Source organism: Rhinichthys klamathensis, unplaced genomic scaffold, assembly GCF_029890125.1.
Source record: "Rhinichthys klamathensis goyatoka isolate OS25496 unplaced genomic scaffold, OSU_Roscu_1.1 h1tg000027l_1, whole genome shotgun sequence".
NCBI lineage: Eukaryota > Metazoa > Chordata > Actinopteri > Cypriniformes > Leuciscidae > Rhinichthys > Rhinichthys klamathensis.
Window position 1 is genome coordinate 1,214,786 of NW_026606577.1, and position 72,089 is coordinate 1,286,874.

Here is a 72,089-nt window from a genome sequence, read left to right on the forward strand (position 1 = left end):
ATTTAAACAGTTAGGAACAATCGCTGGCCTCATCATAAGGATACTGTAGTCTGCATATTGGGTCCGTGGTCACTGATGCACCTACAGTACAGCAGTCATGACTTCACATGAATATACTGTATGTCAGTGACTGTTGCGCAATCTTAGCACAAACAATTCACAAAGACTGCAGCAATCTGTAATACAGAAACGTAATATTATAGAATAACATTTGATAGGTGCACCAAGTAAATTTATTTTTTATGTTTTTGCTGGCTGATAAGCCAATATTCTTATACTTTGCATCGACACCTATTGGTGTGGATATTGCATCATGGTTTTATCTCTCATTTTGTCTTTAATGCTCAGCAATTTCACTGCCAGGGTTGGAACAATTGAAAGAAAATAATTGTCACAAGCCACCATGCAGCATCAGAGCAGGCGGTAGATGGATTGGTCAGTCTGATCCAGACACTGTATAAATGAAAGGACAGTAAGGAGAGCAGAACAAACTCCTAACAGGAGGAGACTCACTCATGGCCTATGAGACAGAGGATCATGAGACTCAATACTGCTTTCCTGCAATCAACTCATCATGTATCAAGGGGAAACGCTCCAGACATGAATACAATATCATGTATGTGTTTTTTTCATTGCTTTCAGCATGGACTGTGTTTCTGAACCTGCTGGTGATCATCTCCATCTCGCACTTCAAGAAGCTTCACACTCCGACCAACCTGATCATTCTCTCTCTGGCTGTGGCCGACCTGCTTATGGGACTTATTGTCATGCCAATAGAGGCTACTAGGCTGATTGAGACGTGTTGGTACTTTGGAGACACTTTCTGTGGACTTTTTATGATAATCCTTGGGGTGCTAGGATCATCATCTCTCAGTAATTTAGTTTTAGTTGCTGTTGATCGTTATGTGGCTGTGTGTCACCCTTTACAGTACCCACAGAAAATAACCACAACTAAAACGTTATTGAGCATCTGTCTCTCCTGGTTTTGTTCTTTAGCTTATAATATCAGCATTGTAATTAACAGCAGCTATTTAGACATTTCAGACAGAGTAGGGTGTTTTGGAGAGTGCTTCTTTATAATTAATTTTACTTGGAGAATCACTGATATGATATATTCCTTCCTGTTGCCTTGTATTGTGATGATCACTGCATATTTGAGGATATTTTATGTTGTACATCAGCAAGTGAAAGTTATAAACTCTCTGATGAAGGGTGGTAAATGTGTAATGGAAGGTTCAGTGAGGAGGAAATCTGAGAGTAAAGCTGCTCTGACATTAGGAATCATTGTGACAGTTTATCTGCTGTGCTATATTCTATACTATATACTTTCTTTAACTGGGACTACAGTAATCTCTTCCACTACAATGACGTTTATAACATGGACTTTGTATGTTAACTCAGGACTGAATCCTCTTTTATATGCTTTATTTTACAGCTGGTTTAAAATATCAATTAAACACATCCTTACTCTTAAAATATTTGAGCCAGCATCCTCTCACTTGGACATTTTTAAAAATTATTCATGATTTTTACCAATTATTCATGAGAACAGGAACTGTTTATTGATTTATTTCATCTCAGTTTGTAAACTGAATGTGAACACACCAGATACAAGATGTCTTTGTTTATTAGCCATAAGCTCATTATTAAAAAATAAAAAATGTACGGGAGGTATTTTAATGTTGTTTTAAATTTAATTGAATTTACTTGACTTAGTTCTTGTCATGGCCTTATTTTTTATTTGGCTGAGATGATTTTTTCATCTTTTTAAATTTTGAGCAGACAAAGATCAGCCTATACTCAGCTGTTTAAAGATACCTTTAGTTCATCAATTTTTTATTCCATTAAGTTTATGACATTCAGTTTTGTTGAAGTATTGACACTGTATTACCTGGCATCTTTTGGAGGGCAGGTGCTCAAGTGAGAAAACAAATTACTTTCATACTTATTTCTTTATTTCTTTAAATATATACAACCTTTGTTGGCATTATGCTTGAATTGGTAAATGAGCAAAATCAGTGTTGTGCATTACAGAAAAAAAAATACTATTTATGATCACTATTATTATTTAGATGCATTTACAGATGCAATTATGTTGCAGGAATAATGTTGTGAAATTAGTGCTTTAAATGTAAAATTTTGAATAAAAAAAAAAAATAAAAAAAAAAATGAAATGATACTTTTCTGAATATGATACTTTCATATGAAACTGAAACCCTCAGTAGGTGGCGGCAAGTCTATCCATTCACTGATACAATCAAACCGGATGATTCATTCATGAATGAAACTCCACTCTGTGTTGCAGGGAGACGCAACTCTTTTGTTTTGTTTAGAACTATTTTCGTTCATGAAATAGAGCAAAAACAGTAAAAATTGAGATTACTGTTGTCACTGCTTCACCAGATTTACAGACTCCGCCCACTCGTTCACTCTCCCCTGATTACTGATTCACCACACCTGTACCTCGTCACCTGTTCACTATATAACATTCACTTGCACCTCACATCCTTGTCTGATCTTGTCTTTCCATGGACACACAGACTGTACTTCAATCCTTACCTGTTCCACTTACCCGCTATCCTCGTCACCCGCTCCTATTCCACAGACCTTCGACCATCTGTTGTATTAAAATGTAAATATTAAAATTATTGCCTGGATTTCCCTACTTTATTGAACCGACATGGACTATAGGTACACAGTCACATTATATACTGCAGTGCAGTAACGCAAATAAGCACTATATAAATCAACTGAAAGACTTAAACTACTAAGCAGAAAGAATAGCTAATTTCTTCATTGAATAGCTAATTTCTTCATACAATTGGATGCTTATTTATTTTCGATAAATAGAACGGCATTATTTATGTTTTGAAACCTAAAATGAAGTAATATGTAAACATCAGCAGAATTGAGAAGACAGACAGCTGAGGTACTTTAAAAAATAAAACATTAAAAAATGCTCTAGTGTGTTTTCTCTGACTTTGAATACAAACTAACTTTAATTTTAGTTTTTTCCTAGTCAGCTCCTGACACAATGTCATTGTACGCGCAAATTCAAAGGCTGCGTCTGAAAGCTTAGGCAGCTGACATGTTTCCTTGCTGTCTTATCAGGCAATGACTTTGCAGGCTGCGTTTGCACATGAAAGTACCTCACGAGTTTTTGGTGAAGATTTAATGACTTCAATAGTAATTTCTTGCTAAAAAGGACAACAAAAGTGGAAAATGTTGGTCAAATACATACATTTAGATTCAAACGACCACCAACCGATCTTTATCTTTTAGCTCAACTGCACGGAATAGAATGCACTTGTGGGATGTAGTCAGCGAATGACACATCTATGCTGCCTTCCAAACTCAGATGAAGGTAACTCAGGAGACAGGAAGTCAAGCTAACTATTGGATTTGGATGGGCTTTAATACTTTCCTACTTTGGAATACATCGTCTGAAGGCAGCATTTTAAAAGTCTAAAAGTCTAGGTGCATCACGCTCTTTTAAACTCAAAATAAACTAGCAAACGATCTATTCTGAAATGAGGCTGATCAATAGAAAAAAGGCCCAGTTTATTTTTTAGAATGTATTACAATCCCTCTAAAATAAGATGACAATTCACACACCTACATCACAGCCTGCACTTTCTTTGTGTGCCTGTTAAGCCTTTCGCTTAGCAGCCCCATAAGGATGTATTAGTTTCGCACCGTCATAAATCACTGATGTCATTCAGCTGCAGAAAGTTGCAATTTGTTCATCGTACCCTCTCTTAAATTCAGAAGGTTGGACCCACTTTGAAACGGTGACATAATTGGTTTAATTAAAGGTGAGTGACAATTCATCTATATCCAAAGAGCCTAGTATTTTGCTACCCTTCTTGATTAGTGAGCTAGCATTACGGTTAAGGGGGCCCGCCTCAAAGCTTGAGGCTCTAGGCATTTGTCTGTAGTGCCGCCCCTGTGTGTGGAGCTGTAGAGTGTTTCAAATCAATCATTTATGAGATTCCAAGTGAAGATCTTAAACTATGACAAAGACTATAGATGTAGAAAGACAGTTCACTACTATTACTTGTGAATGGGAGAAACTGTAATGTGCAATACGGCGGAATACATCCCGCCTTCTAAGTAAAAGAGCCAATCGTTGATTGGTAAAGAAGTAATTGCGTCACTGCAGCTGCCGTTAGAAGCTCCGTTTCCCATAGAAACCTGAGACTCGCACTTCAGACTGTACATGCGCATTGGCTGGTCTAGCCTAAAAAAATACGTTTTTGTAATGCTATTTGAGCATAAGAAACAACATTTATGGGACAGTTCATGTTTTTGTTGCTGAATTTAAATATGTTATTTAATTGTGAGTTCGGCAAGCCGTTTTTGAGATCCCATTAAAATAGATAGGACTTTGTCTTGGATGCTCAGAGGCGTTGCAAATATGGCTGCCGAGTGAACAGACTTTCCTTGAAAGGGACTTTAGTTATGATTACTACAATACATCTTTTTGCATGGGGATAATTATTTAGAAATCATTTATTGAGCCAATATATAAATGTCAATTTTTTTTTTTTTTTTTTTACAGTGTATGAAATTACAAGGGGCTAAGCAATAGAAAGTCAATGTGAGACTAATTTCAAATAATAGTAAAATTAACCAATCATATTGTTCCTCTAAATGTGTGGGGTTTGTTATTCCTAATTTTATAAGTTACTCCTGTTGTGGGGAACTGGATAGAAAAAAAACAACGCTGATAAAATAGCTGGCGCTGTTCACTATAGAAAAGCAAGTAATATATGTGAGAGATATTAACAAATATATTTTTATGTCACAAACACAACTCTGCCTGGCATTTTTTTGTGTATCACTTCCTGTACATTTTGGAACGCTTCTTGATCATTTGTGGACCGCTGCACGCATTTGTGTATTTTGAATCATTAGCGCCAAGACGTGCAGACCAATCCACAAATAGGAGGACTCCATCCTGCTCGTCAATCAGATAACAGCCACATTGCGCTGACCAATCATAGCATGTTCTTGCTACAATGAAACAAGTTTTGCTTTACACTCTGGACGGGAACAGATTCAATTTGCACCCCTGAAAGGTACTGCATTCTATGGTACCAAATTGAGCTACAAATTGAGATTTTTTTTTCTTTAATAAAGGGAGTGTTAACGTGTAGACGTGGCAGTAAATCCCGGGACGTCTATACTGTAGCTTGGCTATGAGGATGAGTGTCTCTCAGCAATGATGTCCGTGACAGCTAGGACTTGAAAGCCTTGGTAATCTGAAACAAATGAAGACGACAGGCAGAAGGTGTTCAGTAATATGCTTGATACTTATAGTGCTGAAGGCGGGAGGGTTGCAAGCAGTTTGAGCATGCTTACCGAGCAGTAATGACATGTGTATATATATATCCTCCTGGTCTAATAGGAGAATGGTAGTGGTTGGAGCGATTTGACAGCTGACCGCATCAGCTGATAGCAGCCTATGCCTACGTGGCCTTCCTGAACTAACGCTGTGCTCGATTTCAGACAGGACCAATTTGGCAAGTTACTTGAGTTTATTAAACACAATTTATCTTTGGCTGTATGGTTCCTTATCGGGGTTCCCTTTCAGTCGTTCACGTTTGATGTAGGCGACCTCGACTGAATGGGATCACGCTTAGGGAGCCTGTCATCTTCGAGTACTGTTAAAACGAGCCAATGCACATTGGCGTGCGAGATTTGCATCTCACTCTCCACCCCGCGGTGGAGTGATGCACGCACCAGTTGTCTTTCGCTTCAGAGCCGATCGGTGTCGATGTCTCTGAAGAGTGTTGAATTTTTCAATGAGCGAGTGTGTCGGTGTTCTTCTGGAAGACTCTCCCAGTGCTGGTGGTTCTACAGCACGAGTGCAGCGGTGATTGCGAGCTTCTGAGCTCTCAACTGCTGTTTTAACAGCATCATTTCTCTGTGTTTGTTGATGGTTAGAGGGCAAAGAAGTGAGTGCTTCACAGTTTCAGTTCACTGTTCAGTGTTGCCGTGGCCATTCCCCCGTGTGCTCCGGCACTGTTGATGGGTCCCATTTCCTGAAAGAGCAAAAAAAAAAAAAAAAAAAAAAAAAAAAAATATATATATATATATATATATATATATATATATATATATATATACACACACACACATATATATATATATATATATATATATATATATATATATATACAGTGGGGAGAACGGAGAACAAGTATTTGATACACTGCTGATTTTGCAGGTTCCCTTTCGAGGGAACTCTACACTGCGTCGAGAATCGACACTTTGGGGACGCTCCCTAAGCGTGCGCCTCTGAATGAAACTAATCCAATCCTGATTGGTGTTGCGTCGTGACGTAACATGTGACGGCATACCCGGAAGTATAAAAGTGACACTGTCACAACACACACTAGCTTTCGCTCTTCAGCAAGCGCTCTGTGTTGAAACTGTTTGTGCAGACTGTGAAGCACTTCCTATTAGAGTGCTGCGCTCCCGGCTGGCGTGCTTTGATGAGCACGGTCAGGCTCGCGTTCCCCACGGTTCTGGTCCCGCGTCCGTTGAGGCGGCGCGACGATTGAGATCGCGGGGTTCGCAGCGGGATCTTACAGATGAGAATGAGACTGCTGCGGCACTTTCTCATTCTTCGTCTGAGGATCCCGTAGCCCCTGAGAATGGTACAGGAGCCTGCATCGCGGCTTCTCCTGCCCACGATCAGGTCCCAATGCTTGAGCTCTCTGGTTCCGAGGAAGTGGATGTGCTCAGTATTGATGCGGATGACCGTGATTTGGGCGCGCCAGTTCACGGCCAAAGCTATGAGGAGCTGGTAGAGGTTGTGACTCGTGCTGTGGCCAGACTTAACATTAGCTGGCCACATGATGAGCAAGGAACGCAAGTGAAAGCAAGCTTGATGAGCGTTTCCTGCAGCACAGGTCACAACCTCAGCGCCGGGCTAACTGTTTTTCCCCAATCTTACAAATAAAGAGATGAGAACTCTCCTGAAAAAAAAAAACACACTCTTTTTCACCTGTACTCTAAGACGATTTTACAGGCGTATAATGGCACTAAACGTACCATAGCTTATTGTAGCAGTTATGATGGTTGAGAGACATCAGTGGCTTAATTTGTCTGGTATAAAAAAGGGAAGACAAATATTTTCTGCTGAACGCTCCGCTATCACCTTCTGGCCTGTTCTCCGACGCTGTAACTTCTATCGTCGACAGGTTTATGAATAAATAAATAAAATAAATATATATATATATATTTATATAAAACTATATATGTTGTCCCGCCGTTTTTGAACGTTTCGGGCTACATCGATTTCCAGCGAACGCACACCTCGGGCCGTTCACCCCAAGAGCTTGCAACCGGGCACCGACTATGATCAAAAAAAATGTCTAGACTTTTTCCTGCCGGTCATCTGCTTCAGGAAGTCGAGAATAGTGCTCGAGAAACACCCGAGGCTGGTCCCAAGGGGCTGGTTCCCTTAGTAGATTTTGTAGAATGGCAACGCCTTCCAATTATCTCTATGGGTCCTGAATATTTTTAAATATGGGTACGGACTGCAGTTCGGTTACCGACCTCCCAGCTTTGTTGGGGTCGTACCGACAGCAGGGGTTCCAGAACAGGCTCGGGTTATGGAACAAGAGGTACAGACTCTACTGGAGTTAAGGGGCCATAGAGAGTGTTCCCCTACCAGATAGAAAGTCCAGGTGTTACAGCCGGTACTTTTTAGTTCCAAAGGAGGATGTTGGACTGAGGCCAATTTTAGATCTAAGGCTATTGACTTGTTCTTTGAGGAGATCCAGGTTCAAAAGGCTTACAATTTCCATTATCGGAAACCAAATCAGATCCGAGGACTGGTTTGGCATGGTAGATCTAAATGTTGGGGCTGTCCACTCAGTTGCAGGGCAACCGATGTTTTTCTTGCAGCGGGGCCCGGAAACAATGTGTATTGCCCGCCGTCTATGACGCTTTGGGCCGCATCATTTTCCAGGGAACGCACTCTGCGTCGTCTGTCCTCGAAAAATTAAAGACGAGCATCAGTTATGGTCACGAAAACCGTATCGACTACAGCCTGCCGGTCTTCCGCTTCAGGCAGTCGAGAAGGGTGCTCGGAAACCACCAGAGACCAGTCTCGAGAGGCTGGATCGGATGTGGTTCTTGCAGCGGGGCCCGGAAACGATGTGTATTGCCCGCCGTCTATGACGCTTCGGGCCGCATCATTTTCCAGCGAACGCACTATGCGTCGTTTTTCCTCAAAAAAAAAAAAAAAAAACGAGCATCGGTTATGGTTACGAAAACCTTATCGACTACAGCCTGCCGGTCTTCCGCTTCAGGCAGTCGAGAAGGGTGCTCGGAAACCACCAGAGACCAGTCTCGAGAGGCTGGATCGGATGTGGTTCTTGCAGCGGGGCCCGGAAACGATGTGTATTGCCCACCGTCTATGACGCTTCGGGCCGCATCATTTTCCAGCGAACGCACTATGCGTCGTTTTTCCTCGAAAAATAAAAAAAACGAGCATCGGTTATGGTTACGAAAACCGTATCGACTACAGCCTGCCGGTCTTCCGCTTCAGGCAGTCGAGAAGGGTGCTCGGAAACCACCAGAGGCCAGTCTCGAGAGGCTGGTTCTCTTAGATCGGGTTCTTCCGTTCGGCCTAGCACTCTCTCCCCGCATGTTCATGTGTAGGTTTATGGATGCGACTCTGGCTCCACTGAGGCTTCAGGGCATCCGTACACTGAATTACTTCGACGACTGGCTCTTATTGGCCCAGTCTCGAGGAATGGCAGTTCGGCATTGAGATGTCGTCCTTGGTCAAGATTAGAATCGGGGGTTGAGACTCAACACTATGTGTTGGAACCAGCTCAGAAGACTGCTCTTCTGGGCATGAAATGGAATTCGGTTACAATGCAGGCACGTATGTCTCCCGCTCGTATCGAATCCATCCTGGCCATGGTGTCCGGGATAAAGCTAGGCCAGGCCATCACTGTAAAACAGTTTCAAAACTGCTGGGCCTCATGATAGCGGCATCCAACATTATACATTTGGGCCTTCTACACATGATGCCCCCTTCAGTGGTGGCTGAGAGCCAAGGGTTTTTTCCCTCAAGGGGAATCTGTTCCGTATAGTCAGAGTTACGCGCAGATGCCTTCGTTCTCTGGTAATTTGGAAGAAACCTTGGTTCCTATCCCACAGGCCAGTGCTGGGAGCGTCATGTCATCGGAAAACCGTTTCGACAGTCGCCTCCCTCACTGGTTGGGGCGCGGTCATGGACGGCCGCTTTGCCAGGGGTCTGTGGCAGGACCATCATCATTCTTGGCACATAAACTGTCTAGAGATGATGGCTGTGTTCAGGGCTTTGAGGAGCTTCCTCCCAGACATTAATGGTTACCATGTCTTAGTACGATCAGACAATACGTCTGTGGTAGCTTATCTGAACCAACAAGGGGGACTCAGATTGCGCCCTCTGTGCAGACTGGCACATCAGATCATTCTTTGGTCCCAGGGGAAAATACTCTCTATCAGAGCAATGTATATTCCGGGGGTTCAGAATCAGGGAGCAGACATCCTGTCGAGGCAGGGGATGAGGCCCGGGGAATTTAGACTTCATCCAGATGTGGTGAAGTCAGTATGGGAGAGGTTTGGACCATTGGAAGTGGATCTGTTTGCGTCTCGAGAGACGTCCCACTGTCCACTTTGGTTCTCCCTCTCACATCCAGCCCCACTGGGGTTGGATGCCATAGTACAGGCCTGGCCGAGGCTTCGCCTGTACGCATTTCCCCCGATCGCTCTGCTTCCGGGAGTCCTGGAGAGGGTCCGTCAAGAGGGCATCAGTCTACTTCTGGTTGCCCCAATGTGGCCGACCCGAGTATGGTTTTCAGACATAATATCACTCCTGATAGCTCCGCCATGGCAGATTCCTCTGAGGAGGGGTCTGTTGTCTCAGGCGGAGGGCACAGTCTTCCACCCTCACCCAGAGCTGTGGAATCTGTGGGTCTGGCCTCTGAGGGGGTTCAGTACCTAGATGCTGGTCTATCAGCTGGAGTGGTTGAAACCATACTTAGCTCTAGGGCTCCGTCTACTAGGAGATGATATGGCCTCAAGTGGAATGTCTTTTCCACTTGGTGTAGAGAACAGGAGTTAGATCCAGTTAACCCTCTGGGGTCCAAGGTGTTTTTTGGGTCCTTGAGATGTTTTGACATACTCTGACATTTGTGCTTTTTTCAGTTGCTTATAAACATATTACTGGCAAAGGTGTAATTACACTCTATTTAGCACACACAGGGCTACCATAATGTGTTATCAACATGTATGTACATTTTTGTATTTTTGAGAGAATATTGTTTATGCGTGGTTATTGAAAAAACTAAAACTTAAAGTTTCTGAAATAAGGCCACAAAACACATACTAAATATCTGTCCACAAGACTTTTGACTAATGGATGTTGTCGCCTAGAGTATTTTCTTCAAAATGATCTGAAAATCATCCTGCCTTATCATTCCGTAAAACAATAGATTGGTTTAAATTTAAAAATGACACTTTTTGTTTGGAAAGGCAATATGCGCAGGGGTGTGACCTGCTGTGATTCACACCTGAGAAGACAATGGCCCGCATAATGAGCGCATAATGGGGCTGCATACTAATGAGCCTTTCATTCAGGTGTGTCACTGAGCCACAAGAATGCAAATTGTGCTTTCAAATTGTATAATATCAAATGTAAAAATTTCTAGTAATTGTGCAGTTAATTATCATACTGTTTTTACAGAAAGTTTGGGAATATATCCCAAATGTGTCACTAATAAAACACAATACAAATAATTTAAAGAGGAGGCTTATATTGAGCTTTTAAGATTTACCTAAGATTTATTTATATGTAGCCTACATATATTTTTGCTATTTTAATAAAAAGGTTACAATTACAACAACAATTAAAATTTTAACTATATTTCAAATGTAATCTTTCTTTGTATTATATACTAAAGTATACATTTTATCATACATATTTCACAGTTGTGGATTAATTAGTTTGAATATAGCTTACAATCGAACAAACACTATAATAACATCTTAGCAAACAAGCTTATTTGATGTGGCAGTATTTTACAGTAAAAACGACATCTTGTCTTTCATATGTAACACATCGTTTTTATGATTAGGACATATAAATGTTAATTTGCAGTTTAATACGTTGCTTATACAAAAATATTTTATTTCAACATATTTCAGTCGATTTTTACTCATCTCAGTATTGGAATATAGTTAGGTAAAAGCTGTTCATTCATTCACACACAAAAACGCGATTCAAACAGTCTTTTTGTTTACAGACACTATTCCATATCGCGATTAGCACAAAGCACTTGAAAATAAAGAATGTACCTATTTCCTCGGCTGGATCCGTTGCTCCTCCAAATGAAACTACCTGTAGCCTACTTCTGAGGTAATTTTTTCCAGGATTATTATTAAGATAGAACTATTATTCCTCACAGCGTCGTAAATCTGAGTCTCTTTCGGTGGTTATCCAGCTGATGTGGGCGTGGATCGCCTCAGAGCATTTGTGTTTGAATAGAGCGCGCGCTCCGTGGGCGTGGTCAAATTAACTTTAATGAGCTGAGACGAGAACGACTATCATCTCTCTCTTTTCGCACAGATTACATAAAGTGAGAAAAAAATTTTTTTCTATAAATTACTTCATTTAAAAGAAGATAATTCAGGCTTCATGCCTGTGTGCCTGTATACCTGTTTGACTGAGTATTTGCAGAGTTACAGATGATTTTTCGGACGCGTTTCAGAATGGACTTCACTGACAGAGAGAACGCAGAACGCGCATCATGTTTATTTTTCTTTATTAGGCGAAAAGCACAACACTTTGTTTTTATTATGAGGTTCCACAAAAAAAATACAAACTTAACAGGATCGAATGATGTACAACACTTATATGTAAGATCAAAATTAACAGAGTAATTTGAGTCTCTTTTGCACTGATAAGGAAAAAAGTGAGCTGGTATCGCCGGCGAGACCGCCGACCCCAGAGAGTTAACTGCCCAGTGGCTTCAGTTCTGGAGTTTCTTCAAAATCATTTTTCTGCGGGTCTCTCCCCTTCCACACTTAAGGTGTACGTGGCTGCCATTGCGGCTTTCCATGCGCCTTTGAGTGATGGGCCTCTGGGGAGGCACCAGTTGGTCATTCGTTTTCTCCGTGGTACTCGGAGGATGAGACCGGCAACCAGGTCCAGGGTTCCTGCCTGGGACCTGGCAATAGTTCTTGAAGGGTTATCCCTGGCCCCCTTCGAACCTTTGCAGTCGGCTTCGCCTAAGGACTTAACGCTAAAAGTGGTATTTCTCTTGGCTATTACCTCACTTAAGAGGGTGGGAGATCTCCAAGCCCTGGTACACCAGCTTGCTTGGAGTTTGCCCCTGGCAGAGTAAAGCTTTTTTGCACCCGAGTCCGGGCTACGTGCCTAAAGTATCGAATACGGCTCGGTCTACAGTTCTTCAGGCATTCCATCCTCCACCTCATGTGTCGGCAGAAGAAGAGAAGCTTAATTTGCTCTGCCCCGTCAGAGCTTTGAGCGTGTACCTTGAGAGGTCCTCTTCTTGGAGAAGGTCGGACCAATTATTAGTATGTTTTGGGTCACCTAAGAAGGGGCTCCCGGCATCCAAGCAAACTATTAGTTTTTGGATTGTTCAGGCTATTACTGAGGCTTACAAGGTGCGCGATTTGCCTTCACCTTTAGCCGTGAGGGCTCACTCAACTAGAAGCATGGCTTCTTCTAGGGCCCTTCTTTCGGGAGTTCCTCTACAGGAGATCTGTGAGGCAGCCGGTTGGGCTACTCCACATGCTTTTATTAGGTTCCACAGTCTCCACCTTCCTAGTACGCCTGGCACACGCGTGCTTAGTCCTTGCTGAGTGCCTAAACAGTTTCACTCCGGGACAGGCCTATTCGGTGCGTGGCCTAGTGGGCACTCGTTCCCCAAAGTGTCGATTCTCGACGCAGTGTAGAGTTCCCTCGAAAGGGAACGTCTCGGGTTATGACTATAACCCTTGTTCCCTGAGAAGGGAACGAGACACTGCGTCGTTCTGCCACGCCCCTTGAGGCCTTGGAGCGTCTTGCTTCATCGCGAGGCTAGTGTGTGTTGTGACAGTGTCACTTTTATACTTCCGGGTATGCCGTCACATGTTACGTCACGACGCAACAGCAATCAGGATTGGATTAGTTTCATTCATACTTCAGAGGCGCACGCTTAGGGAGCGTCCCCAAAGTGTCGATTCTCGACGCAGTGTCTCGTTCCCTTCTCAGGGAACAAGGGTTATAGTCATAACCCGAGACGTTTTCCAACTTACAAAGCATGTAGAAGTCTGTAATTTGTATCATAGGTACTCTTCAACTGTGAGTGACGGAATCTAAAACAAAAATCCAGTAAATCACATTGTATGATTTTAAAGTAATTCATTTGTATTTTATTCCATGACATAAGTATTTGATGACCTACCAACCAGTAAGAATTCTGGCTCTCACAGACCTGTTAGTTTCTCTTTAAGAAGCCCTCCTGTTCTCCACTCATTACCTGTATTAAATGTATTACCTGTATAAAAGACTCCTGTCCACACACAATCAAACAGACTCCAACCTCTCCACAATGGCCAAGACCAGAGAGCTGTGTTAGGACAATCATTGAAAAATTAGATGTGGACACATTCATTAACAGAAGAAATAAAGAATTTATTTCAGTACTATGTATAGATATGTGTACATAAAATGTATAATTGGAACTGTTAAAAGAAAACACAACTACAAATAATAAGACATACTTACAAGTTGTGATCTATAAACAACAGATTGTCCGGACAAATTGGGAATGGCTGTCTTTCAGGAGAAGCTTTTGTGCATAGCCTGCATTCTGTCTGCTGTTCTCCGTAAAATGTGCAGTGCACCGACAAACATTGAGGTTATAATGTTCAGAAACAATGTTTAAAATAAATTTTAAGCACTCTAAATTCGTCAGCCTTTTTCCAGCCGGGTGGAAAAAACAGCGACAACACTCTTAATCTTCTCTAGCGCAGCTCAACCAGGCCTCGCCAACTTTTTTGCGTATTCTGTGGGCGGGGATTATTTAAACGAGGAACATTATGACTTCATAAGATCCGGAAAAAACGCATTGTAGTCCAATCGAATGGGATTGGCTGAGAGGCTTTTCCAACCGTGCAATGTAACAGCACTCTAACAGTTTTACCATTTGTATCACTCCGCTTGCGGCGTCTGTCATGGCAGTCAAATCCACCATAATTAAAAAAAATACTACTGTTGTTGTGTCACGAAATGTAGTTTTAAGAGTTTTTTTAGGCAAGAATGTAGTTATTTAGACCTCAAATATGTGACTAATACATAATCATGATTCATAGGGCCTATTTTACAATCTGCTTAGACGCTTTCGCAGATGCGAGCTCCAGTTTCAGTTTCAGCGGCCGTTCAGCGCTCATGTACCCGCAGAGAACAAGGTCATCACAGCCAATTCTTTTGGAAATTTGCCACTGGCTCTTATATAGATAGTGGTTATGAGATATAATTAATTTGGGGTATATCAAATGGTCTTTACGAGTATGTCAGAACAAGGAAGTTGTTTTAGTGCTGTCATGCTGTCACGCTTTCCTCAGCAGACATTCAAACTGATTTTTTGGATATAATATTATGGACATCGACCTAAAGAATGAATGCTATAACAGATGCAGGTAATACACTCGTTTAGTCGACCTCTCTCTCATAATACCATAATACTCTACTCTACATAATACAATAAGCTTCAATGAAGCGACTCAATGTTCCTTCATTACTAGTTCTAAAGTGATGTTTCAGAATTAGTAAATGAGGCTTGGGCTCAACTGTCAAACTGTCAATTTGAGATTTAAATCCATGGCGGAAGGAAGTAGTTCTGCACAAGAGTTGTTTTAAAGACACTGTTGTTGTTGTTTCTTTTTTATTTATTTTCTTGTGCCATCGTACTGTTGTATAAACGCAATATCAAACGAGTATCTGTGCGATATGGCTGTATATCAGCACGCTGTGATTACCTACGACCGAATCACAACCGTGCTGATATACAGCTATCGCACTGCTACTCGTGTGATATTGCTCATATATATATATATATATATACACACACACACACACACACACACACACATTATATATATATATATATGTATATATAGTCGGGGAGACCGGGTACAATTGTAACACGGGGCTAGTTGTAACACTACCAATTCCACCAATCAGGGATAAGATAGGAGTCATGTGACAGTTTCAGTTTCCTCAGGCTTCCTTTACGATCGCACATGGAGTTTTTCAAGTCTGTGTTGCAATCTCTCCTGAAGCTACAACAGAAAATCTAATTCTGAGGTAAGAAAGTATAAAAACACTAGATAATATTTCGTTTAGGGTAACACTTTATTTTAAGGTGCTTGTAATAAGCAGTAATTAACAGTTAATAAGACACTTATAAGACCTTATAAGATGCATATAAGACGCATATAAGCATTAACTAATTATAATAAATAAATTAAATTAAATAATACATTTCTCAAGTATCAATACATTGCACTTTTAGAACAGCCGAACAAACATAAATGGTAACACAAACTCCCAGTCACTTAAAAATGGACCTTCCCAAGAGGGAATAGTTTCCCTGATCTCTTCAGGGCCTGGACCTTTAATTAACCCTTATATGCATCTTATAAGGTCTTATAAGTGTCTTATTAACTGTTAATTACTGCTTATTACAAGCACCTTAAAATAAAGTGTTACCGAATGGTGTATCAACCTCCTGCTAATTTCAAAGCACCATGCTAATACAGCTAGTTAAACAATGGTGACAGTGGCGGCTGGGTAGGTTGTAACACGTGTTTTGAAAGTCCCCCCTATATCAGTCTGGCGAGTAAACGGAAAAAAAAAAATAGTAGCCAATGGCGATTCTATTGACAAGCATCACAAGTCCCCACTGCAGTATGTGTATTCTGTTTGTGACTGCTGATTCACTTACAGAACGTGTGACAAAGTCAGTATTATTTTATTTTATACTGACACCTATTGGTATGGATATAGCATTGTGTAAAAAAAATAAAAAAAATAATTATGTCATTACGCAGCATCAGAGTGGGCGGTAGAGGGTTAGTCGGTCTAATCCAGACACTGTAGGCTATAAAGGAAAGGGCAGTAGGGAGAGCTGCAGGCAGAGTCTCACTCATGGCCTATGAGACAGAGGATCATGAGACTCAATACTGCTTTCCTGCCATCAACTCATCGTGTATCAAGGGAAAACGCTCCAATCATGAATACAATATCATGTATGTGTTTTTTTCATTGCTGTCAGCATGGACTGTGTTTCTGAACCTGCTGGTGATCATCTCCATCTCGCACTTCAAGAAGCTTCACACTCCAACCAACCTGATCATTCTCTCTCTGGCTGTGGCCGACCTGCTTGTCGGATTTATTGTTATGCCTGTGGATGCCATCAAGCTGATTGAGACGTGTTGGTACTTTGGAGACACTTTGTGTGGACTGTTCACTATAACCCTCGGTCTAATTATCTCAGTATCTCTCAGTAATTTAGTTTTAATTGCTGTTGATCGTTATGTGGCTGTGTGTCACCCTTTACAGTACCCACAGAAAATAACCACAACTACAACGTTATTGAGCATCTGTCTGAGCTGGGTTTTCGCCTTGAGTATCAATATGGCCTTTGTAATTAGTAGCAGATATTTTGACACTTCACAAAGAGCAAACTTGTGCTATGGAGAATGCTTTTTTATAATTAATTTGTCGTGGAGGGTCACTGATCTGTTCATTTCTTTCATTTTTCCTTGCACCATGATCATAACTTTATATTTGAGGATTTTTTATGTAGTACATCAGCAAGTGAAAGTTATAAACTCTCTGATGAAGGGTGGTAAATGTGTAAAGGAAGGTTCAGTGAGGAGGAAATCTGAGAGTAAAGCTGCTCTGACATTAGGAATCATTGTGACAGTTTATCTTATTTGTTGGATTCCATACTATGTCTTGTCTTTAACAAAGACTACAATAATCTCTTCTGCCACAATGACATTTCTATTATGGACTTTGTATGCTAACTCAGGACTGAATCCTCTTATCTATGCTTTATTTTACAGCTGGTTTAAAATATCAGTTAAACACATCTTAACTTTTAGAATATTTCAGCCAGCATCCTCTCTTGTAGACATTTTTACAAATAATTCATAATTGTTGCTAGGGTTTCTATTTTTTTTTTTTTTTTTTTTTTATCTTTACTGATAATGCACAATCTGTTTAATCTGTTATAGCATAAACCAAACCATGACTAGTCCTGTGTTTGTTTCTTGTCGAGGCTTTATTGTTTAAACATTACCAAATAACTAACACTTTATTTCAATAATTTGTTTGAAAATGGGACCAAATCCACCTTTGATCAAGGTGTTCCCTCTTAGGTGACTCTTATAGAACTCTCACCCTCATGTCACTCCATATATGACTTTCTTCTAAGGAACACTATCAGGGTATGGTTTGTTTGCATACTGTTTATTTCAAAATAAACATTTAACACAAAGCCTTGAAAAAAGTGAAATGTGCATTTCTCTGTATGAAAATCAATAGGACATTTAAAAAACCCATAGCTAAAATAAAAAACAAACAAACATAAACGGCTCATCATTTTAAAAGAAACAAGCAAACAACAAATGATCAACTTAAAACACAAACACTATTGACTTTTGAGCCCATTGTATCATGGCATTTCTGCAGAAAGACCTCAGCCATCCCTGAAAACAAAGAATAGGCTACAATAAGTTCATCGCAAAGCCATTTTACAACACCCAATCCGAAAAGTAATCAAGCTGACCACAGGGGGAAAAACAATATATAAAACAAAGTATGACAACAAATTCAATCTTCAATGATAAAATGAGATTCAATATTTTAAGCAGATATAAATTAGTTAACCACATCATGACAGAAATATTATAGACCAGACAACACACTGTATTCTCTGCCATGCTTGTTCTATTGGTAAATGTCTTACTGGCTTAAATGCACGTTTCACTCAAGGCGTCGCATTGATTAAATACAGTATTTGACAATAATTGCCCCTATTCTGTGTCCTTTAATAACCATATAATCACACAAGCAGTCAAATGGGAAACATTTTACAATATGGTTACACATATGTTTTCCAAATTAAAACTTTAAAGCTGCTTTGTTTGGGTTAAAAATTATCCAAAATAAATTTGAGAAAATACATAACCAGCCAGTGTTGAAAACTATCTGCTTGCCTCAGCTCGATTCAAAACGGTGCGCTTGTAATAATGTTTTTAATTCCAGTGGTTGACTGGTGGATTTCCGCGGGAAATTCGAGCATGTCTTTGCGTCATTAAGTCACATCTGTACACATAAAGGAGGAGTCTCGGCTAGTAAGCTATATTGCGAGTGAGGATACTGGAGGTGGAGATTTATAGCCTTTTCTCACAGCACTTGATATAATTAAACTTATTATTTTGATGGCAGATCCAGAAAGGTTCAAACGACAATCACCAGTGACAACTGGAGACTCACCCGTTGTAAAATGACGGAAGAATCACTGCAGCATTTATGACATTTCTGGATTTCTGGAAGTGAATTCCCCCCTTGAAATGTTATATCCATCTTTAAAAAAAAGAGAGATTCAAACTCAAATTCAAATTTTAAGACCACCCCACAGATACAGTCAAATTTCAGTCAATACAAATTAAAACAAGAAACCCAAACAAAAGGCCAAATGACATATTCTAGCTCACATGTTAATTAATACCATAGACTGGTTAATACATAGTGAAGGCATAGTACATTTGATTATTAGGTAATTGTATGAGTTGTAAATTGCTGGCAACAACTTCATATCACAGTTAAATTAATATTGATTCGTTTTAATACTTACGTTTTATAAGAACTAATTTAAGTAGTCTACATAAATTATATAAAGTAAAATAATTACTCCGGCATTAATTAAAGGGACACTCCACCCATTTGCATTAAGCTTTCCATTGTTAGAAACCCAGTCAAACTATTGAATGGTCGTGCAACAATCTCTCATTTTCCCCTGAGACGAGAGGAATCCGCTATTTACTAGGGCAAGCCAGACCTACATCCAGATGTTAGGTCTGGGAACTCACAATTGGCATACCTCAATCCGAGGGGCGGGATAAACGGTTGTCTTTCAATATCCCTCGTCACGCAATAGGACAGCACTACAACCAACCAGAGCAACGAACGGCTGTGGCTGTGTGTGAGTCCCATGCGTTTTTCCACCAGCGGAGCTAGTTGATATATTAAACTTTTGCCGTATCCGATCCTCAAAACTCCGAACACATCTTCCTTTTTTAAGAATGACTTAAGTTACGTTCTCTTAACTCCAAGTCCTCCAGAGTCGCGGCCAAATCCGATTCGAAAGACCGCTGTTCGCCAGCAGCATCTTCTTTGTTTTCAAGTTAGCAGGGAAATCACCTATGGAAATCACGCGGAACCGTCACATCTCTGCCGTCATTGTTAAGCCCGCCCACGAACTCAATACACGATGTGATTGGCCTGACCAGAGTTTGGTATTTCCAGCTCGAAAAGCCAACGGAGAGTTGCTAGACCACACTTTGCTGCAAAACAATTTTTGCTGCCGCTAGGGTGCGTCTAGATTTCTAGGCTACTAGGGCTGGGTATTGACACAAATTTCACAATTCGATTCGATTTCGATTCACTAGCTTGCAATTCAATTCGATTCCGATTCGATTCGATTCAATATTGATTATTTTGGATATCAGGTACAATACAAGGCAAATTTTCTCAAGGAAAACAAATCTCTTAACTAATGCTGTAAACTATGGGAGTCAGTTGTAGCCTACTAGGCTTCATTAGCCTACTATAATATTGAAGGTAAAAATTAACTGATTTGTAGCAATACAAACACTTAAATTACACTTTTATTTATTTTTATAATAAGAAAGTTATATTGAAATATAAACATTTAAATGGTGGCTGTCATAAAAAACAGATTTATTCAAACATGCATTAAATATTGAAGAACATTAAAAAATTATAATGAATATGTAATATGGTGCATATTTAGCAAAATGCTCCTCTTTAGAGTACATTTTTCTAGCTGACTAACGAGTTTATGGTCACATATGGTTTTTCTGAGGTAAATGTGATGTTACATGACATTGTTTACGAGCTGTTTTACCAACGTCTGAAACATTGATTGAGCATGTGACATGATACGGATTTCGATAAGTTGCACTATATTTTTTAGCACACTTTCAGACGTTCATTCATGTTTATTTCGCGCTGTAACTGGTATTATTAAGGCAGAAGAGGAGATCATGTGCGCTCCGCGCTGCTGCTTCTCTTGAGCTGAGCTGAGCCAGAGCGATCTCACGCCACAGCGCGAATTTCCTTGAATTTCGTAAGAAAATGGATGTAATTTGAAATTTGAGACTTTATTTAGTTTCAACAAAGCACAAAGATTATTGCGATTTATTGAATGGGATGGGCGCTACAATGTTCCATTCATTCATCAAATGAAAACAGGATGACTAATCGATTCTTGAGATTTAAGAATCGATATCGGTTCATAAAAAGGAGAATCGTTTAATATCGAGAAATCGATATTTTTTACCCAGCCTTACTATTTACCTTTTTCACTTCCTCCTACAATGACGCAAAAATCGTCATTTTACGTCATTGTAGGAGGAAGTGTAAGGGGGGGGGGGGGGGGGGATTTCTGTAAAGACTACAAGCACTAGTTCCCACCCTTTCAAACCCGCCCATAGGGGGTTGGACCTAATGCGCTAACAGAGCAATCACATATCAGTGGGTGGGACTTCACTTGCAGATACTGAAATCAATATCAGCCATCTTGTTTATAAGCTAAGCTAACAAGCGCTGTGGAGATAGGAAGTTACGACAATGACGGAAGAAACTAAACATGATATGGAAGAAGAGGATTTTGATATTCTGCTGCTCGAATCCGCTGTTCGAGGCTATCTTTACGAGCCGCAATATAGTGAAGAGCAGCTGAGGCTGATGGAGGAACAGGAGGCGGCTGCCTGTCACGGACGAGGAGCCCGGACTGGCATCTGCTGGTGCCTGTGCTCTCGCTGTGCGCTACGGACACAGATAGAGTCCGTCTGCTGCGGAGAATTTCAACGATGGCAATTTCTCCTGGACGAAATCTCTGAATCAGACGAGCACACGGACGTTTGTGTTGTGATGTGAACCATCCTATTTTCGCACCGCATATGTTCTGACTGAACATCCAGGTATCATGCAATAATTCACCATATAGAAAGAAATACAAACGAGGAGTAATTCGCTAATGAGTTTGCCAATGTAACGAACATTTAAACATTTTAATAGTAAAATAAACAAATACAAAACAAAAGTAAAAGCCAGCTGGCCACACACAACAGAAACAACATAAAATCAGGCCTGTTCCTTTTGTGCTTCCGCTCCTCCGTGAGAGATTTGAGACCGCTGCGTCTCACAGGTGCAGGGCCGCATTAAGAGCTCACTGGGCCCCGGGGCTATGAGCTCTGCAGGGCCCCCCACCACCACTTTAGGTCACCAACTACATGAGCTAAATGTTCTATCATTATACGAGTCATTTCATACTTCACAGTTAAGTTATATTACTTTTAATACGATTTTTTATCATATCAAAATTTTATGCCACTCAAATTTCATAATTCTTGTGACCAATTTCAATATCACAAAAAATAATAGTAGCTTAAGAAAAGAATCTCAAGCTTACTGATGACAAGAGTCACAAATAACAATAGAACAAAGGCACATAAGAAATCGACCTACTTGAAAAACTTAAAGCACTGAATAATATTATATTGTATAAAGTAATCAAATAAATAATACATAGTTTTCACTATAAATTCAACATTCATTCTTATTAATTTTACAAAAGTGATTCAGTCAAGGGCAGTAAATAACTTTATTTCTGATGTTTGATTAACATTATTGCACAAATGGCGACAGCAGCTTTATTAGCAGCTACTGTCACTTTAAGACCTCAGGGTCGAAACTCAAGTGCGCTGTGCAAAACCGTCTCAAGTTCACCATGGTCTCATACCAAAATGAATTCTCTCCCGCTGCTTACTGTGCCTGAGCAGTTTAAAATAATTTGTATCCAAACCACAATGTTTAAAAACGCGTTTAAATTATAAACTTGTATCATGATGGCGCAGGAAAATGTACATATTTCTACCGGATATATTATCGCCAGCCCTTTAGGCGAAAATAGAGTTTGATCAAACACAAAAAGCATCATACATCCATTAAGTTAATAATCAAACTTACCGAAAATTTGTGGGGTCGATGATGACGCATGTGTTTTAAGAATAGAATGAAGTGAAGAGTGGATGCGATTGATTGGTTGATGCGTATATTCTAATAAGGCGCAGGCAGCCATCTATAGGCCTACGTGCAGCAGCAGGTAGATCGTTCACAAGTTAAATATAGAATAAATGTATTTGTTATATCAAATTAAAACGTGACATTTCAATTCACCATTCCTTGCTGCCCACGGGGGGTTTGATTGACAGGCGAACTGGCCAATCATAACGCCGAATACGCAAGTTTGTCCGACAACAAAGCTGTCAGTAGATTAACGTCGGTGGACTTGAACTTGAAAACGGTATTGTTTAAATTACAATATTTAAAAGTTGAGACTTTGTTTCATATCAACAGTAAGCTGCTCTGAACTCTCTCTCTCGTAGTCACTCAGTGTAACGTTAGTCTTTGCCCCGCGATGTATTTTTTCAGTGCGTGAGTGAGAACATGATGTGCGTGACTCGTGAGAGCCGCCTGGCTTGTCACACAGTAACTAAAAAAGGCGGGTCTTTGCGAACGGTCACTATAATATTAATGATAATGATTCCATGATAATGCATGGAATATACGGCAAAGCGCCACTAAATAACAGGGCTAATTTGTGGGGTGCGTTGCGTGGTAAGGCTTTGGCAATCAGATGGCTAGTAGTATCTGCTCCACAGCCAATCACGGGCCCCCTCCTTGCTCGGGCCCCGGGGCTTTAGCCCCGCCTAGCCCTATTGTTAATGCGGCCGTGCACAGGTGTCATTCATTATCACTCGCTCCGTCCTCTCACGTCCCTCGTCCTGCTCGCCACAGCCAACTAACTAGACATTTTGTGTTAAATGAATTTCAAACTCTTTTGGCAGCTAGCCTTGTAGACGGAAGAGTGATTTCTCTGATGTTTGCGCTGTTCTGGATTAGTGGGAGTGACTTCCGGAGCTGTGCAATGTGGTGCATTGTGGGAGTTGTTGTCTTACAAGTGCACCCTAAAGTTATTTTCTGTCTTTTCTCGGTCAAGAGGGCACCAAATTCAAAATTTCTTTTACATTTCGACTACATATATGACCCACTTTCAATAAAGATTAATGTTGAAATGGGTGGAGTGTCCCTTTAATTCAAATTATATGTGACCACAGGAGTCATATGATGAAGGTATTAAATCTAGGGTGCTCGACTACGCCACCTGGGGCCTTTCACACCAAGATGTACCTTAGCTAGACCTCCAACACCTTGATTAGACAGGAGGGCTCTCACACGCAGATACTTAAATAATGACAGAGACGTAGTATTTCATTATAAAAGTAAAACAATATTTATTAACAAATCATCCAGTAAAAACAGTCTGGGGTTTGTTTCTCATGGTAGTGTGAGACGATACTGATTAGGCCCCATAGGCCAGCCAGAGGGAGGTAGTGGCTGCCGCCAGAAATATCAAAACACAAACAATAATAGTTTCAATGGGTCGGCTGTTTGGAAGAGGTTACCTGTCCTGGAAGAGGAGTGAGACCGACACACCACCCGTGCTGCTGATTTTGTTGCCTATTCACGCAAACACACACCCGCGCACGCACACACACACACAGTCATAGGCACAGATACTATAAAAACAAAGTGATGACTGCAAATAGTGAGGTGCACGTTACCACTACAAATACCGGTACTGTGTGCGATGCGTGAAGAGGAGGACTCAAATCCGGCGACCTACTCCACGAAACAGCTTCAACACTCTGGTTGGATCAGGAAGAGGAAAAGCTAGATGTTAGCATTACCACAGCAAAATAAATGGGGCAGCCAATATCTCACCTATGGCTGACATACAACAAAATAGAAGAGGGAAAATAAAATAACAAAAATGAATCAAACAAAATGATGCAAAAGCTACAATTACATTAAAGTTACAGAAGGCAAAGCAGCAGTGATCTTTCTCTAGGGATACAACATTCCACATAAACGGAAATGGGGCTCCACAGTTACCTCTCCCGCATGCAAACCTCAAATCGCATTCCAATAGGCAATGACAGAGCGCGCGCACATAGCGTATTACAGCCAAGACCTTCGATATATTAACAATATGCTACCCGGAAGCGTCTGGTACACCGTCACACATCTTTCAAAGGTGACAGCACAGCGAACAAAGTGTAAAGAGGACATACGCGGCGAGGGATTACTTAGTTTTCCACCTGATGTGCCGGTTTTATACAAAGTGCTATTGACACTGATGAATAACTAGCCTGCGTACTAGCTAACTAGAGGCGTGGATGAGAGGACAAGGGATACGGCGAGCACAGAAGGACAACCTTGCTACGGCCGTTACTATGGCGGTTATATAGTTTTAGGAGAAAAGGTCCGGTAATTAAAAAAAAGGTCAAACGGTAAATCTGATTAAATAATCAATGATGACATTCTTTAGTATTAACACAATTAATGTATTTAATTGGTCTACTTTAATGTGAACTAATTTTAATAAAAATTTTACAATGGCTTGTCTACAAAAAGTCTAACGTTAGCTATCAAAATATTGTCGGGGAAAAAAGGCGAAAAAACATACATTAATGGCTCAAATTTTGTTACAAACTATCTTTACAAATATCAAATGGACTATTCATATGTTGGTGTATCGATGAGCTATAAAGTAGTTTGATTAAAAAAGAAATCGAATGAGTATGATTCGCTAAATAAAATTGACGATACTCACGTTTCGGCTTAAGTTCTTCACATGTTTATCCGATCCAATTTGATAGGAGGCACTGTCTCGAAAAACGAGGGGTCTGAGAATGCGGGACTCTGGGTGCGGGACTGTAGCTGCAGGCTCCGAGTCTGCAGCTTCATACTTGGGCGGGAAGGAAACGCCCCTTTCCTCTGATTTGTCAGCCGAAGATCAAACTGTTCCGTCATCAGTTCTTCCTCAGTTCCGCACAGCTGAATTAGAGTCCTCCGCTGCTGCGCGGATTCTTATCTCGTTTATTGCAACTACATGTCATATTTTTCTCATCAAACAACCAGACTAACGAATGGCTCGACACAATCCGTACCGGGGAAGAGCCTAGACAGGGCTTTCTTCTCTGTAGACCAGCAGTTCTCAAGTGCCAGGTGCTCCGTGAAATAATTAGCTATTTTCCTATATTTTCCGGACACGTTTTTTATCATGAAGCACGCTGTGATTTATTCATAAGTGACTTAGGCCTTTATAATGCATTTTACTTCAAATAGTCTAAATGTTAACTTTCAAAAGTAGGCGTGCCAAGAAGGCTATTCGCTGTATTTTGGTTAATATTTGGTGTGCGCCAGAAAGATGTTCAAGGAGACGGAGACTTGTTTTCTTTATTTTTCAAAGGCATGACATTTTGTAGTGATTTTGAATGTAGGCCTACACAAATAAAAATATACATTTGTAGCGATTCTTAGCACAAATAAAGGGAATATAATTTTAATGACTGGTCATGAATATGTCCAGTAATTGCATACATAGATTAAAATTACCCGTAAAGGGAAGAAGTTACCAACGGTCTATATGGACAACTGAATGCAACGAATTATAGTCAGTTCTGCATACAGGCAGGCAAAATTAGATCAACTGTATCAATAATCAATCACAACGAATTATGATTAAATATTAATATGTCAATTGTCTAAGATATTTCGATTGTCATGACAATCTTGCATGGGGTCAAGTTATTATCAAATGATCTGCTTTATCCAGCAAAACTGATCGTCCGATCTTCATCAAACCTCATGAAAGTTATTATAGACGTTCAAGAGAAGTTATTTTCTGGCCATAAAAATTAACTTTCCTGTTCTATAAAAATACTATTTAATACGTATTGACAAATTTATAAAGCGCGTAGCTTGACCGAACATTTAAAGGTGCTCTATGTATTTTTTAGCGGCCTCTATCGGTGATGTTTCAGATTGCAACCAATTTTTATAAGAGCGCTCCTGCTCTTGCGCGTGCTCGAACACAAGAGCGAGCACTTGGTACCAGCCGGAGATTGTAACCAATTTTTACAAGAGCGCTCGTGCTCTTGTGCGTGCTCGAACACAAGAGCGAGCACTTGGTTCCCGGCCGGCGACAGAGAATTTCAACACACTGGAGAAAGCATCACACAACATGCTGGAAACTCATGTAAACTCCCACTGCAACGTTACAATAATAGGCTACTTTTATCAACTTGACGTTGAACTAATAATCCATGCTCGTACCATGATAATGTTACATTGACTGCATTTAGCCAACATGATGGTGTTATCTAGCATAACAAGGCATTTCACTAACTATTCGTGTATCTTTTTACAATCAACAATGTCAACATAGGTGAATGTATAATATGATAACGAAAACTGTTAGTGAACTAGACTAAACAATTTCAGTGTAACAGTAAGATCGTAGGAAGTAACATTACTGTACTGAATGTGTCTGGAAATGTGTATTATAAACAATATGATAGTAGTGGGATGAGTGACGTTAGTCATTCATCGTTAGTGATACAGTAGATCTAGTACATAAAATAAAAGTTACATCCTGAAACACCTACTTTTTTGTTATCCTTGAACAGTCTTTTGTATTCATTTCATGTCTCATGTATGTTGTAGTTTACCTTGCTATTTCATTACAGTTTACCATTATTTCAGCATATCTGAAAACTTGTAATTTATCACAAATAAAAATAGCGGAGGTCTCTCCATAATTCAAACTCTCTGCCGATGTTGATCCGTGTTTTCGTCCTAATCGATCCGATTGACGTTTGGCCTGACGAGCTTCAGCTATAGACTGTAAAAGGCTTCAGCAGATACATTTTTGTTTTGTTTTTTATATTTATGTGGAGTTTGTGTTGGAGTCTGTGTTGTGCTGGAGGCAGGTCGTTTTTTGGTGTTATCAAACTCCATGTCGTCAGCTGCAGTGCCGTCGCATAGACTGTATATAAAAAGGAGAGAGGCTCGGGAGCGCGCATGCACATCACATCCGATGGATTTCGCAGAAAATCCGACCCGGAGACTTCACATAGAAATAGGAATACTGGCCTTCAGAAGTAATAGCAAAACCCGACAAGTGGATCATTGTAATGTGTGATTACAACCCCTTCACACACAGGCAATACAAAAAGGATTCATTTTAGAAGAAAAGTTACATTTAGCACCTTTAAGGGACCTCGTAATGTGAGCAGCAGACAGAGTCAATCAAATGAATATAATGTATTTAATAAAGGAAAACTAAGTATACAGGTGAACTAAAGTTACACGGAATACATGTATATACACAGATTAAAGCAACAAACAATAAAAGAAAATGAAAGATAAAAGAATTAAAAGTGGTCAGTATGGCAAAATCACAGAGACAGGAACCAAAATTACAGTATGGCAAAATCACAGAGACAGGAACCTTGAGAGAGACACCAAGATATCAAATCTTGAACGCATTAAAGCTCGATAAAACAAGTACTTGCATATATGGTTCTCTTATGTTGCTGAACAAGGCTGCGTGAGTGAGCGTCCTCGTGGGTCCGTGGTTCTTCCGATGTGCAGAGGAGCGGCGGATTTAAAGTCTCTTGAAGTGAAGTTATTCAAAGAAAAATTATTCGGGCTAAGTTCATGTCACTAGTCTGTGGAAATAGACAAAGTAGAGTACGAGATGGGAAACAAAAGAAAAACTAAACTAACGGACTGAAGAGAAGATCTTGCAGAAGAAGTTGAAGAGCATCCAAGAGATGAAGAAGGAAGAGAGCTGAAGACGAGGAGGAACTGGCGTTCCATCCTTTTAAGGAAACCGGAGTTCACACCTCTTTGGAGTGAACTGGCCAATAGTCATTCGGCAAACCGTGAGCGGGAATGTCCCTTTGTCTTGTTGGGATGGCCTAATTTGTCATGATTCTGCCATCTAGTTCTTGTTGTTCTTTAATTCTTGAGGCAGGATCATGACAGAACCATGTTTTGTGTGCAAGCACGTGGCCTTTGGTTTGGGCCATGTGCTTGTATTGTCTCGTCCTCTGGCCCCGCCCCCTTGTTATCCTCGTTTTGTCATTATTGCTTTACCTGTGTCACCTGTTGTTATCATTAGTCTCTTTATTTAATCCCCTTGTGTTTGCTGTCTTGTGCCGGTTCATTGTGATTCTCAGTGTGTGTATCAAGTGATACCTTACCTGTGTGTTGACCCTCTCGTGAGTATCTAGTGAAGAACTCTGTCTTGTACAATCCTGATCTTGTTGCTGTTATTAGTTATTTGTCTAGTTACCTGTCAAGTCTTAGTCTAGTGTTGTTAGTCTTTGTTTTTGCCCTTCAGTCTTGTTTTACCCCATCGTGGGTTTTGTTTTCCCTTTTTGTCAAATAAACCTTGTGTGTTTTCGCAAACTGTCTGCAATTGGGTTCATCCTTACAAAACCCTCACATAATTTGCATGTTTTATGGCAGTGACAGAAGCGTGGTCAGTCTCACTGAGGAGGTGGTAAAACATAGTAAAATGCATTTTATCGTAATCTAATTCATACACTCACCTAAAGGATTATTAGGAACACCTGTTCATTTTCTCATTAATGCAATTATCTAATCAACCAATCACATGGCAGTTGCTTCAATGCATTTAGAAGGTGTGGTCCTGGTCAAGACAATCTCCTGAGCTCCAAACTAAATGTCAGAATAGGAAAGAAAGGTGATTTAAGCAATTTTGAGCTTGGCATGGTTGTTGGTGCCAGACGGGCCGGTCTGAGTATTTCACAATCTGCTCAGTTACTGGGATTTTCACGCACAACCATTTCTAGGGTTTACAAAGAATGGTGTGAAAAGGGAAAAACATCCAGTATGCGGCAGTCCTGTGGGTGAAAATGCCTTGTTGATGCTAGAGGTCAGAGGAGAATGGGCCAACTGATTCAAGCTGATATAAGAGCAACTTTGACTGAAATAACCACTCGTTACAACCGAGGTATGCAGCAAAGCATTTGTGAAGCCACAACACGCACAACCTTGAGGCGGATGGGCTACAACAGCAGAGGACCCCACCGGGTACCACTCATTTCCACTACAAATAGGAAAAAGAGGCTACAATTTGCAAGAGCTCACCAAAATTGGACAGTTGAAGACTGGAAAAATGTTGCCTGGTCTGATGAGTCTCGATTTCTGTTCAGACATTCAGATGGTAGAGTCAGAATTTGGCGTAAACAGAATGAGAACATGGATCCATCATGCCTTGTTACCACTGTGCAGGCTGGTGGTGGTGGTGTAATGGTGTGGGGGATGTTTTCTTGGCACACTTTAGGCCCCTTAGTGCCAATTGAGCATCGTTTAAAGGCCACGGCCTACCTGAGCATTGTTTCTGACCATGTCCACCCCTTTATGGCCACCATGTGCCCATCCTCTGATGGCTACTTCCAGCAGGATAATGCACCATGTCACAAAGCTCGAATCATTTCAAATTGGTTTCTTGAACATGACAATGAGTTGACTGTACTAAAATTGCCCCCACAGTCACCAGATCTCAACCCAATAGAGCATATTTGGGATGTGGTGGAACGGGAGCTTCGTGCCCTGGATGTGCATCCCACAAATCTCCATCAACTGCAAGATGCTATCCTATCAATATGGGCCAACATTTCTAAAGAATGCTTTCAGCACCATGTTGAATCAATGCCACGTAGAATTAAGGCAGTTCTGAAGGCGAAAGGGGGTCAAACACAGTATTAGTATGGTGTTCCTAATAATTCTTTAGGTGAGTGTATATTCAGCCAGGGCAAACCAAGAGGTTTAATTTGGTACCAATAACTTTATGTTTGGCATAGTATAAAGGTGGATATATACTCTTAGGGTTTGAAATGAGCACTTAGAGTTTAAACTACATGGTTATAACATAATATCTAGGCTTGGTACACAAGCAGAAACACAAAGATGTACAGGAATATATCGTATTCTTTCCAGAATTAGTCAAATTATAGATTTGAATGAAGGAATGTCTGTTTGTTTGTGTGTTTTGGAGTGAGCTTTTCTTGGCCACCTGACATTGCTCTGAGGAGATACTGAGCTCTTTGAGGCCCAAACCCATGGCTGTGTGTAAACATTTGCATGCCATAAAGGTGTCAATGGGCAATTTACTCCAGACCTTTTGGAGCCAGGCTGGCGAGTTATGGGACAAGAGTCAGGACTAGAAGGTTTTTCAGAATGTAGAACACATTCTGACACAGTCCAGATACGCTACACATTTTACTGTTTCGAATGACAGAGTATTAAACGATGGAGTATTAAGATATTGACCCAGCTGAGGAACAAATCCAACTGATGGCGCCGGCGCATCACGTTTACACAACATATTATTAGTTCACTTCTGGCATTGCCAACTTGACATCGCAGCCTGTTCATTATTAAAATAAAACAGTCAACCAAACATATAAAAAGTTATTCTGCTTAATTTAATTAGTCTTTTGTACAGGCTGTGCCGGTCAGTCATAACTTGCTGGTATTCCAAACTCATTTCCCTTGAAAATGCTGATTTAGCCTTTGTGGATATTAGGACTCGACTGAAGTACGAAGCCTTCTTTACATTAATAGTTAGCATACAAATGTTACATTGCAAATATGGAAACGTTGGACCGAATGAGAGATGCGCGAACCCAACGTCGGTACAGTTTCAGTTTAGATTCAAGTAAATTTGTTTAGGCTTGGCGTGTCAACTGATCGGGATCCCAATTAAACGCCATCTAGTCCTGCCACCTTCCAGTGCCTAGACAAATGCCTCCAGATCCCCCCGCAAATTAAGGCGGGGAAGGGACAGGGCTCAGCCAGGGAAGTCACTGCTGTTCCTACAGGACCACTGGGAAAGCGTTCCCTGAACAAAGAAGGAAAGGAACGCGGCGGAAGCCACATCCTACCCGAAGGGAGGTAACATGTGGAGAATGAACTGGGCGGATGACCGGGCAGTACAACATATGGAATGTCACTGGGGTGGCTCCAGCCTAAACAGGGGGGAGACTCAACTGAACAGTGACGGCAGAGCAGACTCTGCCAAGGGAAGACACGGGCTCGCCGCAGGGAGCCGTACTGTGGAAGAATACACATATGGGATCGCCGTAGGGATCACAGCATATAGACCCAGCCTAACACGGGTTCCACCAGTGCATATGAGTGATAGGCCTGGCTTCGGACGTTCCGCCACGTCCGTTGCCGAAGGGTATGGAGGAACTCGACAGGGTTCGGCTAAAAAGGGGAACTCAACTGGAGCAAGAATTGCGCATGTATCCAGTCCATAGGAGGGGAATGGCGCAGCAAGCCGACACAACAAACCGGGCTTACAGTGAAACTGGCTTCATGTGAGGGGAGCCCACGGGAAGCAGTGGTTCGACTAAGGTGTCGCCCAGCCCTCAACTCTAGAATATCTGTCAGCGAAGCACTCTGTGTCAACGCCTAAGCGGAAGCACACACTCATCTAAAGGAGCTCACCACCTAAGCGGACATGTGCTTCTAGGGAATTTCACCAAGATGAAGGCAGCCACTTTCAGTGGGCCAACCTCGCTTGGAAACAGCCTTCCCTCTCTGCTAATTTCCTTAACAGATAAGAGCTGGTCTGTGAGCCTAAGGCTTGCATTCTGTGCACGTAAAACCGCAATGTAGCGGACGGACAGAGAACGCAAGGGCTGGGTCTGCCTCCTCCAGGCAGCGCTGGCAGGCTCTGGTCCCATTTAAAGGAGAGGTAGGGACCTTGGGCACATATCCATCAATTCCAGGCACAACTCGTTGACCGAAAGCGAGCAAGTCCCTACCCTCTAGTAGAGACCATGCGAGCAGGAGAATTGTTTAAAAACAGAATTTTTAACTCACTGCCTGCAGTGGCTCAAGGGCGGTATCTGCATTGCAGTAGAGATAGGCCCAAGAGGATAAAGAGGGGTGCAGGGATGACCCTTGCTCCCTCAGGAACCTGACGATCAGGACGTGCTTCCCATACTTCTGCATATGATGTTTGTATCATATTGAGGGTGAAGGAACAGCCTACTCCATCCCAACTTGCAGGAAAGAGAGCACTAAAATGACAACGCTCTCAGGATCTCCTCACGGAGAGAAGACTCATTCAACGAATAGGTTCCACTTCTAACTAGCGAAGCACAACTGCCTTATCTTAAGGGGTGCTTGCAGAATTGATGGTCACTAGCATATATCCTTGTGGTAGCCACCTGAACCTCCCTGTCCAGTTCTTTGAACGCGGGTGCCATCATGCCCCGTCCCTGAAATGTATTCAGGCGAAGTCAGGAAGGCTGTCGAGGGAACTAGATCTGGTTGGGCCAATAAGGGGCAACTATCAAGACCTGTTCCACTCCTGACTTAGCACAGTAGGTGCAAGCAACATGCACCCACAAGACAGGAGCACTGCTCAACACTAGATGTGTGACCATCCCTTCTGCAAGCACCCCCTTAAGATAAGGCAGTTGTGCTTCGCTAGTTAGAAGTGGAACCTATTCGTTGAATGAGTCTTCTCTCCTTGAGGAGATCCTGAGAGCGTTCTGTCATTTTAGTGCTCTCTTTGCTGCAAGTTGGGTTGGAGTAGGCTGTTCCTTCACCCTCAATATGATACAAACATCATATGCAGAAGAATGGGAAGCACGTCCTGATCGTATCCAGCAACCATATCACCCTGTACAGGGCTTGACATTAACTTTTTTGCTGACTAGCCAATGTGGCTAGTGGTTTTTCAAAATTACTAGCCACGCAGCATTTTTACAAGCCACATTTTTGTTGTTGGAAAATTACGTTGTATATGATTAAAGTTGACAATGGGGCTTAAAACATGCTAAAATGAATCATTAGCTCTGATAAGGTTGTGTGTAAAACTCCTTTTTTGAAAACATTTTTTTTTTTTTTTACAGCAGTAAATACTCTAATACAGAGTAGAACAATTATCTGCATTAGAAACAACGAGCAAAGAATAAATAATTTTTTCTAAGAAAAAATCCACAATTAAGGCAGCATTAAAACTTTATATAGGCCTATATGGCCGTTTTGGGGACTTTGGATTGTTTGTTTTGCATCTGCATTTCCTCAGAGCTCTGACTTAATAATTATCATCATGAAGCTCTGGTAGCTCTGAGTAACTGGAGATATGTCCACCTGAAACAAGTATACTGTAGGCCTACAGGTCTTTTTTTTTCAGATTATTCCCACAAACGCATCTCCTGCTTTCTTTCATGGCATGATTAATTTTATTAAAACATAGAAATAACTCTGGAAAGATAGCCCTGCTAGTAGTTACACCGTGTCCCTTAATCATGAAGATTATTTTTTCTTTATATCGGCCACGCACATTCACGCTCTGACTGAACGCTGTGTTGATGTGTGTGTGTGTGTGTGTGTGCATGCGACCAGTCGCGTGTTATGACAGAGATCGTACCATCAGGTTAAAAGCAGGCGGGAGGCTGACGGTCTACAGGTCTGAGGGACTGTGGCTGCCCTGTGCCAGATATTGTCGTTTGACAAAAGTCTGGATGTCATATTTGGCGCGCGCACCCTCGCGCAGCTGTACTGTAGGAGAGCGTGAGACGCGCCTGTGGTCTTGATTCTCCTGCTATTAAAAAAGATCGCTATATCATCGCTGCCGCTGATTCAGTTGATAATTAAGGGCAGACAAAAACAGTCCTCAGTCCGACGGCCAGTCCACGAGTTTAATCTCCGCGTGTCTTCTTGTTTACAGTGTTGTCGTTCAAGAGGCTTCACGAAGGGACCAATGAGCTATGTGTATGTGCAGGTAGTATGGGAGTTGTAGTGTCGTAGTGTCAAATTGCAATTCGTTTGTAATGTCAGATGTCTTTTGACAAGACTACAATTTTTCAACACGCCAAAGTGGCTAGTGGGAGTGACTGTGTTACCCGCCACGGGTGAAATCCACCTACATTTGGCGGGTTGGCGGGTGTTAATGTCAAGCCCTGACCCTGTAGCCCAAGACTGGTTACCCACTGAAGCTAAGCAGGGCTGAGCCTGGTTAGTACCTGGATAGGAGACCTCCTGAGAAAACCAGGTTGCTGCTGGAAGAGGTGTTAGTGAGGCCAGCAGGCGGTGCTCACCCTGTGGTCTGTGTGGGTCCTAACGCCCCAGTATAGTGACGGGGACACCATACTGTCAAAGAGCACCATCCTTCGGATGAGACGTTAAACCGAGGCCCTGACTCTCTGTGGTCATTAAAAATCCCATGTCACTTCTCATAAAGAGTAGGGGTGTAACCCCGGTGTCCTGGCCACATTCCACCCATTGGCCCCTGCCAATCATGGCCTCCTAATAATCCCCATCCACTGAATTGTCTCTATCACTCTCTCTCCTCTCCAACTATAGCTGGTGTGTGGTGAGCGCACTGGCGCCGTTGTACTGTGGCTGCCGTCGCATCATCCAAGTGGATGCTGCACACTGGTGCTGGTTGAGGAGAGAACCCCTGATATGATTGTAAAGCGCTTTGGGTGTACAGTAGTACATATGAAAGCGCTATATAAATGCCTCATTCATTCATTCATTCATTCATTCATTCATTCATGTGATAATTCACTGAGCTTCAGGAGCATTTCTGCTCAACACCTGAGTGTGATGAAATTCACTGAGCTTCAGGAGCATTTCTGCTCAACACCTGAGTGTGATGAACATCACTGAACTTGAGCAGCGCCAAGCGATAATGAATTGCATATAATCGCTTTCTTAGAAGGCTCACTGGGGAACGCATTTCTGCGGGGCCCCAGGGTCAGCTGAGAGCTCATGTCTATCCAAGGGATGTCCGCTCAGACAGAAACACAACTGGCAGAGGGAGAGTCCGGAGGGGCAACAGATGTAACTGTGCGGCCCCGAAGTGGTCCCTGCCCAGCTGGACCACCAGGGGATGGAGTCTCCACTCTCCCTGGCCATAGTTGTCGTGAGGCTCGTTGGCGGCACGATTGAGCAGGCCGGAAGATTTTTATAGTGGAATGAAGCGACCTCAGAAGCTTCTGACTCCAAGGAGGAGGTGACGGGCGAGTTGTGACATGCGAGGGAAACTTAGCACAGGTCGCGATGTTGTCTTTTCAGACCAGTGCCAGCTCGCTGAGCAGCGGTGTCTCAAAGCAAGGTGAACTGCCAACTCGAGGTAACGAATACAAAATGCAGTTCAACAGGAATTCCATCAGCTGCGGTGTGATGGAGGAGTGAGGAGCCCACAGGGAATGGTTGCCGTGCGAGACCTCCATCACTATCCTCCGTTCATCCATCCCACACGGCACCCGGGGATGGGGCATGGTTATGGGGATTCACAGACAGGGGAATGACCGCGGAAACACTGAACAGTGAACTGAAACAGTGAAGCACTCACTTTTCCGCCCTCTAACCAGCCGTCAACACACACAAACCTTTAGAAATTTGTTGCTGTTAAAACTGTAGTTGAGAGCTCAAAGCTCGCGATCACCTCTGCACTCGCGCTGTAGAAACCACCAGCACTGGGAGAGTCTTCCAGAAGAACACCGACACACTCGCTCGTTGTAAACAACAGCAATCTTCAGAGACATCAAACGATCGGCTCCGAAGCGAAAGACAACTAGTGCGTGCATCCACTTCCGTATTTATACCCGCGCCGCGGGGGCGGACTGTGTAATGCATTTCAGGCACGCCAATTACATTGGCTCGTTTTAACAGTACTCGAAGATGACAGCCTCTCTAATGGTGCTTTTCCACTGTTGGTACGGCTCAGTACGGTTCGGCTTGGCACGGCACGGTTCGGCTCGCTTCGCTTTTCCACTGCGTGGTACGACTCGGCTCAGCACGGCACGGCACGACTCGGATTAGCTCGGTTTGCTTTTCCACTGCAGTTAGTACCGCTTCAAAGTGGGTGGGATTATAGTCTGATCGCTATAGTTTATCCGCTCCTCTGCAACCAACGAGAGGAACGTCTGCACTTCGTCCACTGACCACGATTCAGCCATTTATTTTTTGGAAGTTTTCTTTCTTTCTTTTTTCTTCAAGCAAGTCAAGCAAGTAGTTTTAAAACAGGTGCTACAGTGGTGGCTGTTACTGGCTATTTAAATCTAGTGGGTTTGATGTCTCGCAAATACAATGACGCTGGTAGTGACGATTCCGTCTGACCAATCAGTGATCTGCAGTGTGTTTACATCACATTTTAGTATCGGTACGGTACGCTTGGAACCTCAAAAGAGGTGGTACCATTAAGCGAGCCGAAGCGAGCCGTACTGTACCGTACCATGCAGTGGAAAAGCGCCCCAAGTGAGCCGTACCGAGCCGAGCCGTACCGTACCATGCAGTGGAAAAGCGCCAAAGCGTGCCGTACCGTACCATGCAGTGGAAAAGCGCCATAAGCGTGATCCCAATCAGTCGACACGTCGACTACGTCGAACGTGAGCGACTGAAAGGGAACTGAGATGGTTGCATTCACGCTTACACAATCAAAGATACTTTTGTATAGCCCCTGTGGTTTTTGTATGCACTTGAATTTAAAGTAACGTTTACTTCAGGCAGCGGTATGGCCACTACTACAGATACAAGTCGACCAACATTGCTTCTCTTATAATAGCTTTGGATTGGCCATGCCGTGGTTTCCCACGCACACTTATCCTAACATTAAATTAAACAGAGGTACAGTTAGACACACCCAAACTAATCTGACACAGATTTTGTGGTAACATACGAATCCATTTAATCTACTTGGGAAAACAATTTCAGAGCAAGTCAGAATAAAATCAAATGTTTACAATTTTATCATGTCAGGTAAATGTATCATGCCAATTTCATAATCAGTTCAAATAAAAATAATAAAATAACATCAAAATGCTCAGACTTAAAGAGTGAAAGATGTAGGCTAAACCCAACATTTAGAAAAATACATAATACTGAAGTCTTTGAGGTCCTTCAACATTATGGGCTGATCTGAGTTACAGAATCGCCCTGAGCCTCTTGTTGCATTTCTTTATATAGACAGAAACTTCTTTCACATGGAATGTGTGCAAACAATGGGAATTTGCATTCAAAGTTTACACCTTTTGGGAGCAGGATGCCATTTGCCTGGAAGACACACCCTTAACTCTTAAAAAACTTTATTACCTTTATTTACTACTTTGGGAATGAGACATTTGTACCAGTCACCCTGAGACATTTCAAATGATTCCAAACATGTATAATAGTGTATGATAATTATTCACATTAAACCATATAGATTTTTGGGTGAATTTTGGTGATCTCAGCATGATAGAGAGAAGGAATGGGGGAAGAGGGAAAGAGATGTAGATTAGGATGATTCTGATGTGAGACTTGCGTCTCAAATGGTGATGCTAACTTCACAGGAGAGAGTTTAAATGTTAATAATAATGAATAATAATAATTCATTACATTTATATAGCACTTTTCTCGGCACTCAAAGCGCTTTACATAGAAGGTTAATTTCCCTTGTTTTGTCAGAGTTGCCCTCTCTTCCAGTTATTCCAGTTTTTCCAGTCTTACAATTGTAACACAAGTGTTAACAACCCCATGAGGTGCCCATTTCCTCAATTACAAGCCATGATGCAATTTAAAAAGTCATCATTTAAGTTTTTCAGGTGTCTAGCCTATTATTCAAGTAAGAAATACTACAGTTGTATTAGGCTGCTGTGACTTAAGACCTAATAATAATAATAATAATAATAATTCATTACATTTATATAGCGCTTTTCTAGGCACTCAAAGCGCTTCACATGGAAGGGGGAATCTCCTCAACCACCAATACCAAATAACCACCAATACCAAAAAAAACTAATACCAATTTACACATCAGTTTCTTTCTCAAATGTTGATGTTTAATAAAACATAACCGACTAGTTTATGAGGAAACTCGCCAAGACGGGCACATAAGTGGTGTGTATTTCTTTTTGGGATTGCATCCTGTCAGTAAGGTGGCTTTCTGTATCCACGCTTCAAGTGTGCACACAGAAAGCCGCCTGTCAGCATTCGAGTACTGAATTCAATTCTCCTGCGCTTTTTTTCGCGCTTTTAATAACTTATCATGCATGTTCTGCTCTTTATTCTCCATACAAAAAAGCAACTCCAAAACTGATTTATTTTAATTAAAGATGATAATGAGGGGGACATTTTTTCTACTGTACCTCTGGATCAGAAGTCAGTGTGTTGTGGAATATTAGCATAAAACAGTACCTTGGAGGAAAAAACTCAAAGTATATGACAATTGAATGAATGAATGAAGCATTTATATAGCACTTTCGTATGTACTACTGTACACAGTGGCGTAGCGAGTCCCGGGCCCATACGCAAAAGAAATTATATGGGCCCCGCCCTCCAAGTACATCGAAGAGACATTTAGAGACGTTCACTGTAGACTAAAAAATACCATACCAAACAATACCATAAAAAAAAAACACACTACCCAAGGCCTACCCAACAACTTTTCACAACCAGAACGGAACAGCAAAAAAGTCTAACATAACCAAGTCTCAGAATGTAACACAGCACAGCAGCCCAAAATGTAAAAGCACAAACCTACTCTAGCCTGGGTTTCCCCATGCTGCCTTTGCGCAGCGTGATTTTATTCACGCTGCTAGGCACGCCTGGATTCCATGGAGCAGATTTTCGCCTCAGCGAGGGAACCTATCACAGAATGGGGAGGGAGCAGCAAGACGATGACGACGTCTATGCGACACACTGAGCTACGTACAGGGGCATTTGATAGACATTCATAGCACCCAATAAACGGCTGTGGGCATTCGTAAACCACGCCTCAAATACGAGAAAATGAACATGTGGTTCTCAATGAGACGTGGTCTGACGTTAGCCAGGCTAAACCTTCTTACTAATTTTAGTTGGATTTTCCAGGCCTTTCTTTCGGCAAATTCATCCACAATGTCCTTGGTGTTTAATTCATGGCTTTGTGCATTTTCAATGAAAAAGATAGTCTGTTCTGTGACATGGTCTGCAATTTTTTTTTTAATTAGCTTCAGTTTTAAAAAATGTGCGCTCCGCTGAGAAAATGGTCCATTTTCTTTTTTTAATTTGACGCTACGATGCAGCGTTTACACTTAGTTGCAGCGTCATTAAAAAAATGACGGCGTAGTTCTACGGCAGCCACGGTGTGAAAAAAATAACACATGCACACAAGAAATTACAGAGAAATGATAAATTACTGCACATGCCACGAATTAATTAATACATTCCCTCGTTCTATTGGGCGGCGGGCCCCCAATTGGCCCAGACCCATTTGCACGTGCATACCCTGCATGCCCAGATGCTACGCCACTGACTGTATAAAGTGCTTTACAATCATATCAGGGAATCTCTTCTCACACACCACCAGTGTGCAGCATTTACTTGTATAATGAGACGGCAGCCACAGTACAACGGCGCCAGTGGGCTCACCACACACCTGGTGGAGAGGAGAGAGAGTGAAAGAGCATATTCAATGGATGGGGATTATTAGGAGGCCATGATTGGTAAGGGCCAATGGAGGGAATTTGGCCAGGACACCGGGGTTACACCCCAACTCTTTACGAGAAGTGCCATGAGATTTTTAATGACCACAGAGAGTCAGGACCTCGGTTTAACGTCTCATCCGAAGGACGGTGCTTGTTACAGTATAGGTTCCCCATCACTATACTGTGGTGTTAGGACCCTCACAGACCACACGGTGAGCACCCCCTGCTGGCCTCACTAACACCTCTTCCAGCAGCAACCTAGTTTTCCCAGGAGGTCTCCCATCCAGGTACTAACCAGGCTCAACCCAATTGAAATAAATATATTAACTTGAAATATATGGAAATATTGATTACTAACAGAAACACAATTCACGTGAAAAGAAATAGAAAAATAAGTTTGTCATGTAAATAAAAAGTATGCAAATATTAATTAAAACTTTAGCACTGTTTACCCTATTATTGTGTGGCTAAATTTAACAAAGCATACAATGAATAAATAATTATAAAATTATGCAGCATCAGAATGGGTGGTAGTTAATGGGCTGGTCGGTCTGATCCAGACATTGTATAAATTAAACGATAATAGAGCAGAACAGAAGAGCACAACAAACTCCTAACATGAGGAGACTCATTCATGGCCCATGAGACAGAGGATCATGAGACTCAGTACTGCTTTCCTGCCATCAACTCATCTTGTATCAAGGGAAAACGCTCCAATCATGAATACAAAATCATGTATGCGTTTTTTTCATTGCTGTCAGCATGGACTGTGTTTCTGAACCTGCTGGTGATCATCTCCATCTCGCACTTCAAGAAGCTTCACACTCCAACCAACCTGATCATTCTCTCTCTGGCTTTTGCTGACCTGTTTATGGGACTTGTTATGCCCATAGAGGCAACCAGACTGATTGAGGCGTGTTGGTACTTTGGAGACATCTTCTGCGGACTCTATTCAATATTTATTGCAATGCTTATTTCAACATCTCTCAGTAATTTAGTATTAATTGCTGTTGATCGTTATGTGGCTGTGTGTCACCCTTTACAGTACCCACACAAAATCACCACAACTAAAACTTTAATAAGCATCTGTCTCTGCTGGTTTTGCTCCTCAGGCTATATGACTGCCTGTGTAATTAATAGATATTTTGACACTACACACAGAACAGACATGTGTTATGGAGTGTGTTCTGTTATGATGGGATTTGCCTGGATAGTCACTGATCTGGTTATGTCTTTTATTTTTCCTTGTATCCTGATCATAACTTTATATTTGAGGATATTTTATGTTGCACATCAGCAAGTGAAAGTTATAAACTCTCTGATGAAGGGTGGTAAATGTGTAATGGAAGGTTCAGTGAGGAGGAAATCTGAGAGTAAAGCTGCTCTGACATTAGGAATCATTGTGACAGTTTATCTGCTGTGCTATATTCCATACTATATCTGTTCTTTGTCAGTAATCTCTTCCACAACCATAAATATTTTAGCATGGGTCTTATACACAAACTCAGGTCTGAATCCTCTGATCTATGCTTTATTTTATCCCTGGTTTAAAAAGACAGTTAAACACATCTTAACTCTGAAAATATTTCAGCCAGCATCCTCTCTGGTCGATATTTTTACAAAACATCAATTGTAATTAAATTGGTAAAACCGTCACTCTGAGAGAAATTTCACATAAACTCCATTATTGTTGTTAAGTAATAAATAAAGGTATAGATAAACAGTTTATATTTGTAATTTGCACTATACATGTATCCTAATAGTTTGTTTTATATAATATGGTTGCTGTATAATTCTCACACTGATACAAGTTTTGTCATAATGTAACAATTAAGCAAACTTCTTTTTACACAGTAAACAAGTGACAGTGTTCAGTTGTTTTATTAGCTTATTAAGTAAATTGAGCAAGGATCACAAACCTTCAGTCTAATGATAAAGGTAGATATTATTTACTTTATGCTTCACTTTCATCAGTTATTTTGAATCTGTTTTATTATAAATCAAAAACGCAATAACAAAAAGAGAACAGTCATATAGAACTATGTGTAAAGCCCTATTCGGATGTTTCTCATGTGGACGTCTGTAAAAATAAAACCATTAAAACGTGTAAAAAGTCCCTTTAAGACAAGTCATTTCACTCGGCGGCAAACTTTGAAACGCCTCTCGGGCATGCAAGTGCAGCTCCTATCTCTTTGAATGGGGAAATATCAAATTCTCCTTAAATAGCATAGCTGTTTTCAATAGGATGGACAGTTGAAGGAACCCAACCTCGTTATACATAATACATATTTGCTTCTTCTTAGCCTACTAAAGTGTTCCCTATAACTGGAGTATTCTCTGTCTAGAGTGCACAACTGCATGAACTTGTATATGGACAAAGCGCATGCCTGAGCTTGTATTTTGGTAAGCTGCGTTGCTTTGACATTGTGGAAAATAGAATAATAGAAACAAAATGTATTTGCCTTTTTACCTGTTATTATCAATCTAAATAAATCTGCGAAATATAGGAGCCTGTTAAAACTCAAACGTGAGATTTTACTGGGACATCACGTCACGTTATTGAAATGTGAGCTGTGCTAATTGCGCTAGCCAGCCATCGTTACCTTGTTCTATTTAGCCTATTACCGTTTGTTTTAGGGCATTCATTTAATTTTATTTATATTTAAACCTCCATTTTGTAACAGTCACCCGTGTTTATTTTAGCACTGCCACTTCCGTCAGTGAAACACCACACTACAGCCTGTAAAACATTTAAATAAATATCAGTAAATTATGGTAACCTAAATAATATAAGAAAGTTACATATTATTTAAAAAACATTTGTTTTATCTTTCCCAAAAGATGCGTCAGATAGCCTACCGCTCTGAGCTTTGAGAGGGATGTGGGACATGAACAGGAAAGAGACAGTCATTCTCTTTTCACTGACACTGTGAGATACGAATTATGTCTGGAAACAAGCGCTTTAGGAAGTGTGCTGACCCATGCGAGAGGTTTCTCACACCTGGTGACACTCACAACCTATGTGTGCTTTGTCTGGGTGAAGAGCACGCATACTACTCTCTTCTCGAGGGAAGGGGGACAGTCATTTTTGCCCCACGGTTCGGGTCCTGCTCGCACCGAGGCCGAGAGGAGACTCAGATCGTGGGGGTTTCGAGGGAGCTCGCCGACGAGCAGTGGCGTCTGGTGAAAAATATCTTAGGTGGGGCTGTGGCATATTCAGTCAGTTTTAATAGTCTGGTAACCATAGGAGCCATCAGGACTTTTAGCGTTCTGGCTCTTCCTCAAGACATCCGTTAAGCATCCACCCTTCTCTCATTCAAAAACCTCTTAAAAACAAAACTAATTCTCTGAATATTACTCTTCAGCTCACAGTTTGTAAATTCTACCTTATAATATGTTGTTTGTTTGAATCCCTCTTTGTTTGTATCTTTAACCTACCTTTGTAAGTGACCTCTTTGTATTCCTTCTGCCCATGGTATGTGTATTGTGCTTTGATGTTGATTTTGTTCCATTGCTTAACCCCCAGTGGTTCTCTTAAGGTGATGATACACAGGGCAACTTTTTGAGCAATGTTGCTGGGCAATGTTGCCGTCAACGGGCAACCAGATGAGACACAAAGCACACAACCAATCTAAATTATCCAGATATAAATTTGTTGCCCATTTTCAATGGGAAAGTGTCCAAGCAACAATCGCTCGGCAAGATTGCCCAGCAACATTGCTCAAAAAGTTGCCCTGTGTATCATCACCTTTAGAGTGTTGTACCCCCTGAGGCTTTTTAAAGGGGTCATAATGGTATGCACTTTTACAAGTTGATTGTACTGAAATGTGTGTTGGCAGTGCCTGTACACAACCATCATGATCATATAATGATAAAAATCCATCCAGTGTTTTTGTTTTAATCTCCACAGATGTTACACAGATACACAGATGATACACAGATGTTACACAGATACACAGATGTTACACAGATGATACAATGTTTTCCCCTGTCTCAAATCAAGCCGGTCGGACGCCCCTCCCACGATTGTTAATTGACAGCAGCGTTTCAACAGAGACCCGCACTGAGCGAGCTGTCATCATAAGCCAAGTTTCCATCCATTTGTCAGTCGAATTATCTGAAGTTCGGTAAAAAAACTCATGCGAATAAAGCTGGTGAAAGTGTGTTTCTATCCAACGGCTTTAAAGCGAATAAAAACCTGTACGTAATGACGTCACATGCTGTTTTGCGATCAAATTGGTATATCGAATTGATTTGAGACATTTTAAGGTGTTTCCATTCATTTTCGGACAGAATCGCACAACATTCAAGCAAACATTTGCGAACAAAGTTTTGCTAGACAAAATGAATCGCACCATCTACCAACAAATGATCAATATTGCACAGTGCTTATGTGCCAGCTGATAGCGACATATGTAAGGGATAATGTATATGCGAGGCGGTTGTTAGCCTGAAGGGCTTGTATTCGCTATAACAACCGCCTCGCTATACATTATCCCGCTTATTACATGGCTACTTACCAAATAAATAAATAATTTGACACAAAATATTGATTTAAAAATGAGTTTATTGATTTAAAAACGATTGTATTGCTTCCACTAAAGAAAATAGTCCGTTCCGTCTCTGAACTGCGTCCATGGCAACGCTCTGTTTTTCATGGCAACGGTGTGTTATACTCAGCAGCGGTCTGTTATCAAGAAATAACAGATCGCATTCTACATTAGAATTCAACCAAGCCATGTAATAACAAGCTATAATAAGAGAACAACGACGCTATCAACACATTGCTATGATGATGCAGATGCACGTAAATGCCCGACGACAACGGAGGCGGCCTGTGGTGTGGGAACGACAGCGCTCAAAACAGTTCTGGGAGATCGTGGTTCAGAGAGACTTCACAGAAACCCTTTGGTTGAAGCATTTTTTTTTTGTTGCTTTGTCCAGCTTACATCTGTCTTTGTTGACACCCGCCATGTGTGCGCAAACAGAGCGGAAATATTGGGCGGAAATTAACTAAAACTTCTTCTATGTTTTGTGGCGTGTCGCAACCATAAAAGGACCTAAAACTTAATCGCAATTCATTATTTATTCGGCAAATAATGTTTCCATCAGCGTTTATCGCATAAGCCGTATATATCAATCAAGAGATAATCCGATGAGACCGAACGTATTTCATTTGAGTCGATATTCATGAAATTCAATCGAATTTTACTGTTTCCGTAAGTCATTTTTCATTCGATATCACTTAATTCGGATAAAAACGTGTGGATGGAAACATAGCTATAGTCCATCATTGTTGATATGCTGGAGCAGAATAGCGTTTAAGCGATTGTTCGTTATTACACCAAAGAACAGAACACCACACAGTAGTCATTTTGATGTTCCTAAATCCGAACCGCTGAAGACGCAGTGGCTGAGTTTTGTTTTCGAAGGGAATATTCCCCACAATCAACGTCAATGCGTTCATGTTTGCGCGAATCATTTCTCACCAGACTGCTTTATAAACGAGGGTCAGTATGAGCTGGTTTTGCTAAGAAGCTGCTCCTGAAAAAAGAATCGGTACCAACTATTTATGTTCCCTCTGCACCTCCAGAAGAAGTAAGTGTAAAGTTTTATTAACCTTTATATTAATCTTTGCAAATCGCGGAAAAAAGTTGTTCATGACCATCAGTTGTTACGTCAATCTGTCAATGAACTAACGTATACATCAGTAAACACAGTGTTCGTATCTCACTAACTTACTCTACCCTGCCGGTGCATACAAAAATAGATCAAGTGACATTACGTTAACCAACCATATAGAAACGTCCTGTTCGAGCCTTAATTGTCTAACTTCTTTGTGGCCGCCATCTTGTTCCGGGTGCGACTCCGGTTCAAACTGATACGGTTGCACAGATGTGTCCTCAGAGACTCCCGCTGCCATTCTTTCTCCAAAATATACCCTCAACACTTGTCAAGGCAACACTCCACGTGCAAAACGCCAGCAGAACAGAGGGGCGGGGTGAGCAAAGCTCATTATCATTTAAAGGCATATACACTGAAACGGCGTGCTGAAAACAGAGCTGTTTTTGGCCAGGTAAAATTTGTGTTTTCTTAAAATACTAATGAGAATTTTTAATAAATGTATATTACAAAGTTTTCATTTAGACCAGTGGTTCTCAATCTTGGTCCTAGGGAGCCACTGCTCTGCACATTTTATGTCTCCTTTATCTGACACACCCACTTCAGTTATAAAGCTCTTTCCTAACGAGCTGATGATCTTAAATCAGGTGTATTAATTGAGGGAGACATACAAACTGTGCAGAGCAGTGGCTCCCTATTACCAAGATTGAGAACCACTGAGTTAGACCCTAAACATTCATATTAACTTGTACAAAAATGGCATTATATGACCCCTTTAACATATTAAATTTAACCTGGCAAAAACTATTCTTGCTTCCAAACTGAACATGCTCACATACTCTTCTTGAGTTGAATCAGGCACTTTAGTTTATTTGAAAATAACATTAAACAGATTCTATAAATATAGAATTAGTTAACAGCCATATTAGAGTCCGATAACAAATTTGAACAACAGACAGATTCAATGAACAATGGATTATGCACATGCATTTCTTTTTAAAAAGTGCTATACAATGTTAAAAAAATATGATCAATAAGTTTTGACATGTTTTTACATTGCTTTAACTCATCAAAACAAGTAATACAAGATTCAACTAACTTTTTAAGTCAGTTTAATGTGACTTAAGTTGAAATGACTTAAATATCCAAGTTGATTGTACTTAAAAATTTAAAGCAGCAACTTTTTTTTACAGTATAATTTTAAAATAACCTGCTGCATTCCATTTTTTATTAAATCATGACAAACAGGGCAGGAAGTAATTACTCTTCAGCACACGGAGAAGCCTCTTACTGTTGGATCTGAACACATACATCTTTGTCCCGCTGTGGAGATAAATGTAACCTGGAAGAAAATATCATTGTCTTTATGAGGTCTAATCATTGTACTTTAATGCTTGTAGAAAATTGGTTAAAAACACTTACCTTTGGACAGGTGGGCTGCTGTAACCTTTCTGGTCATCCTTGGAAATCTATCTGCCATTCGTTTGGGATACCCTGTGTCCATCTTCTTCGCCCTCTCATCATAGCTATCCCAAAAAAGAGAAATGTAATATTCCAACAGTTTTTTTTTCAGAGCAAAATGCAAGCATTTTTGTTTTTACTTTGGCACTTGACCAACCTGTAGTACATCTTGTCAACGAAGAGAAGTGTTTTTCCTGAGTTTTTGTCGTGGACGACAGCATTAACTTTACTTACGGACAATGGCAGACCAAAGTGGCTGAGAAGCTTGGGATAGCCCGGCTCAACGTTGTTTCCATTAAAAGCCCAGACTTGTCTACCTGTAAACAAAGACCAGCTATGGTAATATGTTTTCTGAGCATGGATACAGAGATTGTAGTGTGATTGTGGTTAAAGCATTCCCAGGTTGTTTGAGAAAATACCTTTGAAAAAGATAACTTTTCTTTGCACTGGACTTTCGTAAGCAGCATCTATATTGTCCGGAGAGTTGGGCCATAAACTCTTGATCAGTTGCGCCACACCTCTGCTTCGAGAACTACGCCAGATAAAGCTGTAGGAAGACACATGAAGTCGTTTCATTTAAACATTTTAGGTCTATATAAAAATCCACAATTTTGTATTTGTTTTTGTCCATTACCTGTCCTTGAAGAACATTGTTTCTCCCCTAAAAGTTGTAACTGCATCAAAGATCAGGTTAGGTTCACAAGCATTAGGAGCCGTTGGTAAGTTTGGATCAGGTTGGATGGGGGTTCTGTCTCTGTTTGGGCCTGAAGGAAATACCACATGGTAAACAAATGACTGAATATGTTTCACTCAAACATTATAGATGTACTCTTGAAGATCATATTACCATAGAGCGACTGAATCCCTCTGATGTCATCAGAGGGCAGAGAGAAACGACCCGGATCCCTGAAGCTGTATGTGGGAAACATCAGAGCGCCAGGAACTTCGGAATGAGAAAGACCCAAAGAGTGACCAAATTCATGGGCAGCCACCAAGAACAGGACAAAACCTGCAGAGAAATTAGGTAGAACAGAATAGAAAAATCACATTTAAACAAATCTTAGGGGGGCCAAGGTAACAATCTATAGTAATTTAGTCATTGCACTTTTTCAATCACTAAAATCAAAGAAACAAAAATCTAAAAACTAGCAAAACTTACCTCTTGATGAGTGGAAGCTGAATAACTCATCATCATCGAAATGTGCATCTCCACCAATTCCAGATGAGGGAGCGAAAGCATGAGCCAAAACGCCTTGTGGTCCATCAAATGGGTAAGCATCACCATGATCTGTAGGAAAGATGTTTTACCTTTAATGTTTAATAAAGAATTTAGGTCTTCTTTTTTAATAGAAAAATGTTTTTTATAAAAAATGCTTATAAATCAAAGAACCTGGGCTTCAGATAAGACATACTTCAAAGAAATATTGATCCGATTAATAATCCTGCTGATGCATCTATCTTCATATATGGCTGTTAAATCATGAATTTTAAGCTATTTAACAAATTGAAATGGCAAATTCAACTGAATTGGGATTCTTCAATTTGGTGTACAGTATTTAAAACCGACATATATTCAATAAATAATTTTACAAGTGCAATTTAATGGTGGCATTGTTTAGTGGCTTGTCGCACTTCACATGCTCACGGCGTACCTGTTTTTTAGTTCCGCCTTTACTGTACGTTATCGCTCCCGCTTCCAAGTGGTGCTCAATGCAGAGCTGACTGACATCCAGCTCTCGATGTAATAGGTGGAACTTGACCTAATTTAGGTTTAGGGATAGGGTTATAGGTAGGGTTGAGGTGTGGCTTGACCTTCAACTTCCAGCCATACATCCAGAGAGGGGTTGAATGTCGAGTTCCACCCATTGGCTTTGCAGTGAGCAGCCTCATCACACACTCATTTCTCTTGGCAGCAATGTTTTCAGTCACGCAAGTACAGCTCTTATCTCTTTGAATGGGGAAACATCAAATTCTCCAAAGCTGTTCTCCAAGCAAGTTTACGATTAAATTGGACTAATTGGCCTGCACTAAATATCATAAATTAAAATGAATTACACTTGACGATAGAGAGATGATAGATGGATAGATGGACATAAAAGTAAAAAGAAGGAGTAAAACTTACATTTTGTTCCAAAGGAGATCATGATGTCAGCTGTGCCTCTGTAGATCCGGGTGAATCTCAGAGGAGTGACGTCTGCCCACACTTGCAGGGCTCTTTTGATGGAATCATCCACCTCTGCTTCTGACATGTCAGGGGTGTAGTTCTCAATCCTGAGGAAAAGGACCACAGTTGGTTTCTGCTTCTCTTTTTTCTGTGACACCAAGATAACTCATATTATACACACCTGTATGTGAGCTTGTTTGTCTGCCATTTGGGACTGCCTCCAAACGTGGAGTACGCAGCGACATCTGGCACTCCACAGCGGGGCTTCTTCATCACCGCCAGTGTTTCTTTGTCCAGCGTTCCAGTGACCTCGATTCCAAAAAACCTTTGCATCTCTTTCATCTTCTCAGTCAGTGGACTGGCCCTTCGTTGTAAGACAGTTTTTACATCTGTTAGATTGTAAAAACTCTTCAGGTAATGCTAAAGAGAAGAAAAAAACAATGGAGTTATAGGAGGAATTATGAGTAATGACCAACAAAATTATTAGGCATATATGGAAAAAAAATCATACCTCTGCAGTGGTTTCATCTTTGTCAGCCGGCTCTGTAATCGGTCCTGCGTGAATAACAAGCACCAGGCTTGCAAGAAAACCCAGCTGGCAGTGAATCCTCCTCATGTTGTGAGTTGCTTCTTACGATCTTGAGCTTCTCTTCTGATTGGAAGCGTCTGATGGAGGCTTATATACTCTTAAAACTGTGAGGTGTTGAGCAATGGGGGAAATTATCAGCCACACACTTCTGTGACTGTGAGTAAACCATTAAACTGACAGACTGACAATAATTACAAGATTTTAAGCTTCTTTTAACACAACCTCTTTCTTCTTGAGTATTATAACATTTTGATTCATTATAAACACAAGGGCACTATTGTAAAACATTTTGCTTATATTTAAAGTAATAAACTGGAAGATTTCCTGGAAGAACTTTCCTGGTAAAAAATATTGTGATGATGTTAGAAGCATTGCGTTATTATTCTATTATTATGTTTTACATTTACATACACTTTTTATGTCATAATTTTCTTTTTTTATAAATTAAATGTTATAAAATGTAATGGTTCCCGGAGGGAATACTGGGAATGACCATTCATATTTTTAAGTCACAAAAATGTATAAAGTCTATACATTGCCTTGATAAATTATTTATAATATATAATAAATTAACAATATAATATAATAATATAGACTTATTTTTTTAATAATATTAGAAAGTAAAAGTACATGTAGTTTTAGTTTAGTTTTTTTTTTTTACCATATATGGTAAATTAATTTACAGACAACCAAATACATTTTTTACCATATTTAAATTCTTGTCTCATTAAAAGTATATTTTTTAATAATAATATTTTTACATAAAGTATACATATTGCCTTTGTTAAATACTCAAATTGTAATTTCACAATAAATTGCAATGTAATTCATGATTACATATATATATACTTATGATTTTATATATATATATATATATATATATATATATATATATATATATATATATATATATATACTCACCGGCCATTTTAGGTACACCTAATTTAAAAAAATAGAATATATATATATATATATTCTTTGATGAAATGTTATATATAACATTTATGTTATATGAAATGTTATTGTATATTGCAATATTTGAAAGTAAAATCTCACACCCGCTAACTTTTTTATTGGTAAGTCTGATGACTTCAAGCATTCACAATAAAAACTCAAATGCAGAAGTGAAACATGCAGTTAATAATTATTCTCATTCCACTGAAATAATGCAACCTTTGTTCCTTTATCAGAATGACAGCAGCAAGAAATCTATAGACATACAAGGACATGTCAGACATGGTCCAAGAGGAAGTTCCTCATTCATCCTCCTCTTTGGTTTTGATTCACTGCTAAGATGTCAGTCATCCAATAATAGCTGCAGGGTAATAATAGCTCCACTGTGTTTGTGTGTGGGTGCAGGTTAGTGCTTATGGAGGATTGAAAAGCAGACACATATCCAAAAAAAACCTAAAACACATTGTTTTTTTTTTAGCATTAGGGTTTTGGTTAAAGTGTTGGTCTGTACTTAATGTAATTTGATCAATTTCTGAAGAAATGAAGTCAAAGGAAAATCCCCAGTTTGTTAAGCAAGGCTGCATGTACAGTATGTCTATATATGCATCTTTGTGTGAGGTGTGCTTAAGGTGTTATTGAAGATAAACAGGTAAAGGAACCAAACTATCATGAAAGTGGTCCATACTATATTTAAATGTATATCTTCTTAACCCGCATCGGCCCGCGAGCGGGCCGTCGAGGGCGTGGCTATACTTTTATTACCTTTTTTAAGCTTTGTTTTATAACAAATATTCATCTGACTATCATAAACTATGCATCATTTGAAAGCTAAAACACTCAAGAACCATGTTCTAGACTTGTTTTTGCAATCAATACACCAGAGAGGAAAGGGTTAAATAAAATGCAAAAGGACTGCTCATTTGAAAATGAGCAAAATGAACCGCTATACTCATCTTTCATCTCGTATGGTTCAGATCAGTTCGGAAGAATCCAAGAAACAACAGCATACATTTCAATGTAAGGGTCCACTCTTCAAAATGCATCCCACTTTTTAATCCAAAACAACGAAAAATAGGGGAAAAAAATGAAATATCCTCCTTTGTTTTCATGAGCGTTTTCGAGATAGAGTTCGCATCATGTTCATTTTGAAAGAAATATCGATTCTAATCCATATTCCAACACTCAAAAGCCATCTCACCCCCGCAGTTTAGACTCTTCCGGATCGAATGATACATCCTACTTCTCTCTCCTTCAATCACAGGCTCTGTTACAGACCAAAACAGTAAGAGAGTCCCTGACAGGCTGAGCGCGCTGTCCATCGCGCAGCTGGGCTTTCGACTGGATAAAAGCCTGGATAATGCTATCCAATGTCCTTTGAGCTACGTTTTGATTGATGGGAGTATTAGCCAACTAAAATCGATTGCAGTGATAGACAGTTCATGCAAGCACATTCGTCAAATTCAACTGCGCAAAGTTTTCATTCACATGTGCGCTTTCGCCACGCGCGCAGCACGCACACACATAGTTAGCCGACCAGAATGTAAACAGACACATAAACGCGATGTTTTGACACATGGAGCTTGCATAAATGCACGGATTTACTCTAAAGCTTATATCTGAGCATCTGTATCATGGATCGTCGACTACAGAAGAGATTTGAAGGTTTTTTTGCAGAAAATGACGAAGAGCAACAGGAAGTAATAGGATATTCATTATAAGTATCAGTTTATTGCAATTTATTTGGGTAAAAACCACGTTTGTAATTACAAATGTTCTAAAACATTTATGTTTTTCTTTTTATATATTTTATACATTAGTTGGAAAATGAACACTTCTGCAATGTCTATACATGTAGTGAGAAATCACTGTTTTTGCTATTAGAATTGTTCAAAATAAAGATAATTTTGGTAAAATGTTCAAATGTTGTGCTGAAATCGTTTTTTTCTTGTGTGGTTTGAAGGGCATAACAGTTCTGAATTGTTGTTGCAGACCTATAGTGTTTACTCCCTATGTAAAGTGTTTGGGTGCCAGGTGTCCATTTGGAGTCTCCAAATTGCATTTTGGAAAGGACGCCTATACTTTTCTTGAATAAAAGCTTACAGAAACTACATTTTTGGGAGTATCATCCTCAAATTTGAATCTAAACATGGTCAGACATTCAATTTTATCTTTATGGTGTTTTCAGGCCCTTAACATAAAAGTCTGATCATTTTTTCCCTAAGTGAAGTTAATTAAAAGAAATCGTGAGTCACATTCATGTAAATTTTACCTTGTTTTACTCTGTTCCTATGCTACTTTGAGTAATAATGACTCTTGGGTAACAAAGTTTCAAGTGTCTAGTTTAAAAAAAGATCAGAGTTATGAATGTGGACCATAGGGTTTAAGAGCTACAGACATTTGTATTTGGGTATGTCATTTTCAGAAAATTCTCAAAAAATGGGGCGCTGGTTAAGAGGATATATTACACCATAAGCACATTTTCCACTGTTAAAATGTTTAAATTCTTAAAGGGGTCATATAATGGTACATGCACTTTTTCAAGTTGATTGTACTGAAATGTGTGTTGGCAGTGCCTGTACACAACCATCATATAATGACAAAAATCCATCCAGTGTTTTTGTTTTAATCTCCTTATATGTTTTTCCAGTCTCAAATCGACCCGTTCGACCGTGTGACGTTACACGATCAGACGCCCCTCCCACAATTGTTGATTGACAGCAGCGTTTCAACACATCCCCGCCAAAGAACGTATATTCCCTGCCCTGAGCGAGCTGTCATCATAGTCCGTCATTGTTGATACGCTGGAGCAGAATGGCGTCTAAGCGATTGTGGTGTCCTGTTCTTGGGTGTAATAACGAACACAGTCATTTTGATGTTCCTAAATCCGAAACGCTGAAGACACAGTGGCTGAGTTTTGTTTTCAAAGGAAATATTCCCCACGAGCAACGTCAATGCTTTCATGTTTGCGCGATTTGCGAATCTTTTCTCTCCAGACTGCTTTATAAACGAGGATCAGCATAAAGCTGGTTTTGCTAAGAAGCTGCTCCTGAAAAAAGAATCGGTACCAACTATTCGTGTCCCTGCTGCACCTCCAGAAGAAGTGAGTGTAAAATTTTATTAACCTTTATATTAATCTTTGCAAATCGCTTGCACGCTTCACGATGAATGTGGCTAAGGTTTACACTCAGGGTACATTACGGCATGTTTTCTATGTACGACGTTCTCAATATAATTCACAATCCCACGTTTATAATGAACAACGCGTTGTGGTTATTGTGTTATTACAAACTGAGTACGTATACATCAGTAAACACATAGCGTTCGTACATCTCACTAAGTTACTCTAACGTTACCCTGCCAGTACATACAAAGATAGATCAAAGTGACATTAAGTTAACCAACCATTCAGAAACGTCCTGTTCGAGCCTTAATTGTCGAACTTCTTTGCGGCCGTCGTCTTGTTCCGGGTCCGACTCCGGTTCAAACTGATACGGTTGCACAGATGTGTCCTCAGAGACTCCCGCTGCCATTCTTTCTCCAAAATATACCCTCAACTGTTGTCAAGGCAACACTCCACGTGTGTTATACCAAAACGCCCGCAGAACAGAGGGGCGGAGTGAGAAAAGCTCATTATCATTTAAAGGCATATGCACTGAAACGGCGTGCTGAAAACAGAGCTGTTTTTGACCAGGTAAAATTAGTGTTTTACATTTACATTTATTCATTTAGCTGACGCTTTTATCCAAAGCGACTTACAATTGCTATATATGTCAGAGGTCGCACGCCTCTGGAGCAACTAGGGGTTAAGTGTCTTGCTCAGGGACACATTGGTGTCTCACAGTGGATTCGAACCCGGGTCTCTCACACCAAAGGCATGTGTCTTATCCACTGCGCCATCACCACCCCACGTTTTCTTACAATACTAATGATAATTTTTAATTAAAGTATATTACAAACTTCATTTAAACCCTAAAGAATCAAATTAACTTGTATGAAATGGCATTATATGACCCCTTTAACATCCTTCTGCGTACCCCCTCTCTGCAGTCACTCCTTTTTTGGTAAGGGACCATATTTGCCCTCTTAAATCGATTTTTCCAGTGCTTTTTTTCCGCCCTAGCGCCCTCTATTGGCCAGCCGCCCCTGCCGACAAATTTAAGAGAGGGGTGAATCTCTCACACTCGTCGTCGGCTGACGAGAACGAGCTGCTGGACGGGGGGATGCGCTCTCTGATGCATCCTCTGGTCCAGCAGCCAGTGCTCTAAGGGCTGAAGCGGGTAATGATGCCGAGAGGGCTGAACCTGCCCAGCCCCCCCTGCCCCGTGTATGCAGAGCTGGTGGAGGTGATGGAGCGCGCCACCGCTATACACCACACCCTCCTCTTCCTCTTTCCCCCTTCGCCCATAACATCAGGCCCAACGAGCTGGACCGATGATGATAATCCATTCTGACGGTGTGGCTCAAGCCCTTTTTGTGTGACAAAAAAAGAAAGAAAAAGCCCCGATCATAGTGAGAAACAACCCCTGTAGCCTCACAGCGCCGTTGACAGAGTAGTTGGCACTAGGTGCCTCCTCCAGTTAAAACGAACGTTCGCAGGCCTCCCCTCATGCGAGAGTCATCATGCCGAGGCCTCCGGCCTTAGAGCCCCATGCAGGCAGCCCGGCCCTGCTGCAGGTAGAGGTAGATAAGTGGTCACTCTCTTAAATGGCAGAGAGTTTTTTGGCCCTTCGGCTCTCGGGCTCTGAGCTGGATTTATCTAATTTAGTTGTTTTTCTCACAAATAGAAACCAATAGTCTAAGACCACTTAGTGTGAGTATGGCAGGCCTCCTCTTCTTTAAAGTCTCCCTGCTGAGGCCTCCGCTCCCCATAGCTCTGTGGAGGCGATATACATCTCTAAATTCGAGACGGTGGTCAGATCACCTCCCTTTAGGATGGCGTCATGTGGTAAGGCCCTACAAGAGCCTCCATGAGGTTGTTTTTCCAAGAAACGTGGCTAGTACTCCCCTAGTTAGCATGGTATTTCTATAGAGAGCTCCATTTCATGGATAGCCACCGAGTAAGCCTAGTACTCCCCTGGTTCTCCTGGGTCGTTACGCAGAGTACTTCACCTCGGGTTGAGTTTTTACCAGGGCCCCATGAAATTTGCGCCTCTATACTCCCAGTATAGGCAGGTGTGTTAAGGTGACAGGCTTGCAGTGTTAGCCTCCCTCATATGCCTCCCCAAATGCAGACTCCAGAACTCCCCTTTAGTTTAGGGTCGTTATGCTGAGTATGTCTCCAGCGGCCATATTTCTGAGCACATTAGGATGCCGTAGGCTTCCTCTCATTTGAGAGTTGTCATGCTGAGGCCTCCATCCTCCAGAGTCTCATGCAGATAGATCTGGTCTCTGCATAGGGAAGAGGCCTCTCTCTTTAATTCAGAGAGTTGTGTTGAGGCCCTTCGCTTCTTCAGCTCTGTGTTGTGCATAGCTAGAGCTTAGCTGGTTCTTAAAAGGTATGGTAGGCCTCCTCTCCCTTAAGAGAGTCATCCTGCTGAGGCCTCCACGCAGACAGCAGAGCTGCAGAGCCTCTCTGATGAGGGGTTTTCAGGCCCCTCGCTCCCTGAGCTCTAGTGGTAGTCGAGCTAGCTGTTCTAACTATATGTGTCAGGCCTCCTCTCCTTCGAGAGTCATCCTGTATGGAAGTAAAATAATGCCAAATGTTTTTGAAACAAAAAGCCTGTTGAATTGCACTACTTGACAAAAATATGCATTGCATTAACCATGCTTGCATTTTAATGCATTATATTTTTAGGACTTGCATATTTTATTGGCTCAAATTCGACATGGTTGAATATTTAAGCTGTGAATATTTCAATTCAAAATATTTCAAACACATTTTCATTATTAAAAATTCAATAATCCATATTCACCCTTCATATTTCACTTCTAAAATATTTAAACTTTTTAAAAATACAACCTATAATATTCAACAGGCAATTTTCGGTCCATTTTATTTCGCTTCACAAATTCGCTTCCACAAATTCAGTGGTTCAAATTCAACAGTAAATTCAACACTGACATCCAGGAACTGCAGGAAAAGCAGTAGATTACCGAGCATAACCCCCATCTGCTGCTAGTCGAGCTCACCAGCAGGGGGTGCAAAAGCGCGTGTTGTTGACGAAGACCGAGCAACAGTTAGAGCAAGCCATACATTCATAAAAACACATTTATAGAAATGTAAGTGTATTTGTTAACTTTACATCGCGGCGACCTGCTTCAGTACAAGGGTTTCCCTCAATACTTCAGGATTGCTGGAATATAAAGTGCTTAACGTTGCTTAATGGACTAATACAGTGACATAAAAAAAAAAAAAATCGCACCTTATTGAGAAGGCTGCAGGCTATTATATTACTACAGGCAAGCAGATGGACTCAGAATATGAACTTAACGCGCAAAGTTTCACGCAGCGTTTCCCTGTGATATAGTGGCATAGTGGCTTAGAGTGGGACAGGTGCGTGTGTGTGTGTGTGTTGCTAATACAATGTTAAATCATAAATCAGACGTAGGCTATGTACAAACATTACGATGTCCAGCAATCGATTTAGATAGTACATTGGGTTTCGTCTGTTGTGTTTAATGCGATCTAATAAGTAGCCTACATTGGGTTTCATCTGTCGTGTTTAATGAGATCTAATATGTTGTAGTGGCGAGAATTTTCTACGTGGACAAATACATAGATCCGATTATTTTATGAATGTATTTTAATGGTCGAGTGGCAGAACTTTTGCCAAGCGTGTCAGAGGTTCTGGGTTCTAATCCGCACTCGTATATTTTTTTTTTTTACTCATCAAAACCGATTATATTTATCAGTGGTTGTATATCAAGCAGGGACACGTTTGTGTGCAGTTTGTTTTGTGATTTCACCGTAACAAATAGAGAAAAGAGTCTCCGCAACCGATTTAAGCGCACGTCCCAGTTAAGGCAAGGCAAGGCAAGTTTATTTATATAGCACATTTCATACACAATGGTAATTCAAAGTGCTTTACATAGAAGAAATTAAAAAAATCAAAACAAATAAGAATAATTAAAACAGTTTAGAATAAAAAATAAAGTACAGTAAAAACAGTCGGACGAACAGTGGCACAGTGCTCATTCAGTAAATGCATAGCTAAACAGATGTGTTTTGAGTCTGGATTTGAATGTGACTACTGTAGGAGCACATCTGATCTCTTCTGGAAGCTGGTTCCAGCTGCGGCTGGCATAATAGCCAAAAGCAGACTCTCCTTGCTTAGAGTGAACCCTTGGTATTTCTAGCTGATGTGATCCTAATGATCTGAGTGATCTGTTAGGTTTATATTCAGTGAGCATATCTGCAATATATTGAGGTCCTAGCCCATTAAAAGATTTATATACCAGTAATAATACTTTAAAGTCAATCCTAAATGTAACTGGGAGCCAGTGTAGAGACCTGAGGACTGGTGTGATGTGTTCATATTTTCTGGTTCTGCTCAGGATCCTGGCAGCAGCGTTCTGTATGAGCTGCAACTGTCTTATGGTCTTTTTAGGAAGGCCAGTGAGGAGTCCATTACAATAATCCACCCTGCTGGTGATAAAAGCATGCACAAGTTTCTCTAAGTCTTGATTGGAAACAAAGCATCTAATTCTTGCAATATTTTTCAGATGATAGTATGCTGATTTAGTTATTGCTTTGACATGACTACTGAAACTAAGGTCTGACTCTAGAGACACACCAAGATTCCTGACTTGATTTTTAGTTGTTAGACCCCTAGCGTCAAGGTATGCATTCACCTTGAGAACTTCATCTTTGTTTCCAAACGCAATGACTTCAGTTTTGTCTTTGTTTAACTGAAGAAAGTTTTGGCACATCCAACCGTTTACTTCATCAATGCATTGGCACAGGGAGTCAATGGCGCTGTAATCGTTAGGCGATAGGGCTAAGTAGAGCTGTGTGTCGTCTGCATAGCTGTGGTAAGAGATTCAGTTCTTTCTCATTATTTGGCTCATTGGGAGCATATATAGGTTCAACAGGAGTGGTGCAAGAATTGAGCCTTGAGGGACTCCGCATGTCATGGACGTCCACTCAGACTTATGGTCTCCTATACTCACATAATAACCTCTCCCTTCTAAGTATGACCTGAACCATTTTAGGACTATCCCGGAAAGCCCCACCCAGTTTTCCAGCCTGTCAAGAAGTATGTCGTGATCGACAGTGTCAAATGCAGCACTGAGGTCGAGTAGTACCAGCACTGATAATTTCCCTGTATCAGTATTTAAGCGAATATCGTTTATTATCTTTATGAGAGCTGTCTCTGTGCTGTGATGCGATCGGAAACCAGATTGAAAATTGTCAAAGTATCCATTCGAGATTAAGAATTTGTTCAGCTGATTGAAGACAACTTTTTCAATGATCTTGCCTATAAAAGGAAGATTTGAGATCGGTCTATAGTTGCTTAATATAGTCTTGTCCAGATTGCTCTTTTTCAGGAGGGGCTTGACAACTGCAGTTTTCAGGGAGTTTGGAAAACTACCAGAAAGAAGTGAGGCATTAACCACTTTTAGGAGATCTGCTTCTAAACTGTTTAACACACTTTTGAAAAAAGATGTGGGAAGTGTGTCAAGGGCGCAGGTTGATGTTTTAAGGTGCTGTACGGTTTCTTCCAAAATTTTGCCATCAATTTCTTCGAAAACAGACATAGTAACTACTTTCTCAGGTTGTGGTCTGATCTGTCTGACCCCAGTGCGGCTCAATGATGTGCTGATCACCTTTCTGATATTCTTAATTTTCTCAGAGAAGAAAGAAGCAAACTCACTGCACTTGCCGTCTGAGAGCATTTCACTGGGAATTTGGCTTGGGGGGTTTGTCAGTCTCTCTACAGTAGCAAAAAGAGTGCGTGTGTTGTTTAAGTTGCTGTTTATAATATTTGAGAAGAAAGTCTGTCTAGCTTTGCCTAGTTCAATATTAAAAACATGGATGCTGTCTTTGTAGATGTTATAATGGACTACAAGTTTTGTCTTTCGCCACATGCGCTCTGTTTTTCTGCATATTCTTTTCATATTTTGCACAGCTGTTGAGTTTCTCCAAGGTGCTTTTTGTCTACCACTCTTCCTGACTTTCACAGGTGCAATATAATCTATTACACCTTTAACCTTTAAGTTAAAAGAATCAAGGAGAAAATCAACAGAGTCAGCAGATATGCTTGGTTTTAAAGATATAGCCTTCATAAATAGCACACTAGTGTTCTCATTTAAGCATCTCTTCTTGGCAGACACAGATCTAGCTTCAATGGCAGGAGAGATCAATATATCAAAGAAAATACAGAAATGATCAGACAGTGCTACATCCTTAATAACAATCGATGAGATGTTTAAACCCTTACTCATAAGTAAATCTAGAGTGTGTCCACGATTGTGTGTGGGTCCATGTACATGCTGAATCAGATCAAAAGTTTTTAAAACAGTTTTGATTTATTTTGCCATATTTGTATCATTATCTATGTGAATGTTAAAATCTCCAGTAATAGCAAAACAGTCAAACTCTGAGGAAATTGTTGATAGCAGTTCTGTAAAGTCCTCAGCAAAGGCTTGAGAGTATTTTGGAGGCCTGTAAATAATGATAAGTAAAATGCGTGGGGCACCTTTTAACACAATACCCAGATATTCAAAAGAGGGGTAGTTACCAAATGATGTTTGCTTACATTGATAGACATCTTTAAAAAGAGCAGCTACTCCTCCACCTCTCTTACCCGCTCTGCAGACACTCATAAAAGTAAAGTTAGGAGGGGCTGTTTCATTGAGGACTGTTGAACTGCAGCTGTCTTCTAGCCAAGTTTCATTTAGAAGCATAAAATCCAGGTTGTATGTGGTCATTAAGTCATTGACTAGAAGTGATTTATTTTTAAGTGAGCGGATGTTTAATAGTGCTAACTTAACAGTCTTACTTTTTGTTACTTTTGTCTTAGTTTGGCGTGTATTAGGCACCAGATTAGATGGGTTTGCTGTACGGCTTTTATAGGCCTTAGACTTTCTATCATGTAATCGAACAGCAATAGAGAAAGATACAGGCACACTGGGTTCCCGCTTGTTCTGTAAACATTTGAGAAAGTTACTGTTTTCATAGCGGGCACCCGGCACATATCACTGAGAGCTGGTATCAGTTGTTTTTCTGTTCACTTCGAGCCGATAGAGGAGGGTGTGAGCCCTGGCTTTTGCAGAGGCCGAAGAGCTCTCACAAGCGGAGACCGAGCTGGGCCCGCAGGCTTTCGTGGTTTTGGGGCCTGCCGTTTTTTGGTTGATGTCTGGGGGCTTGCAGATAGTTTGGTTCCAGCAAACACCAGTTTTTCCATTTTCTCTGAGAATCACAGAAGATGCTGTGGAGATGCTGGAGATAGGGATAACGTGTCTGGTGAGACTGTAGAGGCTGGAGGGGGCTGTTTCTCTGGTGTTATTGGAGGCTGTAAAATGCTGTCCTGGTTTTCTAACAAGTCGTCCTTGGGAGCTGAAACTTGGAGCAGTTCTAGTATGTCACAGTCTGTCTGTGGTGAGCTCTGTGGGCAGGGCTCAGCTGAGATTGTGTCCGTGAGCAGAGGCTGTTTTGGCTGAGTGGTGTTATCATTGTCCTTGTGTGATATGTCAACCGCATGTCCATCCACGTGCTGAAATGAAGTCCTGTGGTCATTCATACTGTGTCCAGGTGTGTGTGTGCCATTCAGGTTGAGTGGATTGGCACACGCTGCAGAAGGATGATTGAGGGAGAAGTAGATATTGACCTTTAGCACTCTTGAACCAAGTTTGTTTGGGTGGTGGCCATCCTGTTGAAACAGTTGCCTCTGACTCCAGAAAAGATTGAAGTTGTCAATGAAGTTTACTCCTTTTATATTGCAGGTTTTTTGCAGCCATGTGTTGAGCCCAAGCAGCCGTGAAAACCTGTTTGTTCCTCTTGCTGGTAGTGGTCCACTGATGAATGTTTGTACTTTCAGTCTTTTAAGTGTTTCAAAAAGTTCATTGAAATCCTTCTTAAGGAGTTCTGACTGCTCTTTATGAATATCATTTTTCCCCACATGAATGATGAGTCGATTTGCAGTCTTATGTTTCGTCAGAATGTTCTCAAGTTCCCTGTTTACATCAGAAGTCGTTGCTTGTGGAAGGCAGCACGTAGTTGTGTCCCTGCTAATAATGTTTCTGATTATGGAGTCACCCACTATCAGAGTCCTGGGCTCGGTTGCGCTCTGAGCTGAGTGCCGCTGTCTGCTCGACCTTGAGCGCCAGTTAGCAGTGTTAGCTACTGGCTGGTTCAGTCTGTGTTCGATCACATTCATCACATTCAGGGATTCCTCATTCATTAATACTTCAAATCTGTTCTCAAGATGTATAGGCGGTGGTAGGAGACCAGTGTTTGCAATCCTTGTCAAAGCCGTATCTGGGGTAGAGGAGGCTACTGCGGCAATATGTGATGCTCGTGACAATCTGATGTTTCGAGTGCCTTTGGGTCTTGCTCCCTGTTTTTGCCATCGATTTGTAAGTCGATCGGCTTGTTTCTCTACACTCAGTATGGCCTGTCGAGGAGGACTAGATTCATGGGACTCACCGGCTGTATGCTGAGGGTGTCCATGACGAAGCTCTGTTGTGTGTTCCGTCTGGTTTGGTGGTCCCACAAGTAACTTTGTTTCAAGAACTGCAATCCTTTGTAAAAGTCTCTGGCAGTTAGTGCAGCAAGTAGATTCCAGAAGAGGCATTTTCTCTTATCCTTTAGAATGTAGGCAGTTGTGTTTTCTTCCCCGGAATGTAAGCAGTGGGAGGCTGGTTGAATAAAAGAATTCTGCTTTTTTGTAGTAATCCAAGCGTTTGAGCACTGTGCTGATTAGCTGAAGTTAAAATTAGGTGATAAAAGGAGATAAAATATAAAATATAAAAATATAAAAGCGATAGAGCAAAGCGCGGAGCGGTAAGCAAGAGCGTCCGAACAGTAGCAGAGCAGGAAGTTAAGAGTGTGAGCGAGCCATAAGAGATACTGTATCCGCGGCCGTGCGGCGCCACTGATCACAGTGGCAACGAGTACTTGATTTCACAGCGTGAAAATCCTCTTATTATTACCTCTTATTTAAAGTTACCTCTTATTTAACAAACGAACGAAATGAATGCTCTGTTAGTTAACTGGAGTAGTTTTATTTAGGCTATTTGTATGTAGGCTACATCCGTGCTGCGACCCTGGCAAAAAGTGTTGGGGACATGTCCCACCCGCAAATTACGCCTTGACATTGGACATTCGCGCGTAGGGACCGTCTGTAAAGTTACATATTACACACGTTTCTAACTTCAATAGCAAACTTCAATTTATTTGAATACATATAAAAAATATAAAAGGTGTGCATCATGCCTGACACCTACCACATTTATGTAAGTCATTCTCTCACAATGCAACTGAAATTAGAAACGTGTGTACCAATGTATATATGTAACTTTAGAGACGGTCCCTAAATATGCGAATGTCCAATGTCAAACCAACTTTATATCACTGGGAAACGCTTTTAGTGTGAAACTTAAGTTCATATTCTGAGTCCATCTGCTTGCCTATAGCCATATAGTAGCCTACAGCCTTCTCAATAAGGTGTGAATTTGGTCTTTATAATATATCACTATTAGTTAAGCTACGTTACGCTTTTTATATGTCCTGCCATCCTGAAGTATTGAGGGGAACCCCTAGTACTGCAGCACACAGCCGCGATATAAAGTTAAGGCAACTAAACAACCAAGAGAAATCTGTCTACCTCAAATGTAGGCCTAACATTTGATGTGTAACGTTACATCAGCATCGGGGGAATAACATTATAATCTCGTTCACGGTAGAGAAAGATGCATGTAGGCTACACAGGGACCATGAAGACACTGAATTAAACATAAAAACAACACTCATAATAATCACAAATACACTTTCATTTCTATAAATGTGTTTTTATGAATGAATGGCTTGCTCTAACTGTGTTGTTCGGTCTTCGCCAACATGTCTATGTTCGCCAACATCCATAGATATATACACTATGGCCAACATCACGCGCTTGCACCCCCTGCTGGTGACCTCGACTAACAGCAGATGGGGATTATGCTCGGTAATCTACTGCTTTTCCTGCAGTTCCTGGATGTCAGTGTTGAATTTACTGTCGAATTTGAACCACTGAATTTGTGAAAGCGAATTTGTAAAGCGAAATAAAATGGACTGAAAATTGCCTGTTGAATATTATAGGTTGTATTTTTAAAAAGTTTGAATATTTTGGAAGTGAAATATTCATAGTGAAGGGTAAATATGGATTATTGAATTTTTAATAATGAAAATGTGTTTGAAATATTTTGAATTGAAATATTCACAGCTTAAATATTCAACCATGTCGAATTTGAGCCAATAAAAAATGCAAGTCCTAAAAATGCAATGCATTAAAATGCAAGCATGGTTAATGCAATGCATATTTTCTTCAAGTAGTGCAATTCAACAGGCTTTTTGTTTCAAAAACATTTGGCAGTATTTTACTTCCATACAGATGCTAGTAAAGAAGCTCAGCGTGTTAACTCCTGTGTGTACGTGTCTTTAATGCTTACCAAAGTTTACAACAGTCTTTGTTGTACGAAGACTACAACACTGTCCATTTTTTTTTATCTTAAATCGTTCTTAAAGGGGTCATATGATGCCATTTTTGTACAAGTTAATATGAATCTTTAGGGTCTAAATGAAAACTTTGCAATATACTTTTATCAAAAATTATCATTAGTATTGTAAGAAAACACTCATTTTACCTGGTCAAAAACAGCTCTGTTTTCAGCACGCCGTTTCAGTGCATATGCCTTTAAATGATAATGAGCTTTTCTCACTCCGCCCCTCTGTTCTTTGAGGCGTTTCAGGGCGGTCTGTGTTGAAATGCTGCTGTCAATCAACAAACGTGGGAGGGGCGTCCGATTTAGTGACGTCACAAAATCGAACGGCTCGATTTGAGGCTGGGAAAAACATAAGGAGATTAAAGCAAAAACACTGGATGGATTTTTATCATTATATGATGGTTGTGTACAGGCACTGCCAACACACATTTCAGTACAATCAACTTGTAAAAGTGCATGTACCATTATATGACCCCTTTAAAAAACTGATCTTGAATCAGTACGATTAACCTGCTCTATGCCCGCCCACCTTTATCATTAGCCAATCTAAACAGTCCATGCGGCCTGCTTCCAATCCATACATATAAAACAGACAATCATGATACTGCATTTTTTGTAAACACTTGTTATAAAAACTGGAGCACCACAAGGCTGTGTGTTGTCACCTATGTTGTTTTCAATTTATAAAAATGACATGACTGTGCACAGCACCAACGTTAGTTTACTTAAAGGGTAACTAAACCAACTTTTTTTAGTTAATGATCTGTAAGAATGGGGCTTTATTAGTGCTGATCATTGATTCGAGTAACTTTTTTGACATTTGGTTATAAAGTGTTTGAATTCTACAAAGTATGGTGTAAAAACGTCTGAGTGCTGCCCTCTTCAGGTTCAACGGTGGCTACTGCAGTTGAATTTTCCTATTGGATGATTGCTGTGACGAAAGCGGTTGTAGGTGACGTAGGCAGGTTCCAGCTCACCACGCCCTTGGTATGAGCTCACCACGCCCTTGGCAATATAAAAACCATCTTGTTTTGTCAAAACCACTGCGAGTCAAGAGTTGGAATTACGAGTATTGAAAACGATCAGGATAGAGTATTTTAGCATCTATTTAGCATAGCATTTATATAGTTATTTAGATTATTTTGTGTAGCCTAGTTAGTTAGTTAGTAACGTTAGCATAGTACGGCATCAGTTAGGATAGCTTCAAGTTAGCGTAGATTTATCTGTATTTAGTACAGTGCGGTCAGGATGGTAACGGAATAGAGGTGGAAATGGGCTTCACACAGCTCGCGCTGAAAAGGAGATGGTCCTCACTGCAGAACACGAAATCCAGGAGGACCAACCTTACATATACCTAAACTTACCCATCTCCGCCCCCTGATCCCTAACCCCACCCCTAATCCTACCCATCTCCACCCCCTGATCCCTAACCCCACCCCTAATCCTACCCATCTCCACTCCTTAGATCTGGATCCAACTCCGCCCCCTGGATCTCGTGTACTGCAATGAGGTGCTACTGCTGAAAAGTGACGCAGTGCCAAACACTGCTCCTCCTGCATGGACTCCACCACCGGAGCGGCGTCTTGATGTGAGTGATCATGTATATTTTAATCACAATTTATGGTTAGCCTAAAGTTAATCCTCTGGGGTCGACAAACACGCCGGCGCATTTTGCTGGATTTTTTCACATAGCGGCAAAATATCAATATGAATATATGCCTACAGAGAGAGCGCGCTATTGACATCAACTCGAAAAAACTCATCAGATGCCGATCGCGATGCGGGAGTTAAGACCGCAGTTTGAGCCAGCGGCTCGAATTGATATGGCCCTGTGTCACAGACAATTTACCCTCGTCTTCAAATGACCGCTCTGTTGTAAAGCTACATGCGTCACCAGTCACTCTCCATTTTAGAGTCTGACAGCAGCTGTCACTGCGGGTCTCAGGTGCACAACTGGTGTCAGACTGTTAAACTAGAAATGAACGTGACTAAAACAAAATAACTTATAATGCAAACAAAACCAAGTGGGGCCAGTAACATCACCCCTGTTGTACTTAACAGCCGGAAGTAGTGGAAAATTTTAAGTACTTGGGTACAATCATTGATCGCACTTTAAGTTTTAATGTTAACTCAGAGAGTATTTTTTTTAAGAGAGCTAACCAGCGATTGTTTTTAAATTGAAAGCTGAGGAGTTTCAGGGTCAGTCAACCTATTCTTGAGATGGCATATAGGGGCCTGGTAGAAAGCATTTTACAGTTTAATAGGCCTATGTCACGGAAAAATTGAAGACCGGAAATACGTCTTTTAGTAGGGATACGGCTCTTCCGGTTAGCTTTTTACAATGGCGAAGTCCGATAGATACCGCTGGACAAGTGGCTAGAGCTATAACAACACTTGTACCCTTTCCTCAGTTTTGACGTTTCCACTTGAGAGTTTTCATTTACCATCCGAACCACATCGTCATATGTGACTTCAGGCAGGTTGCGGAGAGATTTGCGGAGAGATTTGGTCCACGGCGTTGGACTATTTTCTTTAATCTTCTTTAAGCGCAACGGAGCAACTGTGTCTAAAGTGCTGGAAAAGAGAGAGTTAAAAGTTTCTGTCGCAATATCGAGTTCTTCTAAGCTATCTGGGATGCTGAGAAGATGAAACTGATCAGGAAGATTATTAATAAAGCAATCTTTAGTGGCAGAAGTGATAGGGCTAACATATTTGTGACACGGAGTCTGCTTTGCAGCCTTGGCTAAATGAAGTTTACACAAGACTAGATAATGATCTGAGATGTCATCGCTCTGTTGCAGTATTTCAATAGAATCAACATTGATTCCATGTGATAATAATAGATCTAGAGTATGATTACGACAATGAGTAGGTCCTGACACATGTTCTCTAACTTCAATAGAGTTAAGAATATCTTTAAATGCCAATCCCAATGCATCTTTTTCATTATCTACATGTAAATCACCAACAATTAGGACTTTATCTTCAGCCAGTACTAACTCTGATAAAAAGTCAGCAAATTCTTTGTTAATATGTAATAGCTCTAGCCGTTCGCCAGTAAGGTAAACGTTTCTATGTTAACAGCGAGTTGGACCAATCAGCAGACGTTGCTGCTAAGCTTAGGATTGTGTGTAGTGTAGGTTTTTTTTCATAAGATCGCAGATAAAATATGTTTTTCTTAAAACAAGGTTGATTTCATACAAACTTATAGCTTCTACAGGAGCAAAAACCTTCGTTTCACAACCTCATAGCTCGTGGTCAGTCTACCTCGGATGGTTTAGACATTATGGCTGATAATAATCTAAATACTTATCGCGAAATACTGTTGACCGGAAGTTCTGAATCCCTACTCCGCGTTCCGAAAGCAGGAAGTGTGACATAGGCCTATATAACAGCTTGGTATGGCAACCTGAATGTGAAAAACAAAAACAAGCTTTCCAAAATTGTTAATATTGCAGGGAAGGTGATTGGCAAGTCACAAAGGCAGCTTGGGGATGTATTTGATAGGGCGGTACTCAGGAAGGCCAGACAGATATCAGCAGACACCCTACACCCACTCAACTCAGAGTTTGAGTTGCTCCCATCTGGCCGTAGATTCAGGGTCCCAAGGGCGAGCCGGAACATCTATAAGAGATATTTTATTCCCCATGCCAGACAGTAAATTTGTGTTTATTGTAGGTCGAAACCTACCTTATTTCAATCGGCTGCGCTGCTTTCCATTTTCTGTTGTTGTATGTTGATGGTTGTAGTGTCATACTCTTAACTGTGTGTATAGGAAGAAATACGTAGCCCACAACATGACTCAGTTGTGCAATACTGCTGGTTAATTTTTATTAAAACAATTTTTAAGCAGAACTTGTAGCAGCATTTTTAATTATTCAGCACCATTCAATTAATGAAATTTAAAGTGCAACTGTGCAAATTAAAAAAATGATAATTCCAGTGCCAAATACTGGATGTAACACAAAACTTAATGTAGTCATAATATAAATAAGTATAACCTACCATAATAATATCTCCATTATAAAATGTACAATAGAACAGAATAGTACAATAAGGCACTCACTAATTAAACTCTAGCCCATTACACCTGATAAAAGAAAAAAAAGAATATCTAAGGTGGACAGTCCAAGCTCTAAAGTTTTTCCCATGTAACATCTGGGGTTCATAGGCGTAATTTACGGGTGGGACATGCCCCCGACATTTCTCAGGATCGATATTGCCCCCACCACTTTTGAAACATTATGAGGCACAGATGTAATACAAATAAATAAAACATCTCCAGTTAGCAGAGGGCAGATAATTTATTTATTTAGCTATTAATTAATAGCAGACCATAGTTAGCCATAGTTAACATAGTTAGACGATCTAGCGCTAAAATGTTTTTTTAAATCAAGCTGAACGCTCGTTGCCGCTGCTATCAGTTGCATGGATACAGTGTTCTCTTGTGGCTCGAGCACAGTCTTAACTCGGACGCACTCTTCAATCTATCGCCGTTGCGGAGACTCACAAAACAAAATGCACACTTTTTTTAAATAACTCCACACAGCTGACATGATAATTGCTGACAGGTCTCACCTCACTCATGGTGCGTTCACGTGCTATGGCAATTATGGTAAATACCAAAAGCCGACGTGGAAAATGCACATGAACACCCCCTCATGTGGTATTTTCCACTGGGCAGCTCGTAGAATATTTTGATGCACAATTTGCCGAGATGAGATAACCTTTGACCTTTTCAAAATGGCGGAGAGCAACGCGAGAGTCGTGAATGGTAAAAATATGTACTATGATCTAGAAAATATACAGCATATTATTTACTGTTTGAGTTTTGATAAATCATTTTCTTGCTGTAGCAGATGACTTTAGCAATCTAAAATAGTTTTAGCTAAATAACAGGTCTGGATCTCCATCTTTTTACCACATTACGACAACAAAAGCACTTGAACACAACACACTGGTAAATACCAGTTCACAAGTAAATACCAGCGCACCCCTAATTTTAACTGTGGTGTCACTGATGCATATCTCTTTGGAGAAGTCGAAGACAAATTTCCACTAAGATGGACAATAAAGTTTAATGAATAATGAAACAACTTTTTTAAAATTCTGATTGGATAATTATCAAGATCGAGGCCAAGCCTTGTGTATACTATTTTTATGTAGCGCACACAAAAAAAACTCTGATCACGGATCCCCTCTCTGCGCAAGGGCCCCTGTGCACGTGCCCAGATTGCCCGTATGGTAGATTACATACGTGATTACAGCGTCTCACGGTCACCCAGTTGCCCTGCTGCACGGGCTCTACATCTGGAACCGAACAATGTACAAAGTTCACTAAGCTAATCGCATCCAAAGCAGTATCTACAGACCTTGCATTCTTACTTTCCTCGATTAAAGTTTGAATACGTGTCTCTAGTTCTGAAATCTTCTCTGTCAGCCTGACTATCTCCCTGCATTTATCACATGTGTAGTCCACACCGCTGACAGAGAAGGCTATACTATACATGTGACACGAAGTGCTAGTGACAATAACAGGAGAAGACATTATTCACCGTGTTTACTGATCCTACTTACCACAGTTGTTTGATGGACTCGTAAATGGCGCGACCGCACGAGACGGCAAGCACGGATGGCAGGTTAACAGGCTAGCGAGATACTAGCGTGTTGTGCTAGAGATAACGATTTAGATTAAAGCTATATGTCAGATTAAAAGCTGCAGTCCGTAGTTCCCTTTCGAGGGAACTCGCGATGCGTCACTTGACGCTTTGGGAACGCCCCCAGCGTGAATGCGTCTGAGCATCAATGTCAACTAGTCCAATGGAAAGAATGAGCGTCACGGGCGGGTGACGTCATGACCAGGAAGGCATAAGAGCACATCCGGTGAAACGCGGCATTAGCTTCTGTGTCTCAGCAAGCGATCTGTGTTACTCTGTCTCTGTCTATTTATTGTTGTCTGTTCGATATTATTGGGAAGAGTTATGGCGAAACAACTTTACAAACTCTGTGCTTCTCCCTGCCCGCATTATTTAACGGGTGGGGACACACACGAGCTTTGTGTAGTTTGTTTGGGAGTGGAGCATGCTGTATCAGCCTCCGAGGGGGCTGATTGCAACATTGTGAGAAGCTTTCGCTTCGCATGCTCCACTCCCGCCTGTCACTTTTCGAGAAAAGTGGCCAGGCTCGCGATCCTCGGGGTGCAGGACACGCGTCTGCCGAGGCAGCGCGGAGAATGCATTCCTGTGGATCGCGAATAGGATCTCGTTACGGGGTTGGAGACGGGTCCGCGGATCTTATCTCCTCCCTTTCCACGAGGGATCCAGTGCTCTCTCTCCGGTCTCGGAAGCCCGCGCTGCGGTCTCTTCCGCCCGGGGAGAGAAATCAATGCTTCAGTGCTCTACCTCAGAGGAGGTAGATGTGCTGGGCATTGAAAGTGTACACAATCATGGGGGAAGTGGATTTGCCATCTCTTCCCCAGCGTATGAGAATTATATATAGCCTATATATATATATATATGATAGTTTATATATTATATAAAGTGTATATATATAAAGAATGTATATAAAAAAAATATATATATAATAATAAGCTGGTGGAGGTGTTTACTAAGGCTGTAGATAAATTAAATATTTAATGGCCAGCAGAAATAAGGGGGCACTCGTCCTTAAAATAAATTGAACGAGTTTCCTTCCCTCTATTTTTCCACCTCCATCACGGGGCCTTCCATTTTTCCCGATCTGCACAGCGAGCTGTCTAGATCATGGAAAAAGCCTTACTCATTTTTTTAGCCCCACATTCATGTATATTCAGATATTTGGGGGTTAAGAGAGTATGGCTATGGGGCAATACCCCGGGTAGAACAGACACTTGCGAGCTATGTCTCCCGGTTCAGTATCGTCCCTGAAGGCGTCGGCTTCTCTCACTAAACCATTAAAGAAAACTATTTTTTAATCTAGTGGGAAAAGCATATATGGCAGTGGGTCTAGCACGAGCCTGCTTGCACACTATAGCAGTGCTGCAAGCATATTAGGCTGACCTGCTGTGGTATTTGGACAGAAGTGAGGGAGTTTGGCCCGATGGGGTTTGAGAACTCCGTCGGGCCTCAGATTTATCTCTCAGGGATGGCAGCCAAAGAAATGTGGTCACTGAGAGACACCTCTGGCTCAATTTGATGGGAATCATGGAGAAAGATACAAGATAATCTCTCCCTCGCTATGTCCAACCCACTGGGGCTGCTGGGCGTGAGCAGCTCCAGCCGGCTAGTTTCTCATACACAACACAGCAGCCAAAGCCTTCAAAGCAGAAGCCGGATCCGAGGACCGTTCTTCATGCTGAGAAAGCTGCGGCTCAAAAGAAAAGGTCTGGCGCCACGGCGTCAGACCGGTGAGGGCAGCCCCAACCGGGGTGGAATGGTGTACACCTCATTATACGGTGCCCTTTCCATCTCTGTGCCCTCAGGGGACCGTTCTGCCAACCCCGCCACCCTTGGTGCTTCGGGGCGCAGCGTTCTCCAGCGAGCTTCTGGCGCAGCGTCAACTCGACATTGCGTCGGACTCGCGCCCTCTGAGGGGGGTTCGAAAACAGTTCGGGTGGTTCCTGCCAGCATGTTTCAGGTCCCCGAACTGGCTGTCTTTATTACACCAGAGGCCAGCCTCGAGGGGCTGGTTCCCTTGGTAGATTTTCCGGCAGCGCGGAAGCTACTGCCAAATATATCTCTATGGGTAATGGTAATCTCTCTGGTAATGGAGCAAGGGGTAAAGGCCCTGTTAGCAAAGAAAGCTATAGAGCAGGTGTACTCACCCGACATTGCGTCGGGTCTTTACAGTCGTTATCTCATTGTTCCAAAAAAGGATGGAGAGCAGCGTCACATACTAGATCTTCGTCTGTTGGAGTGT

The 72,089-nt window shown here is 41.1% G+C and overlaps 3 protein-coding genes and 1 pseudogene across 3 annotated transcripts; 3 read left to right on the forward strand and 1 right to left on the reverse strand.

The window, feature by feature from the left end:
• Nucleotides 1–461: 461 nt before the first annotated feature.
• LOC130078526 (trace amine-associated receptor 13c-like) lies at nucleotides 462–1,526 on the forward strand (annotated as a pseudogene).
• Nucleotides 1,527–16,228: 14,702 nt separating this feature from the next.
• On the forward strand, nucleotides 16,229–17,242 carry LOC130078568 (trace amine-associated receptor 13c-like). Its single transcript, XM_056244120.1, has one exon. The coding sequence runs from the start codon at nucleotides 16,229–16,231 to the stop codon at nucleotides 17,240–17,242; it is 1,014 nt and encodes a 337-aa protein (XP_056100095.1).
• Nucleotides 17,243–40,360: 23,118 nt separating this feature from the next.
• Nucleotides 40,361–41,395, forward strand: LOC130078602 (trace amine-associated receptor 13c-like). Its single transcript, XM_056244168.1, has one exon. The coding sequence runs from the start codon at nucleotides 40,394–40,396 to the stop codon at nucleotides 41,393–41,395; it is 1,002 nt and encodes a 333-aa protein (XP_056100143.1). The 5' UTR covers nucleotides 40,361–40,393.
• Nucleotides 41,396–46,616: 5,221 nt separating this feature from the next.
• Nucleotides 46,617–49,645, reverse strand: LOC130078958 (collagenase 3-like). Its single transcript, XM_056244572.1, has 10 exons — nucleotides 49,518–49,645; nucleotides 49,188–49,426; nucleotides 48,965–49,113; nucleotides 48,002–48,130; nucleotides 47,690–47,851; nucleotides 47,477–47,606; nucleotides 47,262–47,389; nucleotides 47,000–47,159; nucleotides 46,804–46,907; nucleotides 46,617–46,723 (listed from the first exon to the last, which is right to left on the reverse strand). The coding sequence occupies exons 1-10, from the start codon at nucleotides 49,620–49,622 to the stop codon at nucleotides 46,617–46,619; spliced, it is 1,413 nt and encodes a 470-aa protein (XP_056100547.1). The 5' UTR covers nucleotides 49,623–49,645.
• Nucleotides 49,646–72,089: the final 22,444 nt, after the last annotated feature.

Excerpts from the sequence above, each read along its gene's own strand:
- LOC130078602 (XM_056244168.1), top strand. The coding sequence starts at position 40,394 with ATGGCCCATGAGACAGAGGATCATGAGACTCAGTACTGCTTTCCTGCC.
- LOC130078958 (XM_056244572.1), bottom strand. The coding sequence starts at position 49,622 with ATGAGGAGGATTCACTGCCAGCTGGGTTTTCTTGCAAGCCTGGTGCTT. Across the intron at positions 48,131-48,964 it reads GATCTCCTTTGGAACAAAAT|ATCATGGTGATGCTTACCCA; the intron begins GTAAGTTTTACT and ends TCTTTCCTACAG. Across the intron at positions 47,607-47,689 it reads AGGGATTCAGTCGCTCTATG|GCCCAAACAGAGACAGAACC; the intron begins GTAATATGATCT and ends TATTTCCTTCAG.
- LOC130078568 (XM_056244120.1), top strand. The coding sequence starts at position 16,229 with ATGGCCTATGAGACAGAGGATCATGAGACTCAATACTGCTTTCCTGCC.